Source organism: Varanus komodoensis, unplaced genomic scaffold (genome assembly GCF_004798865.1).
Source record: "Varanus komodoensis strain SLA01 unplaced genomic scaffold, ASM479886v1 scaffold11, whole genome shotgun sequence".
NCBI lineage: Eukaryota > Metazoa > Chordata > Lepidosauria > Squamata > Varanidae > Varanus > Varanus komodoensis.
The window spans coordinates 7734049-7806137 of NW_025335317.1; positions in this window are offsets into that span (position 1 = coordinate 7734049).

Sequence of the window (72089 nt, forward strand, 5' to 3'; positions counted from 1 at the left end):
AAATGGAAATACGCAGACCGAAACAGAGGCAATTCAACAAGAGAGGGACAAGGTGGGTAGAAAGAAATCAAAGCACTTCCACATGAGGCACAGGCCTTCAGAAATAGCTAAGTAAATGTATAAACACGGAGAAAGTGACACATCGGTGAGCATCACCATAAACGATGTGTGTGTGTGTGTGTTATTGCCAAATGAAAGAAGCCAATTTAGGAATGGACCACTGAGTAGATTTATGGACAACAGACAAAGGGGAGAGAACAGCTTGGGAAGGAAGGGTTAAAAAGCATCCACAGACCAGCCAGACAAAAGGAAATGAGGCTTAGATCAGCAAGGACAGACCCAAAAGGAAAACATATGCTGCACACACAGATATTTCTTTGTCGTCTTTTTCCCTATGTGAGAAGGAAAAATGAAAATAATTGACGAAAATAGCAGAACTGAATGGTGATACAGTTCTACTGGCTTTGCTTAATGACAGACCCCTTTGTGACTATTTGCATTTCTCAGCAATTCTTGAACTGAGCCAGAGAGGACACAACATCAGCCTTGATTGGTCTTTGGCAAAACCATGTCTCTGACTTTTAGGGAGAGGAGGAAGAAGCAGACCATGATTCCTCCTTCTCCCAATAATATTTCAAAGCACCTGTCCACGTTGTAGCATGTCTGTGTATATCCCTTGCCCAAGCCAATCCACCTTGCTGTCAGTGGCAGGGGAGCAACATAAATGCACCCCAACACAGGAGATGTGTCTAAATTTTACCAAGATGGCAAGAAGATCTTCCCTTTCCACTGGCAGCCCTGTGTCAGTTCCAACTGCAGGTTCTCTCCAAAAAGCATCATCTTGGGTATGTTGTACTATGCTGCACATTGATCAGCATGTGAGGCTCAATTCCCAGCAAGAGCTGTGTGCCCACAGGATGCTCTCCCCAGGATCCTGGACTCATGGCTGCCACCAAGAGGACCAGAGCCTGGGGAGCCGAGCTTAAAGGATCTCACAGATTCTCGCCCTCAAAATGGATTCCTCTCCCATCCCTACTTTGGAGTAAAGGACTTCAACTCCTGCGAGCCCCAAGTAGCATGACCAATGATCAGGAATTCTGGTGGTTGTAGTCCAAAATAAACCAGGTTGGGGGAACCTGCCCTGGCATCTAAAAATGGGTTCAATGCTGAAAGGGGAGAGGAAGGAGTCTTCACAAATTCACCTACCCATGAAGAAAGAGTCACCTCGGATGAGGGAGGTTCGTGGTTCCTTCTTAAGCTATCCTTAAGCTTAAGCGACCCTTTGCAAGCACACGATGGGATTTACAAGGCAGTTCCTTCATGTAGATATGATGCTCCAGAACTACCAGCAGACACGTGCAATGCTGATTCTGCAGAAGGTGGTCTTATTGAATTTAACAGTGGTTACCCCTAAGTCAGAGCACCCAGGAAAGCAGCCATAGTGGTTATTGCTGTATGATTAATTAACACCTTGCCCATCTCTTCATGGCATCTCCATTCTGGGAAAGGCTGCATTGGCTGAATTTCTGCCATGCAGCTGCTGCAGCTTGTCAGAGAAAAAGGATGTCACCCATTATCGCTAGAGCTCTAATAGAACGGAGGTTGCTCATTATGAATCCAATGCACATGAGCCATCCTGACAAATCATTTCCTAGGTTCCCAGATACTAGACTGTCATTTCAGAACAAGATGCATTAAGATTCAGGTTTCTCATTCTGTATTATAGGTTGCATCCTGGAAAACATGGAACCTTTTGCTCAGTAAACAGGATATACTAACAGTGATGTGGCCACCTTCATCCGGGAATGCTTTAATTGCACTTCCTCACATTCTCACCTTGATTAATTTATGACTCTAGGCTGGGATCATTACACCAGCCTTCAGTGTTCCACTTTTCCCTTCTGAATACCCCACCAGGGTTTCTTGCTCATTAAGAGTGCTTAGCTCTGTTTGATCACATTTTGTGTAGGAGGACTAGCTCCCAGGTTTTCTCAGTTTCTGCAAAACCTGCTGTTCTCCTGAGCATGGTAAAATGCCTTCCTCTGTGCGGATAGTGCTGCTTTGGCTACCTAAGGACCATCATTCCAGAAAATCAAGCAGTCTTGAAACAAAAATAATCAATTCTTTAATCCAGGCTAACCCCATTTCCAACGCCAAAGGCCTGGCAAAACAATGCCATTTTCATCACTTGGCTAAAACCTAACAGGAAGGGGAGCCACCCTGACCTTTCCTGAGAGGCATCTCCACAGTTATTGTGCCAATACCAAATAGGCCCTGTCTTGCATATCCACCGAGCCAGCTTCTTTTGATGGTGAGACACACAACAAAGCCTCTGATGAAGGGCACAGAGAACAGGGAGGCTTATATGGAAGGTGGTGGATTTTCAAATAAGCCAACTCCAAGCCACTTCTAGTTTGTTTCTGAGCACAACTGAATTAGGCGGATATGGAATGTGACACAGAGGAATTTCTGCTTGACCCCGTGGTCACTGTACTATGGGGTTCTGCAGGGCTCTGTCTTATTCTCCATGCTTTTAAACATCTCTACAAAGCCACTCAGTAAGGTCACCAGGGCATCTGGAGAGCAATGCCAAACACTTGGAGTGTTAAACTATGTCATCTGAGTCAGGTGAGTCTGTACAGGTAATGTGCAGAGCTTGCCCTAGACAACACTGAGAGATCAGCTGCCTGGCCTGGGAATACTCCTGGATCAAGTCTTTTCTCTGGAGGCCCAGTTGTCCCCTGCAGCTCAGGATTCCTTTTACCAGCTCTGCATGGTTCCCCAGTTACAGCTGTTTCTGGATGGCCATGGACTGACGGTGATAATTCTTGCACTGGTGACTTTCTAATTAGGGCTCCGCATGGGCTGAACATTTTCTGCAAGGGGTTGTGTGCTGGAGAGGTTGTGTGACTCAGCTGCTGCTTTCTTCTCAACATACCTGACTGATTCCACTCTGCCAATGGGCATTCTCTGCAGTTTATGCTACCTGAAAGCAAGATTGAATTCAAGCAAAATGTGTGGTGGGTTCCCCCCCTGCATGGAATGTCTGGTTCAAGGTCAGGGGAGGAAATTGGTAGAGCAAGGTATACACACAAAGCAAGCTGGGTCAGGGGTAAGGTGAAATGACAAGGCTCCTGTTGAGATGCAGCTCAACATATAAACAACCCACACCTCACAAGCAATAAAACTAAAGTCCTTTATTGCTACTTATCTACAACATTTACCTTTGAGGTCTTTGCAATGCAGATGCTAATCCTTTAGTGGCGTCTCTCCCCGAGCCCACGTGGGACTAGCTCTCCTGGCCCCACCTTTCTTCTCTCTGACATAACGGGGCTTGTCTTTGTTCTCACCTCCTCAGAGTTCTGTAATTGGTTGCTAGGGAAAAGTCTATCACGCCCCCTGTGCCTCCTGTGTCGTGCTCAGGAAGTTCAGTGTCAGCAGGGGGAGGGAAAGTCTGCTCTAACTCTTTCTGAGCAGAACTCATAGTGCCTTTTCCCTCGGGGCTCCCTTGCTTTGACGTGGGCTCGGGTGTTTGCTCAATGAGCGGGGAGTCAGGGTGAGGTACAGCTGTCTGCTCAGCCACCCCCAAGCTAGGTTGTGGGGTTGGCATTCGGGTACAGGGTCCCAAGCACAAGACCTCCTTGTGAGGTGCTGCCTCTGTTGGGGCTTCAGGCACGACAGCTCCCTCCCTACGTAATTCTTGGGATGCGACTCCTGCTTTATTTGCTAAGTTAAGGATATAAGAAGAGCCATGATGGATCAGAGCAAGGTTCTATCTAGTCCAACCTCTGCTCACACAGCAGCCACCCAGCTGTCCGGGGAACCTAAAAGCAGGAGATGAATACTAAGAGTATCTTCCCACCCAAATTCCTCCCCAACTGGTGCACACAGGCATCCCACCTCAGATCCCAGAGGGACCACATGGCCATCAGAACTAGTAGCCTCAATCTTCATGGATTTGGCCAATCCCCTTTTAAAGGCATCCAGGCTTCTGACTATCATCACATCTCATGGAAGTCAATTCTGTAGTTGAACTGGGTTTTGTGGGAAGAAACCTCCTTTTATCTGTCCAGAATCTCCTATCAATTTCCTTCATGGAGTTGACCCTCTTGGGTTCTTGCATTACGAGAGTGCAAGAAAAAGGACTTGTTATCCATCCTCACTACAGCATGCAAAATTTAGCACACTTCTATTATGTCTCTGCTCACTCACCTTTCTTCTAAGCTAAACAATCCCGGCAATGATAACCTTTCCCCATAAGGGAATTCTTCCAGGCTCCTGATCATTTTAGTTGCCCTTTTCTGCCCTTTTCCCAACTCTTGAATTGCATTTCAGATGCAGTGACTAGAACTGTGCACAATATTCTAAGTGCAGTCTCACCGTAGATTTGTACAAAGGGAATACAATCATGGCAATTCCACTTTCAGGTCCATCTTTTCATTACGCCCAAGATTGAATTTGCCTATTTCACAGGTGTAGCTTTTTAATGAGCTGTCCACTACCACCACAAGATTTGTCTCACCAAGCTCAGAACCCATCAGTTTTTCTTTGATGTGAAGTGCACATTTGGTATACAAAACTCACCCTCTTGGATGCCACCTGTGCATTTAACCTTTGTGTCTCAAGTCCTAGGACTACAGAACAAGCAGGCCACGGCTTAAATGGAAATTCTTGACATCTCGGGTTTGCAAAATCTTGGCTGCCATGAACCTAGCAATTCAAAATGCTGTTGTGAAATCGGCTGAGCTGAGGGATCCCACTGCTGCATATTTCAATTGGCATTGAGAAAGGTCACTGTCTCTTCTTATATATGCTTCCTTGTGATATCTTCCCCCTGTATCTCCTGCAGAATTCCATCCATCTGCCAGGGTTATACAACATGGGATCTTGGCTCACACTGGGCCCTTGGAGGGAGTGAAACAAGCAGTGACAATAATCACCAGGGAACCTACACTGATGTTCCAGTGGCCATCCCAAGTAGGAGCATGTGGAACCACAGAGAAATACTCCTAACCTTATGCAAAATGCTTTGCATGAAACTTAAAGAATGACACTTCATGCAACCTTTGGTGGAAGGGAAACTCTGCTCCCATTGCTGAAAAGGTATTTGTCTTGTGTTATTGGTTAGCACAATAATGAGTTTTTAAGTATCTTCTGTCATTCCACATGCACCCGGAACAACCGGGGTGGGGGGTGGGAGTTCCTCACTCCCCTTTGTGATATCTTTTTCTTGCAGAAAGCTGGTCACATGTGGAATTCTTCTGGCTGACATTCTTATAGCTTTGGTATTGACAAATGCACTCCATTGGCACCTTATTTGTTTTTGATTGGACGGAGCTTGCTTTGCTTCCCTGTTCCCACTTCATGTTGATGTCAGACAAATTTACATGGATGATTACTCCCTTCGCATGCTTATCCATCATCATAATGGCAAGATGCCACCATCCCAACAAACCCAAAGAGAGGAGGTCACCCAGCTTCTCTCAGCTTATTGAAAGGCTGCATTAACCTTCAGAGCATGATTTATTCTGTATTTATACAACTTCAGTCGCCCAGGTGCTTGCTGTATGTTTTTTACATCACCTTTGTCTTTGAAGCAGGTGACTCTACATTGCATCCAATACCTCATTTTTCTGAGCAGCTGGAATTTGTTGCTCTAAATATAAATCATACTAGCCAGTCACCATTTTGCTTTTCTGAATCAGAAGATTATCCATCTTTTCCTTCTCAAGACTGTATATCTATTTTGCATTTTATATCGCTTTCAGATTTGCAGCTTGCTCCTTGAAATGCAGTGACCCCACCAAAAAGTCTTACCATTTAATAATGAAAACATGGATATCAGCACAAGCATCAGGGTTGGGATAAAATTGGTTGAAAAACATTATTTCAAAATCCTGAACTGAACAGTGTGCTGTTTGCATAGCATGTTAATACTGCATTCATATTCATCCTTCTTTGGAATAAACAGAGCAATACTATGCATGTCTACTTAGAAGTAAGTCCAATTGAGTTCATTCAGGCTTACTCCCAGGTGCTTCCTCTTAGTGGATCTTAACCATAACCCCTTAACTTTCCCTAGCAGGATTATCTTCTCCAGTGTTTCTTACTTTATCATGATGTGCCCAAACTATGACAACCTCACTTTTGTCATTTTTGCTTCTACAGAAAGTCCTTGCTTGAGTTACCTAGGATTACTTGTTCATCTTTCTCTCTGTCCAGGATATTCACAAAGCTCTCCTCCGGGCCCATGTTTCTATTGCATCCATTTTCTTCCTGTTAGCTTTCTTCACTGTCCAGCTTTCACACCCATACATAGTGATCAGGAATACAATAGTGTGGATGATCTTGGCCTTGGTCTCCAGTGAAACATCCTTACACTTGGTGATCTTTTCTAGTTCCTTCATTGCCACCCTTCCAAGGCTCAATCTTCTTCAGATTTCTTGGCTAAAGTCTCCAACTGAATAGATGACTGAGCCCAGGTATGCAAAATCTTTCACAATTTCAATTTCTTCCATGTTAGCAAAGACACCATGTAGATATAGCCATCATGAAGATTTGAAGTCCCCCCATGGCTGAATCATTTCCATCACAAGGACAGAAAGACCAAGAAATATTCTGATCCAGTGAATCACAGAAGTCCTTCCAGGTATCAGGAGGTGAACAACTACAGTGTACTAATTAGTATGACTACTCTAGCAAGGAATGATACATCTGAAATGTTCGATCCGTTACAGGAACATCTGTCTTCCACTCCTATTAGACCAAGAGAACTGCGAATTGCAAGGCTTGAAAAAAAACTTGGGATCCCCAGTTTTTGCTCTCCATCTTCAAGCATCACGCCAGACAAAAGGGTTCTTGTGGAAGACAGAATTCTTAAAAGAACACATGAGGTGAGAAGCTCTCTTGGAGAAAATACAATGTTAGTCATTCAAGAGTTATTGCTTACTTCACATGGTCCCATCGACCACCCACTGCCGCTCCAAGGGAGTCATGAGAAACCCACATGAACATCTGGTCACTTCTCTTCCCATGACACAGCAGAGTAAATGTAATTCCTAAGCAGCTTCTTAATAATGTCCAAGTTTTTGAGGAGATATGGGAAAGGTGTGGAGAGGTGATGGCAAGTCAGGAAGGCAGATCTGTCAACTGCACTTTTTCCTGTTTTGGACAGTCCTGTCAAGCCCCAAGGCAGCTTCTTGTTGTGTGTATATATCAGGCAGGACAACACAAGTAAGCAAGATGGTTGTCAGTGGTTAACAATAGCACACACAGTTATAAGATCTCCTGATTTGGATTTGCTTCATTAATCTTCAGGTCTTTCTGTCTGGAAAGTGAAGAACGTTGCACTTTATGGACATTTGTATAAAGGGAACATGCACTTATCTCCACCAGTCATGTTCACTGGGCACATTCATGCCCAAGAGGGAGAAAACCATGATGTGTCACCCCTCCAGGCAACCATTCAAGATGAAGAACCTTTCAGAAGAAAAGAGGTGGTGGCAAACCCAATGAAGCCCCTTCTCACCAAAACAGCCCATGCTTTCACATTGAAAATGAAAGGAATGATAAAAATAAAATAACAGGTGCCACATGGAAAATTATTTTTTTCCGTGAACGAATCCATCATTCCAAATGACCAGAGAGAACATTGCACATGCCTTGCCAAAAAGGCACATGAATTGAAAATTGCAATTAATTGTGCATGCTCAAATTCCTGAATTAATGTTAGACTTTATCCAAGTTAACTCGGAATTCCAGCAAAATAGAAGGCAAGACAGAATGAATAATGAGGGAACAGAATGAAGGCGATTCGTCCATTATTAGTTTTTGAAGCATAAGTTTTGATCCTGCTTCCCCTTGCATGCATGGAAGGGCTGGCAATCAAGTAAAAGATCCCCCTGGTGGAAAGAGAGGGGGACATGTGGGGTTCAAGAAGAAGGTGACAATAGTGAAAGGGGCTTCCCCCTTCCATCAGCAAAAGCATCTCATGGGCATAACTTCACCCACTCTTTACTCCTACCAATAGAAAGAAACTCAACATTTAAACCTTGGTCTTTTTGAAAAGGCATGAACTGGATTTGCTGGTATTTCAACACCCTCTGTAGGATTTCCACTTCTATTTCATTAGCAACAACTTATTTATTTGCAGGACTTATACAATGTGGGGTAAGCTTAACATATTTGAGCATGTCCTTCCATCTGCCTAAATGCCCTGGATTCAGAGATGAGATACTTCACACAATAAAAACATGCTTTGAAAAAAGGATTAACTTTTTGACTTTGATCGATTGGGTTTGTGTAACTTTTCAGAAGAATCTTGACTTCCAAGCATTTCTAATAAGTCAGGAGGAATACAAGCAGTGAGTCATACCTCTGAGTGTCAGGAAGTCATTGGCGTTCCTTACAGGGTTCTGTGGAAAGTCATACCATCAAGAGAAGAATAAAGATTTTATGAATCATTTCTTGCCACAGAGACCTCCCACAACAGACCTGGGGATTACAGACTGAACCGTCTTTTTCAGGCATGCATCTCTCTCAGTTCTTACAGAGAAATGCTTACAAAAAGGAGGTTCCCCACTAGCATTCTCTCCCTAGATTCAAAAGAAGGATTCTCAAAAGCTTACAGTGGGTGCTTGATAGGGACTCCATGTCATCAGCCAAAAACTTTACAGAATAATGCTGGGCTTTAGGCAGCTCAATTGGCTAGGATTCTAAGCACAGACACTTCAGAACTCTTTAGCTATATACAACATCAGTATTTGCAGTTGGTAAACACAAGGAAACCTTTTATTGGCCGGCTATAAATACCAGAGACCTGGGTTCTCTAACCTGAATCTCTGAGTTTCTCTGCTCCTTGTTGATTCTGGATGTTCATCTTGTAGAGACACCAAGATGTGTTTTCATAAACAGCTTCATAATATCAAGACCTGACAACCATTCTGGGAATTATGTGAAGCTGCCCTTGACAACCATCCATAGGTCTGACATGTATCTGTCTGACTCCTGAAAGAAGCACACTGCCAAGAGTACATAGCACTCAAGTTCCTGCATCTGCCCTGCATGAACATGGCCTAAAAGCTTAAGCTGTGCTTATCTCAGAGATGAAGTCCCTGAAGTCTTCTTTCACATCTCAGAAATGATGTACTTCTTGTCCCCTAGAGGGTTTGATTGACTTTTAGTGGCTGGAATTAAGGAGACGTATCATAATGAAGGCTAGCCAGCACCAAGCAGAATAGAAGCCCTGGTGGCAAGGCAATAGCACTCTGGGGAGTAGCAACAGAGCTGAGTATGAGTGTGGCACCAAAGAGAAGTATTGGGTGAGGCAGATAGGCCACCATTTTGATTTCCTCAGAAAGCCTCTCAGTCTCTAGGGAAATCAAGATGGCAACACTAAATTTCAGAGCACAGCTGGAACCTGGACTGTAATTAATGATTAAAAATTAAGGAAACTGCACTTGATAATTGCAGATAAACGTTATCTGAAGAAAACAATAAAGAAAACAATTTCAAGAGAGCCAAACCTAGGAAAGGAACTTATTTTTGTCTGTGAAACATTTAAGAGTTAACTGGAAGTTGAGTTGACATGAGATGACCACTTCTTCCTTTGTTAAAACACACATGCCTATAGTTTCATCATCTTTAACTCATTCCAGTTGCACAGTAATATGAAAATATCAGTACAGATATGGAGATTTTTAAAAGCTTTATTTTTTTCTCCATCCTATTATGCTTGTGGCTTTTCCCTTCCTTTATTCTTCCTGCATTGCTCGAAAAATCATCTCATTCTTTCTTACAACATCTACATTCTAATGCTTCCCTTCGACATTAATTGTCCTATAATCTAGGGCAGTAAATCCTTGCCTTCTAAAAATGACATTTTAATTTCATTTCTAATTTGTTTATTATTGAATCCCAATAAAGCAGCACATGAGCTAACAGGGAGATTCTTCCATCTTCTATAAAGAGGGGTAGAAAAAGAATCGTATCTGATTTTTCTCTCAGAAATAAGAAAAGATGGCACTTTATCTGAAGGTCTCAGGATGCTCAATAAATATTAATTTTCTTCCAGATAATTTTGGAAGGGGTGGATTTGTTTATGCAATCAACTTTAATTCACTTTTAGCTAAAACAATATCCATGCCATTCAGAGAGGTGGGTGTTCTATGGATGGAAGGACAAATGAGTGTGGGGAACGTGCCTGCTGTACTTTTGTATTACATCTCCATATAAGACCATTCTCTTCAGTGAGCAATTCTAGCAGTTTCTTCAAGGACAGCACTGGGGGAAGACTAGATGTTCTTAGGCATGCTTGGCCAGAAAAAATGGTCTGTCACTCCTGATGTGTGCCACGTCTGGAGTTGTAGGCCTTTTCTGTGTCTAAACACACTCACAGTTGCTTTCTAGATCTTTCTATCCAGGCAGTTCCAGCCACTGATAATTTTTATTTTTATTTATTTATTTTTATAAATAAAAATAACAATCAAGCTTCCTCTTAGCTGAAACCTCCTGCCCCTTTCCCTGCATCACCTCACTGTGCCTTCATATCTTGAGAAGTGTGTCAGATTTCTTGCAGCCCAAATTCAAAGGACCAAATTCAAATTCAGAGAATTCAATTTCAATTGAATTCAGAGGCTGGTGGAACCTAAGGCAAATGAGCCGGCCAGAATACCCAAATACCTCCATGACTCACCTTGATCTACTTATTGCCAATAGATAAGCCCTCCAAAAGGAATTCCAAGCTTTGAGAAGAGGCGACAGAGCCACACAAAAGCCAGAAAACCACCAAACACCTGTAAGTTGAAGAAAGTGGGCAGGTGAAGGGGACTTGGCCATCTGTATGGGCAGTGTTTCCATTATCAGAACTTGTCTTGCCATGCCAACAAAATGGATGATGACTTGGCTATGCATTCAGGTGATGTGAGTATCTAGCATACAGTGTGAAGAACATTGGGTGTGGACACACTTGAAGACTTTGCTTCTTCTTTTCTAGGTTTCAGCCAAAAGATTCTCCATGAGTGAACCTCTGCTCTAGAACCTCACTAAAGATGGTCCTCCCTTCCACTTGATCTCATGGGCAAGCTGCAGCCCAACATCCATAAATCTGGCCTTCCCCTTACCTTAAGAGTGAGCCAAGTAGGTATGAACATCAGATAAAGAAGACTCCTCTTCATCTCTGCAATGACTCTGGAGTACAGTTGTTTGTCCATATACTGCAGCTCATGAAGACCATTCTGGGCATTCTGCTGAGACTAGGGGCTGGCTGGGAAACAATGCTTCCAATTGCTCCTGACAAGTCTGTTCAGCCCTCTTCTGTGATACTACACTCTCTTTTCTCCCTTCAAGTACTTTTAGGGCTTTCCCTTCCTGTCCAGCCCTGCTTACAGGTCTGTTTCTTATGTCTGTGGTTCATTACTCATTTTCTTCTTCTGTCCTCTTTTGTTTTTCCTCCATCTTTCCTTCTTCTCTGCTTATGGAGCTCTCCTGTAGCTTCTGCATATGACACAGGAGAAGGATACCGCTTGCACTTGATTCCTGAGGGATTTGATTCCTGGCAAACACTCCACAATGGCTGGGCATGGTTACCAGGAACCCAAAGACAGAGTCATAACAAAGTTGACCAGAATCCAGGGAATGTGTTGGATTTCCAGTTGCAGAATGAATTCCTCCACAATCCTAAATGGAGATCTCTCTGTGACCTCAGATTTGGGAATTTGAAGTATCCTTTGCTGCTTTTCTTTTCTTTTCATTAGGAAAAGTTCCATTTCACTGCAAGTGTGCAAGCTGAATCCCATAACATTTCAACTCAAGAACTGGAAAATTGCATCCATTTCCCCCCTGTATTTCTGTTAACTTTCTACTGTCTCTGGCTCACAGCATTTGCGAATAAAATTTTGTACACTTTAGAAGACAAGAATTTTATTCTGTTTTATTATCAAAGGGTCACAGTTACTTTTAGACATGCAGATTAAATTCAATCATGATTATGTTATATTTAGCCTTCAGAATGTCACCACTTTGGTAATTGCCAGAATAAAGAATAGATAAATAGAAGAGAGAATTAAGATGATGGATTTCTTAAATGGAAACCTTAATATATATATATAGAGAGAGATAGTGAGTTGGAATCTCTTTATTATTTTCCTTTCTCTCCTTATGAGACATCTAAGTAGAGTAATATTACCACCTGAGATGAAAACGACTTTGTATTCGAGTAATATATATAAGCCATTTAAATGCAATCATCTCACTATTAGAACATAATTTAAACACGAATAGGAAAAATTGTTTTGTGGGAATAATCCATGCCATAGGGATGGAAATGAGTATAGCATTTTGCAAAAATTACATATATATGTAGAAAATGCCAGGGGATAGTTTTCTGTAACATCCTCAAGTGGGTACCTGAACTTTAGTAATAGGTCTGTCAATCACACTAGTGGGAAATCTATTCTGTTATTTAATTTAGGTGAGATGCTTTAACCAATATTTATATTCCAAAAATGAAATGGATTGGAGCCTGATATACTGCATCTCTTGGGAGCCGCTTCCCCCAGTTTCCTTCTATGTCACTCTTGATCCTGTAGAAAAAAGCCAGTGTGGTATATTGGCCCAAGAAGGTGGTTCCATTTTCTCCAACACGATTGTCTCTCCTCTGATGCATTCCTGCCATGGTTCTAGACATATCCTCTGCTAACATAAATTAACACCATGCATACGGATTTGGGAAGCGTTCTGCTAATTTACAGGATCCAAATCCCAGTGATGTCATTAGGGCTGCAATGATCCTCTCAGGAGCCAGCTCTTCTTCTCATGGTTGGCCCTGGCTTAAGATGTTGGTTGAGCCAAGTCTCCAAACATACATAGAACACCAGTTGCACAACCAACAATGTCTGCAGCACATGGAGCACAAGCAAAGTCTTCAAGTAATGTGTGCGGAAGGGGATACTACTTGTGCAACGTTCACACAAGCTCAGTCCCTGGTGGGCACCCAGATGAATGCCCCATGCCCTTGAGGCCAAGTCAGACTCACGATTCTAAGAAAGCAGGCTAGAGCAGAGGGGAGTGAGCCAAGGAATCCAAGGGATTCCCAACTCCAAAGTGAATTCCTCACACATCTCTAGATTTTGTGGGAAATGTTGAAGTCAATGAGGTCTTCTGGACAGAATGCATCACTACACATCAAGAAGAGTCCATAGCTACTCCAGACTTGCTGGATGCTGTGTGGATCAATACGTGTGCATATTTGTGGTGCATGTGTGTGTTTTGTTAGCCATTCATATACACAGAGAGAGAGATTATATACAGATTTAGTCCTGCTCTGGATAGACCTATGGAAAGGACTTCAGTTAGTCATAGAAATCGGGATCTAACCCATTTATGGTGGGTTCATATCCCTAGGGAGCCTTAAGCTGAATGACTCTCTGAGCCTAGACTGCCTGACGAAGGGACCAGGACATCATCACTCCTGCTATGAAAAAGCTGTGGGATCCAGACTTGGATTTTGATGCTTACTAGCTCCCTACCATGGGGATAAGCCATGACCAGCCAAAAGGATCAGCGGAATTCCCTGTACCTTCTGGCACAGCTGTGAGTACAAGACTGCTCTTGCATACTATGCACCTCAGCTGCCTTCTCACAGGTCTGGTTTATAATAATGTTAAGTTTGGAATGTGTTCTTTTTAAAAAAACTGATTTATTTATTTATTTATTTATTTATTAAAACATTTTTACATTTACATTCCATACACTCTCCGTCATGTATATACCAACATGTGCAGCATTACCTCAGTCATTCAGTGGACTTCTAGGCCATGGACAAGGGGTGTGCTTATGTTATCTACAGAGGCATGGATGACCTGGTTTAAACATGACCGTGGGAACATGGAACAGCCTATGAGTCAGAGCTGGTTGTTTTTGATACACCCACCTTCACACTTAAATTGTCCCCCCACCCAAGTCCAGGTATGGGCAGATAGATTTAACTGGCTCTTCCATTGCATGCCATCCACACAAACAGGTTAAAGAGTGCTTTGTGCCCCAGACTGTGAAAAGGCAAGATGCTCAGCAGAGAGCAGTAGGACATGAAGTTCTTTTGACCAGGTAAAGGGAGCTTGCATCATTTCTGGCTTTGCAGTATGTTAGGAGGCAGGAAGAATGCCAGGAACTGTCCTCCTTGGCCAGCTGCAGAATCTATGGAAGGAAAAACCCATCTCCGCCTCAGGATTCATCTGGGACATTGGGGGAAATCAAAGGGATCTCAGAACCTATGAGCATGGCCATCCCAGACAGGTGCACCCACTAGGGTCCAGCGAAAGAAAGAGGCCATGATGCAGACAGGTAATTGCAGCAGGTGGTGATGTGTTCTATTTCACTTGCTTCATCATGGATCCAGCCAGCCCTATAGCATCTGGGGACCCTGCCACCCATTCTGCTGAGTGGAGCCCTGGAGCTCTCCTCTGAAGTCCTTTCTGCTCAGCACCACTGGGAAGGTGCCCAGAAGAATCCCTCCCTGCACATAGATAAGGAAGAGAAGCATTCAGCTCAGCCCAGTGGATGTGGGAGAGGGACTCATCACACAACCTCCTACTGATGGATATGATGGTACAATGCATGTGCATCCCCGATTTAAAATGCTTTGCTTCTGCCAGTTGCCCTCCCGGTACAGTAATTTACATCTACACTATTCTGCTCAAGACTATGCATTTCCTTTCATTTTTCCCTCCCTTCTTTGGTTCTGCAAAGAGCCATCAAGAACACAAATTGGTCATTATAATTAAACATTTATTGGTTTACTAAGTGACCTGTGAACCTCCAGCATATTCCTCATAAAGTACATCTTGCTGCAGAATATACAGACAGCATTAGGCATTAAGCAGTGTTCGTGTTTGCAGTTCAACCAGTACATACATAGACCATCTATGCAGTACTTGACTGTAGACTTCTAGTTTGGAAAAATCAAGATTACAGAATGCAAGGGGAGCATCTCCTTCTGAAGGACCTGTTCCCCTTTGCTTTCCCAATACTAGCCTACAGTATTCATTTTACTACCAAATTTTCCCCCTTCTTACACTCTTATTAAGAAACAAAAACAAAAAACCATCATGTTGCTCATTGGAATAAATGTACTGTATTTAAGTCTTGTATAAACACGCGGTTTGGTTGGTCTGAATGTGTAGTTAGGGATTTTATGGCATACTCAATTAAGCACACATTTAGGCATGTGGATTATTTTTACAATAGCCTCTGATAGTTCCCAAAGAGCAGTTATACTATGCAGTGAATATAGTTTGAGTTTTATGGGTTATTGATCCGATGGATCTTTGGGGTCCTCAATGCTTACCCTGACTAAGAAGTCACAGATGTCTGGAATCAATGTTAATTCTACCAAATGAACCAGTCCATAGCAAAATAGCAGAAATCATAGAATAGATCCTCATTTTCCTCCTTGTCATCATCATCAATGGAAATTCAAGAAAACTGGAACGTATGCCAAGTGCAGCTGAGCTAAACTATATACCAGTTTTCAGGAAAAATATTCTGCAATATGAAACAGCAACACAATCCCTCCCTTCCCAACAGCCCTACTTGCCTTAGTGGCATGGCCTTCTCTCCCTTGATTCTTATCAGTTTTCTCCCAGTGATGTCATCACATGGCCATATCCGATTGGCTAGGCAGCATGGTGATGCTGTTCTGTTTGCTGCATATTGATTTCCTGGGATAACTGATAGGATGCAGCCAAGTCCCTTCTGTTCAGCGGACTTCATGTTCCTTCGGCCTCATGTTGGTGCTGCTATTGGCTATGGAGTACATGATGTCCCCCAATTTGCTACATGATCCCTAGGGGCTTGTGCCACCCACACACAAATAACTCAGGGAAGAAAGAGGGGTTGTAACTAGAGGCGATGGAGCAATCTGAAATGAATCCAGATAAGATCAGAGATGTGTGATTATAACCTCTACATTCTGCCATGAGCTGGCTTTTCCCAAGTTGCGTGGATTCTGCAGACTTGGGGACCAGTTTTGTTTTTAACTTTTGGGTGGGATTTGCAACAGAATAAAATTTTACTATAAAAAATTAGGTTCTGGCATTCTACAGATTATGGGACAGAAGACACCAGATAGTCTGGAAAACACAGACAGGATGGATTTAACGAAGTCCATACATTTGTTGCAGCAGTTCGAGTAGTGTGGGAAGATGCCACGGCACAGTTAGAAAAAGACAAGTGCTAAATATGACTGAAAGTAGATGCATTTGCAGAATACAAATGCTTTTAGGGAAGTGTTTCAACACACACACACACAGAAAGAGAGACCACTAGTTTTGGCACCAAAATGTTTGATTGAATATTTGAATTGAAAAAAAAAACCACTGGAATATTTGATACAGCCCTAATGTTCCACAGGTTGAAAAGGAATTCATTCATTTGGTTTCATTATGTCTCTTCACTGTCCATACTTTATTCTAAACTCAATATCTGCATTTTAGCAGAATTGGGAAGGTGTTATTTTTTCAATTATTTACCTGTATCTGAAGTATAAATATTGCTGTGCAAAATAAGATAAGCCAAAAAATAGCATTAGTACCCCAAGGAACTTCCAAGCTAAAAGAGAAGGAAGGGAGAGGCATGGATTGGAAAGAGAGACAAGGTGAACCAGATTAATATGAAAAACAACAGTGATGCACTCTTAGTCTTAAGTCCCACCCACTGTAATCAAAGACTTTAGATGAGCTGAACTTTGGCTGGATTGCATCCTGCACATTTTGAGATGCACCTCCTGGCCTTCTAAGAAACTCAGTTGCCCTGCCCATTTCTAGACATAAACAGAGGTAGTTAGTTACATTTCCTAGGTTTATATTAGTTTGTAAACAGTGCCTTTTCATTTTTCCAGGAAAGGGCATGATCGCTTGACACAATCACCCAGAAGCTGCCATCAGATGCAAAATTGTTACTAAGCAATTGTGTGAGTCAAACACATTTTGTGGAATGGGCTTCCACGAGAGATCATTGAGGCTCCATCGGTGCGGGTGTTCAAGGATAGGCTGGACGTGCACATGGTGGGCATGTCGTGAGCGGAGCCCAATGGAGCCAGGGGTCAGACTAGATGGCCCGGGAGACCCCTTCTGACTCACTCTGTTTCTATGTTTCTAATTTGCCCTGAATGAGAAGCAGAATAGCATTGACTATGGTACCCTAAACTCTTGGCTGTTGGTTGGGTTGGATGCTCCTCCCTCTAACTTGAAAATGAGAGCAAACTCAAGTGGCATTTGTAATGCTCATTTGCATCTAGGCTAACCACACTCCTCCTGGTGCACTGTTGCTGGAACACATGCAGTAAGTCAATGCTGTAAAGTTTCCCATATCAGCAAAGAAAAGTGTTATTCCAGTGCAGATGCTGTGACAGACACAAAAGGGCTGCTGTGTCTCTAAGGACCGAGAGGAGTTTATCTCCAAAAGGGCAGGCCCCTTCAGGAAAGAAACCATGTTACTAACAGAATGGTCTAATTTTATGCCAAAGGCATGACTTCCCAACACTCTCTGACATCGGGGACTCAGCATCTGTGCACTTGCTTTTTTGCAGGGCATGTCAGTTTTGCATCAGCAAGCTGCAAGAGCCGAAGCAGATAGCTGGTTCAGAACACACCTGCCACTAGCCAGTTTGCAAAGCTTCTGTGTGTGCTGAGTTGTCCACTTCTGCTGAATTTTAGTCCACTAGTCTTGGGCAAGCCTAGTTCTCAAGTAAGTATTTCAACTACAATATATTCCTAATCTATACTAGAGGTCTATTTGTTGTACTTGATCAGTATGATCTCAGTTGTATTGCACAAAGCTGAATTTCTTCATTGGGTGGTCATATGCCCTCTTTTACAGAGGACAGTCCTTTATTTGAAGGGGTGCCAGAAGAGTATTAAGTGTTTCAAATTAGCATGCATAGAGTCTGTGCAAATTAGTGTCCTCGTTTGTCTTTCATGATACTTTTTTCTCTTTTTTGGCCATTTGTAAGTGACCACCCTAGAGATAGTAAGCAGACAGATATTCGTGCAAAAGTTGCCCCATTTCTTTGCCACTTGTGGCACCATCTTCAGAGTAGTTCATGGAGATTTGATGCCAGGGACCAGGTCCCAAGCACTAGTAGTACAACTAGAATTCCAACAAAGTTAGGTAGTTGAATATGAGATATCAATACACTTCAGGGATTTGAAAGACCAAGGTTCAAACTCACCGGTCAGTACATAGCTGGGAGACTTTTTTCTTCTCAATCTCACTTTCTGGTTATTGTGAGGATGGTGCAGGCAAGGAAGCAGGGAATATATATGGGAATGCATGTATGTTCAGGGGGTGCAGAAATCATGTTGCTTCTCCAAGTACATGCACATCATACCTGGTCTTGTGGATGCTTACTGCACCCTTAAGATGATTGTAGGATGGCCCTACAACTCATAACAACCGCACAGAACAGAACATTTTGGGAACATTTTGTTGTTTTCCCCACCCCGTATTTGACAGGTTGTACCGTCCTAAATTTCCTCATTCATCCTCTTCATCAGAAGATACTGTATTCATTGATCGATAATAGTTACATGCTACTAAGCAGACTAAAATCTATCACTAGTTTACATAGGAAAATACAAAAATCACTCTTATAATAAACCTATAAAATAATATAACAATGACCAGTAAACATTATATAATACAATATGATGCTTATGTGCATAGCCAGTAATAGTCCACCTCATGGATCTCCCCATGGAGGTAATGTGTCAATTCTCCCTTTGAAGACCACTCAGAATTCCATGCAGGAAAAGGTCAATCTTGATCGCATCACTAGGAAGAAAACCCAAAGAATGCTAAGGGATATACTGGGTAAGGAACCCAAGGGAGGAACCCCACCCCCTTAATGCACATGGGAGTGGCCCCAACTGGATTTCAGCATCAGTCAAAAATAGGGATGCTTGAAAAAATCCATCTTTGCTCATTGCAATACAACTTGACTAATCAGTACCTCCTTGATCAGCATGCAGACCAAAACTTAGTTCTTCACCAACTGTGGTGGGAAACAACCCATTCATCTAATTAAATAACAAGCCCAACAGCAACTTCTGTGTTTCATGAACATCCCAGATAAGTCCTTGACTCAAAAAACATTTGAAAATGTGTATTTCAGATTTTTTAAAAAATTACTAATGTCAGTGAGTAATTTGGTTGATGTGGAAATGGGACAGAATTAATTTATGGGTCAATGCAGGCAAAAGTGACTGACCAAACCTGAATTCCTCTCTAGTCAAAAACTCAGTCACCAAAGTTCCTCCTCTGCTTTCTCTTTCACTCCTAGTCACACCTGCATCTTTTATTTTATGTTCCATGCCTGGTTACATCACTCTTCTAGAAATAATAATGATCCACTGCCACCAGTGGTGCCACTGCCACCACTTGAACATAATATCGGCGGGAGAGGCCCTTCTCCGGGAGCCCTCCGTGGAAGAAGTTAGGAGGGTGGTTACTCGGAGGAGGGCTTTCTCAGCGGTGGCGCCTAAGTTATGGAATGCGCTCCCCAGAGAGGTCCGCCTGGCGCCGTCGTTATTTGTTTTTCGGCGCCAGGCGAAGACCTTTTTATTTAAGCAACATTTTAAATGCTAAATACAATTGAATTTTATTTGGCCAGGGCGGCTTGTTTTATATTGTATGTTTTATATTATATATTTGTATTTAATGTATGTATTTTAAAATGTTATTTTAATTTTTTGTTGTAAGCCGCCCCGAGGCTTTGGTGAATGGGGCGGCATAAAAATGTTTTAATAAATAAATGAATAAATAAATAATATCGGAGGAACGCTGCAACAGCAGAGCTACTGTGTCCATTCAGGTCATAGAGAATTGGCATCCTCCTTCTCTCCTTACGGAATGGATAGACATTAGTCTTGATATTAGACATTATTTTCTAATATTAATATATGAGATAATAGCCCTGAAGAGATGGTGTAACAGGCTATAGGAGAGGCAACATTAGCACTTTGGTATTTTGTATTGCTGTTTGATTTTAATATCATTCCGCTTTCACTGTCAGGATGATAGTCCAAGAATAGTGATGGTCCTAGAAACTGGTGGCAAGGCAGTCAGTTCCTCTTCTGGACATCTGGCAACTCTATCGTAATGTCCCTGCAATCAGGCTCTGCTGACTTGCTACCTGAGCTCCAGATGATATTTAAAGGTCATCATCAAAGATTGCCCATTCTCTCTTCCCCTTGACTAAATCTCCCATAAAAGGGGTGGAAATAAATTTACCAGGTGTTGTTAGCACCCGTCAGAGGACTGTGTGAGAGAGAGAAAGAGAACGAGGGAAGATGAGTGAGATGCGGATTTCTCAGTCTGTCACTGAGCAATTTTTAGGGGAGCAGATGGCTGCCAGGTTAAGGCCACAGTTCATTTACTTTTTAATACCAAGTGTCCTTACTTTCAAATTAGTCATACTTGGAAACCCATTGGAAGGCACAGAATTTCCTGTTCTCCTGCTTTTTGGAGCCAATGCACATGGGTAAATTTGAGGAAAATGCCCCCCACTAAAGGGCATTGTTCCTTTTTGCCCCTCTATCCTGTTTATCCTTTTGTGTGAAGTTTGGTCATTTGACAAAGTTCTCTGCATGATTGATGAGGGAGCCAGAACCTCAGCACAGTGCAATATTTTTGTTATTATTAATAACAGTAATTGCAGCTTTCCTAAGCCATTGTACAATAGGGATACCATTAGAAAAATCAGCACATTTGAGCTTCCAAGACACACAGAGCTCTGCCCCACCCCCACCCCCATTCAGCACCAGCCTATTCAGCCCCATCTTGAGTATTGTGTTCTGTTTTGAGACCCACCCTGAAAGAAAGATGCAGACAAGCCAGGAAAAGTTCAGAGGAGGGCAACACAGATGATTAGGGGAGTGGAAACATTTTCATTAGATAAAGCTGAAATACTGGCCATGTTCAGATTTCTAAAATATAGAGGTCCTTGTCCAAAGCAGTCTGAAACTAACAAGACTGCGCTTCTAGGCTCGAACCCATTTCAAAGGATCTTTTGTCTGTTTGCTTTAATGAGTCTTGCTGACCCCACATTTCTGGACATATTTTAAGCATTCCATCTGCCTTCCCACCCCCAGTATTTTCACCTTCCAAACACAGGCATCTAACAATGTTCTTAGATATCAGATTTTCATTATTGCACAATAGCTGGCTATTTCATTTCATGCCAGGTTATTGTCAAGTAGTTCCCAAGGCATACCCAGCTAACTATTTCTCATCATGTTTCAATTTAAAGAACCGACCCAGCTATTGCACATAGCTATTTTGTAGGTTACCCACAGGCTACTGCTAATCAATTTTTTCATTTACAACACAGAGAGCTCTGGTTTGTTTTTCTGATTTATGCTTAAATCAGTGCAACTCAGTTCGCCATTTAAATGAAAGAGACGGCCAACTATTCACTTTGTAGCTGGATTCCTTCCTTCCTTCCTTCCTTCTTTCAGAACTGAAGATGGATTACTCTGGACTAGACCTAAGCCTACCTAGCCCAGCATTCCACCCACATAGTGGCTAACTGAATGTCCATGGGAAGCCGACAAGCAAGACATCAGTTTAATAGCACCCTCCTACCCATGTTCCCCAGCAACTGGAGGCGCAGTGCTGTACTGTCTCTAATTCTGATACAGATATTCCCATATCACACTGGCCCTATATCATTTACACTGGCTGCCAATTGAGGTCTGAGACCAATTTAAGGTGTTGGTAATAACCTATAAGGATCTAAATGGCTTGGGTGCTGGATACCTGAAGGAGCACCTTCTTTCCTGTGTGCCCACCCACCCCTTGAGATCAGAGGCAGAGGCCCTTCTCCAGGAACCCTCTTGGAAGGAAATCGGGAAGGCAGTTACACAGAGAAGGGCCTTTTCAGCAAAGGCTCCCCAAGCATGGAATACGCTCCCCAGGGAGGTTCGCCTGATGCTGTCACTCTATTCCTTTTGGTGCCAGGCGAAGGCCTTTTTATTTCCCCAGTATTTTAATAATTAACTGATTTTATTCTTGTTTTTATTACTATTTTAGAGGCAGTGTACTTTTTCCTTTCCTTTCCTTTCCTTTTTTTTTTTTAAGATGCATGTTATCATTGTTATGGGTTCTGCTTTTTGGTTCACTCTCTGTAAGCCATCCTGACTTTTTAGTAATTGGGACAGCATACAAAAACCTTAAATAAACTAACTAACTAATATGCAGCCACCATAACTAGGATCCATCAACAGCTTCCTCCTCCACTTCCTTATTTTATTTCTTGCAAGGAATCTAGGCAGCTGACAAAGTCCACCTCCTGCACACAAACACACACACTCTTCTCCTTACAGCAACAACCCTGTAAAGTGGGTACAGCTGAAAATGGGTGACCAGCCCAAAATCACCCAGTTAGATTCATGGCTGCATGAGGACTAGAGCCCAGATCTCCCAGGTCCCAGGTGAACACTCTAACAAATGTGCCACACTAGCTTCTCCATGAAATTCTTCAATTCCCCTTCAAAGCTGTCCAGGTAGTTGGACACAGCTGTGTCCTAGGGTAAAGAATTTTATATTTTAAATTATTTTAAATGCTACATGAGTGGAGAGAGTAAATTTCATAGTTTAACTGTATGACAAAGTAATTCTTGCAATCTGTCTTGCATTTTCTACCTTTCAGCTTTGAGATCACTCCAATTTCTAGTTATTATTGCAAGGGGAGAAAAAATGCCTTTCCCATTTTCTCTATACTTGGTACAGTTTTTCGCACTTTTATCATGTTGCTCTTTACTTCTGGTTTCTTCCTTAGCAAACCATCCCCAACAATACCTTCCCAAGCCTCTTGCTTTTTCCCTACGCTGATACATGGAAACCAACCAACATGGGGCATTGAGATATCATGACTGTGTGCAGCATGGCAGCTATTCACCCTCCCTGATGTTCATGTCAGGAAAGCAGTATGTTGCTACGGGCACCCATGCAGCTTTCTGCAAAAAGTCAGCACTTTATGCCATGTTAGCAATTCTATTCCCCTCATGATCTGAAAGGGATTGTTAAAATCTGCCATTCAAATTCTTTCAGCCTTTTTAATTTAACTGAATTTCAGATCATGCTTCCTTTCCAGCCATGTTCAGTGTCCCAAAACAAAACTAATAATAAACTGATGGCTGAGCAACATATTTTCTCTGTTCTTTTTCTTTACATGGTTGTGCTGGTTAGGAATTATGGGAATTGTAGGCTACAGGTCTGGAAAGGCTGCCCTAGAATATTGCTGTTGGAAATGGAGGGCAGGAAAAGTTGTAGCTGTGACTTATCAGACACAGGGCAGCCCATGTAGCTGTCATGAGGTAAGGTTCCTCCCTTCACACATTCAAGGCCACAGACCTTTCTTACAAAACATTCTTCATTGACATAAGCATTTTCCAGAAACATGGACACTCAGAATTAATCTCTGAGCATGCACAGAATAGTTTGTTCCAAGCCCCCTCCCAATACCTGTACATTTAGGTTATTCTCAGAGGCTGGCTGAGCACCTGGGGAGTCTGGCCTTGAGATACGCATCTCTGCCTCTCTCCTTTCAGCGTCTGGAATTGGCCCTGCTCTATATTGCAGTCTCAACTTTTAGGGGGCTATCCATTGTGCTGAAATGAATTATACGGAGGCAGAGTTCAGAGGGGGAAATTATTCATTCGGAACAAGGTGTTGGAGGAGAGCTTTGCAAATACCCTGGGCTGTCAGAAAGAGGAACAAGGGGGTTCTAGATCATCCATAGGTTCTCCATAAGTCAGAGAAGAGTTGACAGCACACAACTACCACAACAGGGTTCAATATAGTGGATGGCACCTACATTGTTCCACTGATGCTGAAGTCACTATGGTCCATTAATTTGGAGCTGCCCATTGTGTCCCTCATGAGGTTCCTTCCAAATTAGGGTCTGCTGCAGATGGGGATTTTCCTTCAGGGAAAAGGTGCATGGAAGAGCATTAGCCCATCTTCCCTTTATTCTGTGATCTTCAGCATTGCTCCTCTCTGGCCCTGCCCTCTTCAGGAACATCAATGAGAAACTTCTCTGAGCACAGACAATACTTTTTCTCCCTTGATACCAAAATAGACAATTTGGGGGCTTCAGGAATGAACCGAGTCTCCAATGACAATTCTGAAAAACTGAATTTCTCATTCTGCGGGAAAGAAGTGTGCTACAGCCGCCACACTTTGGAGAGCTCTTCTCCATCATCTTCCACCCAAACTTGCAGGCACACATTGCTGTCATTGCACCAAGTGCTTCTGTTATCTTGAGAACATCGTTTCTGTAATCTTGAGGCATCGCTCCAAGAAATGAGGCACACTGGCTTCCAAATGAAGGCAACAGACGCCAGATTCTTTCTTATGTAAATCTTCTAGCTGTGTTTTGCCAGTAGCATCTCTTTTCTTTCCATGAATGGCTGCCCTTGAAAGCCTTCTAGTGCACTCTTAAACTGGAACACTTTCAATGTTGAAGCTCAACTTTTGTGCATTTATGGGGATCCCAATAATTAATACCTAGCATTTACCTGTCCTTTCATTTTATTAATAGACCTTTATTGATTACCAGAACAGCTTTATGAGTATACTTAGGCTTGATCTTGTGTCTTGCTAATGTAGCTGTGTCTCAATAAAAGAGGAGCCACATATCTTTCAGGTGAACAATTGCAAGTGCAAGAAATAATCCGCTCCATCTTTTAACTGAAATGATGGACCACAACAGTGTGGCTTCTAAGAATAAAAGGGGAAACTTGCATCAGTGAAGGGTTCTTCCCACTGCCCCTGCAACCTGCTTCTGCCATTTCTGTACTTCTCATACAATAGTGGTGCTTTACTAAACAAAGTCTTGCTTAGACATGCTCAGGTACTTAGACAATGTCATGCTATACAAAATAAGAGGATGGTTAATGAGGGCTGTCAGTTATCTGCATTGTTCTGGAATGCTTGGAGGATGTACCTCTTATGAAGCTAAGCAAGAGTGTTCATCTTTCACAGGCAAGTGCAGAAATCCTTAGCTCCACTAAACTCAGTGCAACCTTGTGATTAAAATGTATGGTGGTAGTAACCACATCTGCTTACAACTTGTCCTGTTTCACACTGCTGGGTTTTTCCCATTTGGCCACAGTCTCCACCACAGGAAATCATGTCATCTGTGCAGGCAGGAGTGTGATCAGTTGCACAGATGATGGAGAAAGAGGCATCCCCCTCCCAGTAACAGCCATAAGGGGGAATCTCCAAGTTTCCATAAAATGCATTGGAGTGGCTAAAATGGAGTCCAAGGCAGGCTTGTAGATGGGAACCAGGAGGACATGGAAACAGAGAATAATATGAATCAGAGTCTGCTGGAAAGGAGGCAGGTAGAGCTTATATTTGCACATAGCCTGTGGCCAATTGCATGCAGAAGAAGACAAGAGAATGACTGTTCTCTGGACTGAATAAATACTTAACTGCAAGCTGTTGTCTTCACTTTGTAAGGCCAAGGGAACTTGAGGCTGTTCTGATGGCAATGTTAAATGGTCTTTCAAAATGTCCTGGAAAATTCCCTTGGGGAAGAACTTGGTGGAGAAATAGAAGATGAGCAGCTGTAGACCCTTTCCCTTGCTGAGGAACTATTTCAGATGGGTTGGGCACGACTTCGCAAATAACATAACATAAGCCTTGTTAGTATATTGTAATCCAAACCATGGAATAAACTTAAAGGCTAATAAATCTTTTGGTTATAAGCTGCTGCTGCTGCTGCCATGTGCTCTCAAGTTGTCTCTGACTTTTAGCAACACTATGAATGAAAACCCTCCAAAATGTCCTATTCACAACAGCTCAGCTCAGTTTGAGATTTCCTTTATGGAACCAACCCATCTCTTATTTGGTCTTCCTTTTCTTCTTCTGCCATTGACTTTCCCTAGCATGATTGTCTTCTTCAGTGAAGACAATCTTCTTTTCTTCTCGTGAAGTTTCCAAAGTATGACAGCCTCAGTTTTGTCATTTTTGCTTCTAGGGAAAGTTCTGTCTTGAATGTGCATCCATGGACCACAGTCATCTGTGAAAGCGGGAGAACACCCTTTGCTCTCTTCCCATACTGCAGACTCTCACTTTTCATGTTAATTAAGATTGATTAGTCTAGGATGGACAGAAGGTCTCATTTCTACCTCCCTGGAGCTGGTTGAGCAGTTCTCTCTACAAACTATATAAGCCTGAGTAGCTGTCTGCTACCTATTTTCTTTCTACCCCGTTGGCACTTTCCCCAGCCTTGTGACCCCAGATGAGATAGAACACAACTTCCAGCATCCCCAGCAGCGTCCCAGCTGTCTGGGGATGATAGGAGCTTAACATCTCTGGAGGGCACTAGGTGAGGGATTGCTGTTTCAGGAGTTGGAAAGGAAAGGACATGGTCCCAGCTTGTCCTTCAAGGCATTGATCACCACTTGTAAAAAACTGTAACGAAGACAGAATTAAAGATGCACTTTAAAAAGTCATGCTTTGCATTCCATGATGCCAGGCACAACTATTAGTTTCCAACATTCATTTTTTATAAATTATTTGCAAGTGCATCTGAAATGTCCTTAAAATTGCATTCTTTCCAGGACACAGGGCCAGTTCTGCTAAGGACAACAAGAAAACTCCCGTTCACACCAGTGCAGCAGTGTCTGAAGCAAACAGCAGTTCTCCTGAGGCTTGAATGGGTCAGAGGCGTAATTGTCTATTTTAATTGCCAGTTGTATATTTCTAAATCTATTGTGGGATCTTTTTCTAATTTCCTCTGAACAGGTGCACCTAGAATCCAGAAGGTGCTGAGATCTTGTTATTGGAAAAGTGATTCTACTCATGTTTGCCACTTCAATTTTCACCTTGAAGCTTGATAGATTAATTTAGCTCTTCTGAATGCATGACCAGTCAGACCTGAATTTCTGTTACATTGCTAAACACTGAAGGTCATGTCTAAGGACTCATAAAGTTCCTGGTTAGTTATGGAGAGATCTCCCAACCTCTGACTTTTTTCTTGCTTACATCTCCATAAAGCTTGGATGGGGAACCATTCTTGGTATAAAGATCCACCCTTGCCGGCAAGAACTGACCAGAAATACCAAACCACATGCTACAGAATTTCAGTAAGAATCAACACAAGTAAAATTGAGGGAGAGAGTTAAAACACAGGCACAACTGTTCAGATAATCTTTAGAGGCCCCAAACTGGTTAGCTCTGCTGAATGAATTAGCTACAACAGAGACAACCTTCTTAGTTTTGGCATCCAATTTATAGGATTCCCAAGTAAGGGGATTTTTAGGATTCCTTCCCAGGGAAGCTTGGCTGGCACACACTTGGTGCCAGGGAGATACGTTCCTCTTCCCCTTCTCGCAGTTCATTTTTATGTCTATTCTTGTGATTTAGTTTTCCTGAAACCTTTCAAAATTTTGTTGTATTCTGTGCCAAAAAGGAAAAAGAAAAGAAAAAGATTTGGATACAAAAATCCTTGCACTGAGAGAAGTGGGCACACAATTCCATGTCAATTTTTATGCACTTTGAAAATAATTGCTCAAAGTTCAGGACAAAAAAGAAAACCAAACAAGTAAAATGAGAAACAGAGAAACTGAGACTGGCTGATTCCACCCCTACAAGCAACCCTAACTTTCTAACAAGGATTCCTGTATGGAACCTGGGTCCTCAAGCAACCATTTCCCATGTTCACACTTTCCATTTGTACAGGAGTGATCCTATGATCATTAGAGTCTGGAGCAGCACCTTTCTTTCTTCACAGCCAGTATGGAAAGCTTCATGCTGGACGCAGCTCCAATGTTGCAAAAGCAACCTCAGAGACAGCTTTTTGTGGGCATTCTGGGAAACAGGGAAGAGAGGAGAATGTGCATCTCATGCTAGCAGTCTCCTCTCTTCATGTTTGGAGCAAAACACCCAGATGGCCAAAATCAGCCATGCATGCATTTTGCAGGCCAGAAGAAACAGAGTTGTTACCTCCGCCTCCATTCTCTTTCCTTACAAGAGGAAGAAAGGTTAGGAATGTATATAATGTAACAAAATAATAAGAAGTCTTAGTTGAAGGGCTTAAAAGCATCGTGTAGCTGTACAAACTGCTTCTGTGTCACTCCAGGAATTAAATGCCTGCTATTTCCTATGAGTTCTCCTGACTCATGTCTTTTCCAGGTCAGGCAAAGTGCAACTCAAGTTCAAGGGTGTTGATATCCCCAGGGGAGTTTGAGCATGTTTGCTGTTCATCAGAAAATGGCCAAGGACTCAAGGCAGCAGAAGGTCAGGAGAGAAAGGAGAGAAATCAAGTTCCACAAGCTTAGGGAGAGCTGGGGGGATTTTGCGCCAGTAGCACAAGATCAGGAAGCGCACAGTAGAAAGCATTGCTACATCGGGCCAAGACTGATGTGATTAGACTGAGAGATAGAGATGGAGTTACAACGCAGGAACAAACCTGAACTATTGCACTGTGATGCAAAAATGTTTGTTTTATACCAGCCATCCTGAGCCTGGACTAAAGCAGGGCTGGAGGAATGAGCACAGGTGAAAGGAAGAAAAGGCGCACGGCATAATGACATTAGCATGATCAGGGTCATGACTGGGGCACAATCTTTTCAGCCTGAGGGCTGCATGTGCTGCCTACACAGGGGTCACACACATGTGCACACCCCCCCCATGCTTTGATGGAAAGCCATTTTGCCTTTTCTTCCCCCCCCCCCCCATAATTCACCACTTTATATATATTGGTGCTGAGTTCTATCAACACAGGATACTCATAAGGATGGATGGCACATCCAGAAGATGGGTGTTTTAATTAGTTAGGATGCATTCCTATGCACATGTAAACAGAAGAATGCTTTATACCTCCCAGCATGCCCCAGCCAGCACTCCTAGCTTGGGCATGCTGGGATTAGTAGGATGTCTTTCTGCATAGGATTGTGCCCTTAATAGGCAAATCTCTCATCATCTGCCATCATGGAATTCAAGGAGGCATATGGTTATTTGCTTGGTTGGTTTTATATTTATGAATTGAAGAAACTTATTCTCAGAATCACAAACTAGTAACAAAAATATATATGGTCAAACTGCTTGTGATCCACCCAGGGAGTTTGAGCAGGATAAAAATATAACATATTAATAAATAAGATCTGGTGGCTGTGTGCCCTCTTTTTTTTTTTTTTTTTTTTCAAGTTCTGCTGCTTGAGGGATGTTTCTTATTTCTACGGGCATGATCAGGGATAAGGTTAGGTTAGAGCCATTTCCCCTAACATCTCATTTTCTACATGCATGGCATTTTTAACTGCACTCCATTTATTGTATGCAGTGGCATTGAATCCTGAATACAAAATGGTACAATCTGGAAACAGGTTTCGCAAGTCATCTGCAACTAGTCTGGACCCTAAGCCTTAATAGCTGCTTGTTAAGTAAAATGACAAAGACTTCTCCTTTTGTAATTTCACAAGTAGCTGCGTTACAGTATCCCCTTGTGTTTCTGATGAGCTGTACCTCTTGCTTTCCTTTTTCCAGGGTAAATTACTTTAATCTGACAGCTATGTATTACCAGCTTGCTAAACTTTGTCCGCAAGCGAGCCCCAGACTATGCAATCTTCCCTGACTGGGTTATGGATTGCAATAAAATGTATTGATTCTAATTTGCCAAAACTGTTTTGCACTGTCTTGGACTCCTTGTTCATTTGTCATCTGGCTTCAATACATGCATTTAACAAAGCATCTGTCAGAAGCATAGTCCTGGATTTACTTTAAACCAATTACACAATTCTGGGGATTGCAAGAATAAAACTGCGTACAATAGATCTTACTGTATGAGCAAACAGGATTGCCATGGAATATAGTTAGTCCATTGAAAAATCACTGAGCAGGAGTGTGTGTGTGTGTGTGTGTGTGTTCCACTGATGCATAATTCAGTGCCCTTCAAGTGTATAGCAATCAAGCAAACCACGCTCCTCCCATGTATTAAATGCAGTTCTCAACCTGTGGCTCAAAATGTGCTTGATTGTGTTCCTCTAATGAGATGGATATTCCTGTAAGGAAGTACAAGCCAGGGAATGTGGTTGTTAAAGGTAGCTTCCATTGGACTGTGTTACACCATCTCTGGTTCAAGTAATCATATCCATTAATTTCTTATTCTCAAATGCTACTTAGTTTCTTTTAAAATAGGAAGCAACCCAGTCCTGGAAGGCCAACATGATACAACAGACAGAATGGCCACTTTCATACATGGTTTAGCACTATGTGAGCAGGTCATGGCTAGTCCAAAGCATGGTTTAGTGCCTCTGCTGAAATACATCCAGTGAAGGGGAGTCCGCCATTTCTGAGGTGGCCTATTCCAGATCGTTAGGTTGTTTCTCCTACTGTTTAACAGGAATCTGCTTCTTCACAATATCTGCCCAATGATTTCAGTCCTGCCCTCTGGTGCAATGGAGAGTGAGTCTGCTCCATCTGCTGTGTACTTTAGATATTTGAAGACTAAAGTGTCTCCCTCTAATCCTCTCTTCTCCAGGCTAAACTGGGGATGTGTGAAGAATCCAGTCTGCTCAGGAAGAATCCAACTGATTTTCTTGACTGGGACCCATGATTTCATTTCAGCCCTGGCACTAACAACTAGATCTGATATAAGCTGGCCCAACAAGCAGATAGTGTTAATGTCCCTGCCATTTAAATGACTTACAAAACTTCTCCATACCTGTGGAATGAAGCTTTATTTTGGGATGTTTGACTTTACACTTTGATTCTCCTCACCGAATACATTCTGAGGTATTCCTCACATCTGGGATTCAGAGAACTGCTGAATTTTTCAATTACTGATTTGTTTTTGAGAGCATGCTTGCAGCCATGTATAAGTTCCCCAAATAAAAGAGTGGCTTTCTCAAATTCCGTCATCTCAGATCAGGTGTTTGGGGTGGGGTGGTGGGTTGCAGGAGGAACATGGGCTGATTTTACAACTAAGCCAATTCTGCAGGCTGGAGAAGAGCTCGGAAACAGCTTTGCACCAAGAATTATAACAATAAGACTGTCTGCATTTTGAAGAGGATACAATGCTACTGTGTGAAGTAATAATTGAGAAAACAGGATCAGTGGGAAGCTAACTTGGTTCATTAAAAAAACAACCTGAGCAAATCTTGCACATGCCTTCATAAAAGAATAGAAAGAACTTGAGAAATAGCATAGGAAAAAGCAAAACTGATAGGGTTTTCTGTCCAGACAAAGAGCTTTGATGACTTTCCTCTGGCTGTGAATTCCTGGGTATTCAACCATGTAGTTGTTTAATTAGTGTGGTCACCTCTTTTTTTAGGACAGGCTTCTCATTTCTAACAGCTGCATGGTAGGCAGGTACAACCCCATCAAGGTACAATCCTGACCCTACTGGGTAAAGCTATATCCATAGTGGATAGATGAGAGTTTAATTTTTCATAGGAATTTAACAACATTTGCAAACATCTTTGTAAACTGGATGAAAAGAAGTTGAGATTTTTTTAAAAAAATGAATGTGGGTGAAAGTGAAACTGAGAGATGCATCCATCCCTAGGGAAAACTTACAGATTTGGGGAAAATACTTGAAATGTGCAATGCTACCAATGTCAGTGGAAGCAAGAGGCAGCATGATGCAGCTAAAATTGATGCAAGCTGTTCAGAAAACAGGTTTTTTTCATGCCACACTATTAAATGTTCCCATTCCCAAATTGAGATAACACCTTTCTCTGGGGGATCATTTCCCCCTTGATATTCCCTGGAAGGGACTCTGCTAACATCTGTTCCCTGCAGGTGTTTCTGGGAATTCTTGAAAGAAGAACCTATAGTTTATCTGGATCTGTGCTGTCATCTTTATTCAAAACCTAATACCAGAAGAGAGATTGAAAATATCACAGAAGACACTGATAAAAAGGGCCATGAGAACATTAGAAGAATCCTGCTAGATTGGCCCAAAGCCTACTTCATCTTGCATCATCTTTCCAACTGTGGGCAACCAGATGTTTCTTGCAAGCTGAGAAGCAGAGCAACAAACCTCTTCCATGGTTGTTCTCAACATCTGGTCTTCAGAAGTACGTTGTCCCTACATATGGAGGAAGCTCCTCTTGGCTGCCACAGTCGATAATTGCTGAGGAGTTGATCCTCCATGAACTTGCCAAATCCCTTTTAAAAACCCTCTAAGCAAGTTCTCCACTCAGGGAGAAACTTACTTTGAACACCACATTAACTAAAAGAAAGTTCCTAATTAGAAGACTATCAGAATCAGTTGACAAATAAGGCTGCAGAATCTTTGTCTTTGGATGTGGAAAGAGTGGGAGAACATAATATAATGGCTCATAAGACAACAAGTTTCAGACAACGCATCCTCCTCCTGTGTCAGAATTTGCTGATCTGATTGGCTGTTGGGTTCAGGAATTGCTTGATTTAGCATTTCCCTTGCTATTTTGACATTGACATTTTCCAAACATTGATCCTTAACTCTACACTTAATGCAGTTTTCTACCACTCAGTTTCTCTGGATGGTTTCTTTTTCTTCCTTCCCAAATGTCAGTTATTGGTGATTCATGCTAATATGCACATAATTGTAAAGAACTTCACAGGATTTCAAGGTGCCTTGGCCAATTTGGAACAATAGTAAGGTAAGCTTGTATTGAATTGGCCACCTCTAAGGATTAAATGTGACATTTCTGCAGCTGTGTGTGTGTGTGTTTGTGTGTATTTATAAGCACAATCATATACATGTCTACTTAAAAGTAAGTCCTGCTGGGTTCAATTATGCTTTCACCTAAGCAACAGAATATAGAATTTCTGCCTTAGCTGGCCAACTACAAGTCCTGCTCAGGTATTCACCTGCATGGGGGAAATCTTCATGGGGGCAGAGTAATGGGGCCATGATCCATGAACTTGCACCCTGCATCTTCAGACACATGATCCTCCCTTCCTTTCTGGAATTTCCATGTTGAAAGAGCAAGGTTTGAAAGCGAACTCTATTCAGATCCACTGGGACACAAGCAGATGCTTGGCAGAATTCTTCCACGGTCATGCAAGGGGACCTGCTCGTGGTAAAGCAAACAGGAGTTGAACTCACCTTCAGTCCTTGCTAAGAGGATCCACATGATGGGAGATGCTGGTGGCAGAGGCAGCATCTGCTGCCCCTTTGTTCTACCCACTTCAGCCCTCACACACCCTGGCAACTGCTGGGCAGGGCCACAGATTGGCTTTGCACGAGTGGGAAAGGACCTCAGTTTGTGCACAGTGAGCTCCTCAGTTGTCACTGATCTGTGCTCAACTTTATTTTGAGGGCTTCCTTCCTTTTACCTTATCTCCTGCAAACATGACAGAATAGAACATTTTCTGCCAGCTAATACCAGGTTTGGGAAGTAGTGGCCAATTTTCAGCACTCGACATGGTTTTAGTCCCTTTCTCTAGCTGTCAGTTTCTATTAGAAACGTCAACATTCATTCTTGTCCCTTTCTCTTCTTCTCATCCGAGCCTTTCCTTTTTAGAAAGAAGAAGACAAGTGCATGCAACAAAGGCCTGGCCATAGTTCAGCTTTTGTTTCCTGAACTCTGGCCCAGGAGGTGACTTTTGAATTTTTTAATTTAATTTTTATTTTTAGCCCTGAGCTCTCTGTCACGTTTTACATGCCACGAGCTTCATATGTGGCTGCATAAAGCACATTACTTGTCACATTTCTTGCAATCCACTGGTTTCTTATCATGGAACTTGATATGTTTGGAACTTGTGAAGGACACGTACCATATGGGGAAGGCATGGGTGAAGAAAGGGTATTGTGGGAAGGGATAGCCAATGTCTCCTTCAGCATGCATTTAACCACAGTCCTACTTATAGACTGGCTTTCTATGCTGTTTGTACTTAGGTATTTTATTATTTTAATTATGTGGATGGCTGTGAATTCTTATTGTTTGTTGTGTTCTCTTTGATGCTTTGCATGTTTCCGTAAGGAGGTACAATGTGGGATGAAATAATATTTTTATTGCATCCCATCAGCATCAGCATTGCATCCACTTTCCTTGGCACTCCAAACCTGTCTGAAGCTAGGAGCTTTCCTAACAAAAAACTCTCTGCTGGGGATTCTGCAAAGGTTTTTGACAAACAGTGACAGCTTTACTGATCTGACCACTTATGCTGTCTTGCTGCCCAGCCCCTTCCAGATGCTCCATTATTATGTAACAAAAGGATATTCAATGATTCTTTTAGCCAAAGGGGAAAGGAGGGAGGTGTAAACATGCTCTGGTGAACCTCAAGTTTTACAGAAATTGAAATAGATCTGGGGGGCAAGTCAAAGGGAGAAACTTCTTCCTTGCAAATAGTCCCAATATGCTAATTTGCAAGTGGACACTGGTGAATTCCATTGCTCTCTGTTTTAGTGATGCAGAAGAGACCATACTAGGGAATTTGGAATGGAATACCTTAAAAGAAGTCATGGCTGGCTGGCTGCAGCACCAAATGCAAGCGTTTCTCACTGCAACATCTTGTTGCAGCTTCCCTGTTTTTTAACAGACTTCAGCACAGCTAACTATACAAATAACACCATGCTGAATTATAAATATGCCTGAAAGCATATTCTCCAAACTTGATGTCCTTTGTTATGGTGTAAAAGTTTCGAGAGAAATGCTACAGCCATTAGTTTTACAGTGCCAATTTCTTCTCATTTCACTATGACCAACTGGAGCACAGGAACAGCTGCAATTGTCTCCTCACAGACAGCAACTGAAAACTCAGCTCCATCCATTTTGCTTTAGTTGGGTGGTGGGAAGTTCCAGGAAGGCTTTCCCTGGGGAATTCTGTAAAAGAAAACAGCCCTGAAATTGTAAGTCTTTGCTACTGAGTGAAGTTACACCAGAATTGTAGTGCTGTGAAGAGCTATATATATTTAACAAACCTACAAATCTCAGATTTCTCAGAGGGGAATCTGAAAGTAGTCTGTTGTGAGCAGTCTATAATAACTGTATATTTTGCCTGGTATCTCCATAAGAAAATCATTTATGAGAGAGCAATCTCAATTCCAAGTAAAAGAGAATAGTGTTTTCAAAGTCTGGTGGTATGGGCTGATTAGGGGAACCAAAGAAATGGGGGAATTTCTTATTCTGATCTTTCATGAAAATGATTTTGCTTTCTTATCTTTGGGAACAATGACTTCTGATTCAGTAAGTTGGATTTTATTATTTTTAAAAGATACTGAGTTTGATTAAACGATTGTGTTATTTTATTTTAATTAAAATTAATACATCTTTCTTAAAATAATACTTTACTTGCAAACATATGCAAGTTAAACAGGTGTTACAGAAGTAATGAATGACAAATTCAAACCTTCTGAAGATTCAATAGAAGTAGGAGTCATGAAATCATATCCTTTTCTGATTTATTATTATTATAAAATAATAATATGAAGAAATAATAATATCTTCATTCCTCTACTACCTCGTAGCCAAAGCTGTCTGAACAGTTTACAACAAAGTAAAACTGCCATTTGACATTCTTGTCTTCAAAAACTGTTATAACAATTAACTTTGGAATGCATCTTGCAAGTGTTCAAAAGTTTTTACTTGCTGCTGGTCCATTTCTGAAAAGAAATGGAAGTGCTGGCATTGATCTTGAAAGTCCTATATAGCTTGGGAGGAGATCATCTCCTCCCTCACATACATGCCAGCTGTTAAGATCTTTACTGGATACAATCCTGCCTAAGAAGTTAAGCAGGTGGCAATCAGAAAGAACTTCCTAGCTGGAAGCCTGTCCTATAGGAGGTCCACCGGAAACTGACTTGTGCTTGTTGGGCCCCAAAGAGCATTTTATTTTCCCTGTTGCTTAAATGTTAGCTGGATCTACACTTCTGCTGTGTTTAAGTCTTTAGTTTTATTGCAGATTGCTTTTACTTGAATTTTCCCATTAGGTAAGAATCAAGCAAGAACAGGGTTTTTAATGTTTTCCATCCATCCATCGTTGGGTTAAATCATGTGCACTCCAGTCCACAGTGGTAAAAAGAATCTAGATTAGGTAGACCTGACTGTGAAATTACTATGGTCAAATAATGTCTATGACTCCTTTCACCATCATGTCACTAGTCGCTTTACATTTGCTCATTGATTGGTCCACCCAACTGGCAAGTCCACACACTGAACTTATCCAACCTTCTCGTGTGAAAGGCAGGGAGGGCGTTATTAAAGGAGCACTCAAAAGCAAAACTTACAGAGATGGTTCACATGACACAAGAAGCCATGGTGAAATTGGACTACGGTGTTGTCTAGACCTAGTACTAGAGTTCCTACATGATTTGCTGACTTGGATACATGGAATATGTTCTGTATCTTTAATATTCTCCACTGCTATGAGAAACTGCAAGGGAGGATATGAAAAGGCATTCCCACAGCAATTCCACATCAACCATGGTATCCTTCTGGATAGGCTAGTGGGACTGGGAGTAGGAGGCACTGTTTGGCAGTGGTTCCGCTCCTACCTTGCCGGCCGATTCCAGAAGGTGGTGCTGGGGGACTTTGGCTCTGCGCCATGGCAGCTATGCCATGGAGTACCGCAGGGGTCCATTTTGTCCCCCTTGCTATTCAACATCTACATGAAACCACTGGGAGAGGTCATCTGGAGGTGTGGGCTGCGGAATCATCAATACGCTGATGATACCCAGCTCTACCTCTCTTTTTCAACTGATCCAGGTGAGGCAGTGGCTGTACTGAACCGATGCCTGGCTGAGGTAATGGGTTGGCCAATAAACTGAAGTTCAATCCAGACAAGACAGAGGTCCTGTTGGTGGGTGGTTCGAGCTCCTGGATAGCTGACTTGGACCTTGCCCTGAATGGGTTTGCACTCCCTCTAAAAGACAGGGTCCACAACTTTGGAGTGCTCCTCGACCCAGAGCTGTCCCTGGAAGCACAGGTGACTGTGTTGGTGAGGAGCGCTTTCCTTCAGCTTTGGCTAATCCATCAGTTGCGTCCCTACCTGGAGGACGATTGCCTAGTGACAGTGACATATGCATTGGTTACTTCCCAGTTGGATTTCTGTAATGTGCTTTACGTGGGGCTGCCCTTGAAGACAGTCCAGATACTTCAGATGGTGCAAAATAGAGCAGCCAGGTTGCTGATGGGGACTGGGCATTATTCTCATATAACCCCATTCCTCTACCAGCTTCACTGGCTTCCCATCAAAGTCTGGGCTCAATTCAAGGTGCTGGTTATTACCTATAAAACTCTTAACGGCTTAGGACCTGGATACCTAAAGGAACGCCTTCTTCCATATTTGCCCTCTCACTCCCTGAGATCAGCAGCAGAGGCCCTCCTCTGGGAACCCTTCATGAAAGACATTAGGAGGCAAAGTACCTAGAGGAGGGCTTTCTCTGTGGTGGCGCCTCGCCTATGGAATGCTCTCCCCAGAGAGGTCCACCTGGTGCTGTCGTTATTTGTTTTCAGTGCCAGGCTAAGACCTTTTTATTTCAACAATAATTTAATAACTTTAATATTAGCTATGTATGTTTTAATCTGCAGCCAGGGTGGATCTGGAATTTATTTGTATTATGTTTTATACTACTCTTTTTATTTATTTATGTAAGCCATCCTGAGGCTCTGCAAAAGGACGGCATATAAATATTCTAAATAAATAAATTTCAAAAGGTGTTTTTGTTTTTTTCTTCACGGGATTATGCAATACTGGATTACATCTCCACCCCTTCCTATAAGTTTGAAATCCATGGAAATGCTGGCTGTCATATTGAAGACAAATAAGCAATCATCGAATGCTTGGGTTATGCACATACTTGCTCCAGTGGAGATTTGTGTAGGCTGATGTGAGTGGGAAGGTTTGAGAAATCCTGTCAGGCCCCCTGCAGAGTTAAAAGATGGAGCAGAAGCTTGATCTCAAATGCATTTCTGCTTAAAAGATGCAACCAGGTTGTTTTCAAGCCATTCCCCAATAAAAGTGACCAAGTTGGAAGGGGAGGCCCCAAAAGGCCTCCAGTTGAGTGTGGGACATGGTGTCCCTTTGGCTGTACAGCAGATGGGAGAGAAAGCATCCCCAAATGACTCCTGCTTGAAAAATAGTAAACATCACTGTTCTGCATGTGGGAGAACTTGACCATTAATCATGCTTTCCACCAATTTACCAGAACAGTCATTAAGCTAACTAGATGTATCTTTTCACATAAGTTACTTTCCAGTCCTCCAGTAAGTACTGAGGGGATATGTTACATATTCTGTTGGAAGATCAGCACTTCACATTTTGCACTGGGAGGCTGTTTATGATCTACCTGCAGCTGCTTAGAGGTTTATTTGAAGATTTGGGGACCAAGAACCTGAATATAAGCATGTCCCTTGTTTCTCATTACTCTTGTTTCCACAGGTAGAAGAGTGTGGAATGGATGGAACTGAATGAGAGGAATCTGGGCAAGAAAGAATCACTGTTGATTAAGAATATGTCCAGTATGGTTATAGGTATCCGGTTGGTCTTGGATGGAGCACACAGGTGTATCTAGATCCATGACTATGCCTGAGTGTGAAAATGCCTTCAGTAGCCAAGAAAGCAGTTTGTCAATTGAGGCTGATTCATCAGTTGTGACCTTTCCTGGAGAAAAATCATAAAACCAGAATGACTCATGTTTAGTCCCATCTGGAATAGACTTCCATTGCCCACCCTGCATGGGGTTACCTTTGAAACTGCAGCTCAGTCAAAAAGTAGCTATTTAGAGTGTTGACGGATGAAAGCCGCATAGAGAGTACAATTCAAAGTTTGCAACAACTTCACAGGTTTCTAGAGATTTCTGAACTCAGTTTAAAGTAGGATGGAAGAAAGATGGATGTGTTAGCTTGCTGAGATTCTCTCAACTCCACTTCAAAGCTAGATTTGCCACACTTCCACTTTTGATTGCAACTTGATATTCCTTTTGTTCAAACAGAAATTGTGCAATTCAGGGTACATTTTCAAAAAAGCATACTTCCTTACATTGTCCAAAGCATGAAATGCAGATCATTACAAAAAAGTGCATTTTAAAGGATGTGTTTTTTGAAAAACACATACTTTTCAAATGTGATTGAAAACATGGGAATGTGTGAGTTTTCTCTGGGAAAACATGCTCTTGTGCTCACATCTGGAGTTCCAAATGGAGCAAATTCTGATGCTTTGCAACCCAAGTCCTGTGTCACTGTGGATGTAATCCATGCCGAAGCTTCTATGAAATGTGCCACAATTCTTCAGACCCTTTTTTCACACGGCCTGAAAAGGCAATGCCAACACAGGAAGGAATGTTAGAGGTAAGTCCATTGAGTGCAGTCCCACAGCTGTAGCATACAAGGCAAATTCTTTTCCAGTATCATGCCTGAACAGGACTAGAGACCCAGCTCCGTGTGGACCCGTAGTGGACAGTGTTAAGCAACAGGGCATTCCCTGTTGTCACCTTAGTGTCGTGTAACTCCCTCTGTGCTTGGCTTCCTTCTTTCCTAATGGCGTTGAGATGAAGCCAAAGGGAACCTTTTCTCTTGATTCAAAAGGGCTGGCCAGCCATTGGGCAGGGTGATGCAGTGCCTCTCAGCAGGTCCTGAGAAGGTGCCATGGCATCTCCCTGACAGACCTGCATGTTGCAAGATACCTGCAAGCATTTCCTAAGTTAGCCTGCTGCCTCTGGAGAGGAAGAGGGCGCTGTGCTTTTCCCCATCCTTTTGCCCTTCAGCTGCTAGTCCAGTCAACTTCTGTCAGTGGAGTGAGGAAGGGGACATGATCCTGTCCTCTGACTCAGGCAGTAAAAGGTTAGGGTCCATCCTTAAGGATCAGCATTGCTACTAATAACCATTAATATAACCATTAGCATCGCTATTAATAACCATGTACACATGTATAATGTCATATTTATTTATTTATTATTTGAAACTTTTCTCAGCGGTGCCATTACTTAAGTCCCGGGATGGTTTAACAATACAAAGCATAAGAATAAAAGACAGCATCCTAAAAATTCAACTAACAATACAACCCCAATAAAAACAGTCAGGTCTTAAAACACAGGGAAAATAAAAAGGGTTTTAAAGACTGAAATGTGTGCATATGATTGCACATGCTTTTAATGTGTTTGGCATTAAAAACCTTCATTGTGGGGCAGACAACAAATATCTCAATGGACTACCATACATGATCAACACTGCGGCTGGCCTGCAGCCAGCTGCACTCACGGAACACTGGCATCCCCATTGTGGCAGCAAGAATGCAAGGTGAAAGGTGCCTTTAAGGTAATGCCCTTGCTGTCAGAGGAGATGAGCGTCTCCCACTCCAGCCTCACTGCACCAGGGCTGGAAGCCATGAGGAGCAGCTGCTGTGGGAGGATTCGTGGCACATGCTGAAGAAGGCCGCTGTGGCATTCCCCTTCAAGGATAAACCTTCCACCTGCTTGCAGATGCAGGAGGGAAGCAGAGAGAAGGGGTTGAAAGGAGGGAGAGTCAGGAGGCCTGCCTGTGGCCGTCATCTTGTTTACCGCCCCCCCCCCCCGTGTTCTACAGCTGCTTTTCTACTTTCTCACCCCCATCTCAACCTGACCCATGTTCTTCTGCTCCTTCAGCATCCTGGTGGTTCTGCTGTCTTCCATCCTTGTCCTGCAGCTTCCCAGGCAATTTCTCTTCTAAAATTACAGGAAGCAAAATTCCATCTGAACATCAAGAAGAAGTTCCTGGCTGTTTCCATATGCCAGTGGAACCAATGGCCTAGGGAGCTTGTGGGCTGTCCCACACTAAAGGCATTCGGGATGCAACTGGACAGCCATCTGAGAGGAATGGTTTAACTTGGAGTCCATCAGCAGAAAGTTGGACCTGATGGCCCTCTGGCCCCTTCTATGAATTTGCTACTAACTATGATTTAGCACAATGAATTTGCTGTATAGCAAAGTGCTGGCTACCAGGGGTTCCTCCTTCTGCACCATCTTCATTTATGATTGTGAGGCTGGGCCCACATGGGATCCTACAGAGAACTACAGGTGGTAGGTAGAGCTGGACCTTCAGAGAATGTGCTTCCCATGAGGGAAGACAAAGGGATGTTGTGTGGGAGAGGAATCTCAGAAGCCCTGGCATGTGGCTGCCCATTTCAGGTTCTGCTGCTGCACTCATTTGCTACCTCTGCTGCCCTGTTTATCTGTACATCCATCCCTCCAAGCAATCACTTGTGGATCCTGTACTGTGGAGTTTTCCACATACTGAAGCCCAGCCAACAGTGACGTTGGGAAGAAACCCGGGAGGAGACAGAAGCCAACACAAGAAAAGCAGAGCCCAGATCTGGTGGCCCTCTCCTGCTGTTTGGAAGCAGCAAGCTCACACTTAACCTCAGTGACAGAGGGAACCACAGTATAGGAGGCACCTGTAAGAGGCAAAGAGGATTCATGTCTTCGCACTTCCCCTGGGGTGAGGTGACCCTTGTATTTCGGTTGCCATCCCTGCATTCCCTCTTCTTTTGTGTAACCGTCTGAGCAGGCATGACTCTGTTCAAATGCAGAAACAATCATCATCATCATCATCATCATCATCATCATCATCATCATTGTTTCTATACTTGCACAAGATTGTTGACCCCAACCTCCATATCAGAGGTGCATGCTTGCACAAGAACGCGGATGTGTCCACATACAACTTGCTCATCTCTGGGCCACTTCACCCAATGTGAGAAGCCATGGTGTAATCAGGGAATTGTTGTGTTGTCCAGACCCACTTCTGGAGTTCCTGGATGATAGGATTATTTTTTTCTGAAGATATTGGGAAGGTTTTTAAAAGATAGATGATACTTTTTACTCTATGTGGTGGACATGTGACAGAATCAAAAGATTTTGGAAGCAGATAAATGCAGAAAATACTCAACATTGACTTACCTATGAATGCCAAGAAGATGTTACTGAGTACTGTATCGGAGACTATTCCAAAGATTATGATAGAGCTATTCAAATAGATGATCACAGCAGCAAGGGTAACAATGGCCTCAAAGTAGAAAGCTGTCCAGCTGTCGAAGCCTGAAATAACAGGCTAGCTGAGTATACAAGAATGGCGAAACTGACCAATTATAATAATAGAAGATCAGTGAAAGAATGTAGTGAAAGATGGAAAGCTTACTATGAGCAATGCAACTACTTGTTAAAGAAAATAGAATCTTTACAAATGTCAGTGATTCTTATTCTAAGGCTAAAGCAATTTTCTAATTCAAAATTAGTTTTATAAACTAGATTAATCACTGATTAAAAATTGAATGATTTAAATGAAACCATAGCAGAAAGAAATTCTTGCCTTTTTTGAACATGTTCAAATACTGAAATTACATGCTATATTTGTGGAATATCCCTTGACATCTTTTTTCTCATATATTTCTATTTTCTCCTAATGCACTTTGTGAAAACAAATAAATGAAATTGATTTTTAAAAAAGATGTAGAGAGGGGTCCCCAGTTAATAGTCTGCTCAGATATATTTGTCTGATTCTGAGAAGGAGGCAGAGAGATGAAGCTGGGCAGTTGATTTTGCAATTTCACAGTTACCTTGTGAAGATTTTCAGGGAGAGCATGAGAACCACCCTGCCTTGAAAAAGGAGGGAGACATTTCAGAACTGAGGGAGAAGGCTATGGAGAAGGAGTTTCCTGGTCCAGTCGAGAGACAGCAGGTGGAGTGAGTGGACCAAGTATGACATGCCCAGCATTCCTACCATGTAACCCTCAAGTTGCAGGAGCAGAGTCAGAATCTTTTTGGAAGATATTCCACACCCTGTCCTTGAACACCCTCACTGATGGGGCTTCAACCACCTCCCATGGAAGCCCATTCCATACCCTCGGGGTCCTGACTGTCAGGAAGTCCTTCCTGGCATCCAAACTGAACCACAGATCCTATATCCCCACTCATATACACATCCATTCACTTCTCCACCACCTACTCATTCATACATTCATTTGCAACACTCACTCTTGCCTACACACATCCTGTTCAAAGTTTTGCTCCTTCCCAGGATGGGGGAGAGATGTTCTAGGAGTGGTTCTTTGGTTCCTGCCCTAGAAGCCTCGTTCCATGAGTGTTCCTGTAGCATCTTGAGAAGCCGACAAGCATCCAGCTTCTTAGGAGACTGTGGGAATGCAGTATAAACTATACAGCCAAATCCGAGGGCATTGTCCAATTTTTCCTTTTCAGCCATGGCAGATGAGCAGCTGTCAAACAGAGCTTGGAAGAGCTTGCCTACCTTATTCTGTGCTCCTTCTATGCATGGATGCTGGGGCAGCTCCACAGCCCAGAAGTGCTAATAAAAATATCCAGATTATCCTTCTCAAAACCCCTGTTCCATGCCTCATAATGATGTAACTTCATATATTTGATTTATTAATTGAAACTTTTTTAGACCTATGGGGATGAAAATAAATAAAGACAAAATGAAGCTGTTAGTTAAAAATCTTACACAAGACCAGAAAGAAAGGCTCCAGGAACAAGTAGATTTGCAGATTGTTAAAAAGGTTAAGTATTTGGGAATATATCTTACAGCCAAGTGTACTACCTTGAAAGAAGATAATTATGATGGACGATTGAAGGATATATGTTGTAAGCCGCCCCGAGGCTTCGGCGAATGGGGCGGCATAAAAATGTTTTAATAAATAAAATAAATAAAAATAAAATATTAAGGGCAATCTGGAAGCATGGGCCAAGTTGCAATTATCTTTGATGGGAAGAATAGCACTTGTCAAAATGAACATACTACCTAAGCTTTTGTTTTTACTCCAAATGATTCCCGTAAAAATTGATACATTTTTTTTGATGATTTAAACTTCCAAATTTCAAGATTTACTTGGAGAAAGAAGAAACCAAGGATTAAATTAAAAATTCTCCAGGAAGCCAAAAAGAATGGTGGTTTTGGTCTTCCTGATTGGATGTTGTCTTACTAAGCTTCTGTTTTAACTTGGCTAAAAGAAAGGATAACTTTGTGAAATAAGAGAATTTTGTATCTCGAAGGTCATGATTTGCAAATGAGTGGGTATGCTTATACGTGGTATGAGAAGGCTAGGTCACATGGGTCTTTTTTGAGTCACTTTATTAGAAGATCATTAATGTTGGTGTGGGAAAAGTTAAGCTAAAACTGTATAATAAACTACCAAGATGGCTTTCACCTATGGAAACTTCTGTGTTTCCAAATGCTCTGAAGTTTGAAGGGATCATAAGATACGATGATATTTTGGATAAGGATGGAGGCCTGAAGTTAGATCAAGAAACACAAGAACAGGGATTTAATATTTCTTAATGACATAAGGTGCAGATGCAATCGAGGTAAGCTAAAGATTGTAAAGCATGGGGGTTTTTTAAGGACTTAACAGCGTTTGATCAAGCGATGCTTAAATCAGATGAGAAAATGATTAAAAGATTATATGATTTCTTACTTGACAGGAAAATGGAAGAGGAACAGGTTAAGGAAACTGTGATAACATGAGCACAAAATTTTGGATATAATATTGAATTAGAAAAGTGGCAAAAGCCATGGGAGAGAAATATTAAGGTAACATTAGCAACTTCATACAAAGAAAACTTATATAAAATGTTTTATAGATGGTATTTGTCACCAAATCGATTAGCTAAGATGTTTCCAAATATGTCAAATGGATGTTGGAAATGTAAACATAAATTAGGTACCTTTTATCATATGTGGTGGACTTGTGACAATGTGAAAAAGTACTGGATTAAAATACATAAATGGCTTGAGGAAATGCTACAAAAACCTTTAGCTTTTAAACCTGAAGTTTTCCTATTAGGCATTATGCCAGAAGATATTAACAAACAAGAAATGTATTTGACGTTACATGTAATCACTGCAGCGAGGATTGCATTTGCTCAACATTGGAAAAGTGAGGAATTACCCACCCATGAACTGATCCTAAGAAAGATTCTGGACTGTGCAGAAATGGATAGATTAACTTTATCACTGAAGGAGAAAGAAGATACTGACTTCTATCAAACTTGGGAACTTTTTTATTATTGGCTGGAGAAACGGGACTTGGCTTAGACTTAAAGATGTCTTTAAGTTGTTATAAATGGATTTGATTATGACTATAGAATGTTAAAAAATATGTAGTAGGGGGCTGACCCAGCACATCTGATGTATTTGATGATTGATGTTTTTAGTAATAGTTTAAAAATCTTAATAAAAATATATTTTTTTTAAAAAGAAACTTTTTTAGACCATCCCTTACCATGGCCTTGGGATGGTTTAACAATAAGACAAAATAGAATACAACACAGCATCCTAGCCAAATTCTTATCCAATCCACAATAAAACCCATATTAAACCAGTCAAACCTTAAAACATTGGGAAAATAAAATAATTGCCTGGGGCCAAAAAAGAATAAAGTGATGCCACCAGGCAAACCTCTCTTGGTAGTGAATTCCACAATTGGGGCACCACCACAGAGAATGCCCTTATCTGGGTAATCACACTCCTAATTTCCTTCAACGAGGGCTCCCAAAGGAGGGCCTCTGCCCCAGATCTTAAGGGGTGGGCAGGCACCCATGGAAGGAGGTGCTCCTTCAGGTAACCAGCCTCATAAAGCTTATTAAGAAACCTATTCTTGCTCTTTTTGACCTTGCCATATCCTTAAACTAAGAAGATCCTTTGAAATGCATTTTAACTATGTTTCATTCTGTGCACCCTGATTTTTTCAAGAATGCAAGTTGCCTGCAAGACTTGACCAGCCTTCAGTTCATCCCAGAATATTGTAGCTGTTGATTTCTCTATTGCCCATTCATGTGGCTAATTCTTTTGTTAAAGCCATCAAAGCTATTGGCCGCTGCCCCGTATTGTGAGAGTGAATTCAGGAAGTTAATAATGTATATAATTTTGTCACAGTCATTTGTACACTTTACCATTTCTTCTGTCAGTGGACAGAGAAGACTTCTCCATAAAATGTTAATTAACTTGCAGTTGTTAATGCACATTTCGACAAATTTCCCTTCAACTTTTTACTCTCCTTTTAAAAGCTCTCCCTTGCCTGCTGGGCGTTAACATCCATTTCCTTCAGGCTCTTATTTTTTCTGTTGCTTCCACCCTTTTCAAACTAGAAAAGCTGTGACAGAAATGTTATGTTAGCATGTAATCCCTGTTTTACATTTTCGTGACAAGTGATAATTCAATTTCTGAGCCAACACAAAGTGTTCACATTATCAAGGGCTGTATCTTTATCTTAATGTTTTGACCATTCATGTGAATAATGTTCCACTAAATGAGATAGCAGTGCTTGGAACTCATAATAGCATTGCTGCCTGCTTCCCTTCCTTCCTTACTTCCTTCCTTCCTTCCTTCCTTCCTCTTCTTATCTTCCACTTAAGAATCAAATCAAGTCATTGCTGACACAGGGCCTTTTACATCATTGTATGTTATAATTATTCATTTTTAATTGTGTGGAAAATATGTGCCATCAAACTGTTTTCCATAAAGGCCTGTGGAAGTCCAGAGCCAGTATAGTGTAGTGGTTACAGCTCTGGACTGGGATCCAGGAGACCTGGGTTCTAGTCCCCTCTCAGCTGCAAAGCTCACCAGGTGGATTTGGGCCTGTCACTAGTTCTCAGCCTAACCTACCTTACAGAATTGTTGCGAGGGTAAGATGAAGAAGAGGAGGATTATGTAAGCCACCTTGAGTATCTTAGAGGAAAAAAGCAGAATGTAAAAGAAATAATAGAATACAGATTGTTGCCATTGTTTCTGGAGGATACCTAGGTTTCAGAGATAGCTTCACACTATCTTCAGATGTTTATTAGGCTGGGAAGAGTTTTTATTTTATTTATTTATTTAGAAAATTTCTATGCCGCCCCATTCGTCAAAGCCTTGGGGTGGCTCACAAATATATCAATTAAAATATTATACAATAAAAATATAAAACAAGTTAACAATATAAAATAAGTCACCCTGGCCGAAGAATAAAATAAATAAATAGTATTAACAGTTAAAATGACGTTTGAATAAAAAGGTCTTCGCCTGGCGCCGAAAAGCAAATAACGATGGCGCCAGGCGGACCTCTCTGGGGAGCGCATTCCATAGATTGGGCGCCACTGCAGGGAAAGCCCTCCTCCGAGTACCTACCCTCCTAATTTCCTTCACGGAGAGTTCCCGGAGAAGGGCCTCTCCCGCAGATCTCAGGGGGCAGTCGGGCATATATGGATGTAAGCGCTCCATCAGGTAGCCAGGACCCAAGCTGTTTAGGGCTTTATAGGTCATCACCAACACCTTGAATTGGGCCCGGACTTCAATGGGCAGCCAGTGAAGCTGACGGAGGACTGGAGTCATGTGAACATAACGCCCAGTCCCCGTCAGCAGCCTGGCAGCTCTGTTTTGAACCAATTGAAGTATCCGGACCGTCTTCAAGGGTAGCCCCACGTAGAGCGCGTTACAGAAGTCAAGGTGGGAAGTCACCAACGCATGTGTCACTGTCGATAGCAACACATCACTCATCTGCATAAAGCCACATCTCCTTTGAGTTATACCTTTCCTGTATAATTCACAAAAAGTCACTTGTGATATGGATACGTGCAGGTGACTGAGGTGTGGGGCTACTCAGCTTTTCTGGAAGGAGGCCTGGTCTCTTTATGGCTGGGTTCAGACTGCACAACTAGTGATAGTGGGGGTTTTAACCACTATTGGTCTGGTGTGTTATCTGAACCCAGTTGTGGTACTTCACCATGGTAACTGTGGTCATTTAAAAGCATAATAAGGAGCAATCTTTTTTCTATGGTGTCGCCATACCCGCATGACTTGTCATGTCTGAATCCAGGATCATGGTTTCCATGGTCCTGGTATGCAACCAATACAGAATCCCCTGGAAAAAGCAAGAACTTCAGGAACCATCCAGCCTCTCTGGGTGGACCAAGGAGGAAGAGGCAGGTGAGATAGGCAGAGAGTGATGCACCTTGGGAATGAATGTCAGGCACAATGGCTGATGGGATACATGCCAACAGCAAGAAAACTGAGCACTGCGGATGGAAATTATGATAAAGTAGAAACCTCTTGATTGTCTGCCAGGTAAAGAATGGTAAAAAAAGATGAATCATGGCATCTGTTCAAGGTTGCTTGTTGTGTAGTGTAAACACAGCCAATGCTTTGACTAGTCATGTAAATGAATTTCCATATGTGAGATGGCACTGCTCGGAACTCACACTAGCACTGCTCCCTTTCCTTGCCGCCTTCCTTCTTGCTTTCACTAAGTAAATCCAGTCTTGGCATGGATTGATTGAAGAGAAGCCATGCTTCTTCCCTTCCTTGCATGCACACGAAGAATTCCCAGAAGAACTTAGGAAGAGCCCTCCTGGATCAGATGGTAGGCCTAGTTGGCTAAGTATCCTGTTCCACACAGTAGCCAACTAAATCCCTATGGGAATTCCACAGGCAGGGTGTAACACAATGTAATGTGTGATGAAATGCTAATTGGAGAAACCCATGTAATCCATGCAATGTAACACTTTCATCAAATGATGGAGGAAGAATCTTTAAGGCATAGCATGAACAGGGCCTTACACCTGGAGTTTCCCTCTCCTGAAGCATCCATTTGAATGTGCAACTAGATTTGCAGATGTTACAATATCAGCTCCTCAACAATCATACCAAACCAAAGAAGACTATACATTCTGGGTGATAAATCTAGTAGAATGTGCATCATTATGGGGAGAACCAGGAATATTTGGGGTGTTCCATTCCCCCATGGAATATCTTGTCACCAGAAGAAGACCTTGTGTCAAAGGGAACACATCATAGCTACGCCATTGCAGTACTACCCAATGTAATGACTCACATTTTCAGATGGACAATCATGATAGGCAATCCTTGTTCTCTACTACTGAATAAACTGGGATGTTATGCTAAGCATTCCAAGCATTTTGATTTCAGTTACATAGAACTTTTTTGAATCTCAAGCTCTTTTATCCTTTTCATGGGAGGAAATGCACATTTTACAAATGCTTGAAATTCTACGCCAAGCTTAGGCATATCCATCCATAATCTTAGCCAAATGGGAAAAAAGGTAAGCATTGAGGGCATTCTAGCCAGCTAGTTTGCACAGGGGGAGAGGAATAGTTACACAGTTCATCAGAAACATTCTCACTGTCTGTTAGAACCAACTACAGGAAAGAGCAATAAACTATCCATGAGGCTATGTTTAATTCAGCAAAAATGGATGTTTCAACTGTATTGGATGCCTCAACAGGAGCTGCAATAAAGTTCCATGGAATCTGTCCCCCTAGAATTCATGGACTTCCTCTTGTCTTCAGCCCATCTTAGAAAATGAGCTGAGCACAAGAGAAAGTCCACAAATGACTATGGAATGAAGGATGTGCAACTGGCAAACTTCTTCCATGCCTTGTGTAGCAGCACAAACAAAAGTTGCTGCATGTGACATGGAAGAGGTCACAGAGGGCTCAGTTCCTGATGAGCACCTCTCGAAAATAGGGCATGCTTGTCAACAACTTGGACTCAGGGCCCTGGCAAAGTTGAACCAGGAAATCTGATAAGTTCCCACTCCCAGAATGGTTTCCTCAAACATCTCTGCATTTCCACATCTTCACATCTCTTTGAAAAGGGCTTAATTGAATCAGCCAGTTGTTGGAGGTGCAATGCTGCCAATGAATCCCTTCTTCAGTTGCTTTCATGATGCCCAATGGCAGCTTGTTTCTGGGAGTGTGTGTGTGAGAGAGAGAGAGAGGGAGAGGGCAAATATGTTAGTGCATGCTTATGTTTTCTGCACCTATGTGCTATATTCTGTTAATGAGGAAGTTTGTGTTAGTAGTAGTGCTTCTGCCATTGGAAAAATATTAGTCTTTTGCTTCCAAGAAAGAACAGAAGATAATTTGCCCTAAAATATGTAGTGAAAAATGGCAGGGAATGGTTACATATTGTACCACAGGACATACTGAATATGCAAATATCATGTGTGAGTTCGGTCTTGGAGGCAGAATAGAAAACTGGATCAGTGGTTGGTGCACCAGAGGGCATTATTCTTACATCCCCTGCCATGTACAACTCCTTCCCCTTGCACTAGAATCCAATCTCTCTCTCTCTTTCTCTGGGTGTGTCTCACACACAGGCTCCATGCACACACTCTCTAAACTATCACCGGACCAGTATGGACTAGACATAGCAGGAAACAAAAAAGTTGCAGCTATTAGTTCCAGCTTGCCAGTTCCATGCTTCTTGGGCTCTCCGCACTTGTGTGGCTCAAGGCCAACATCTGGGGGAGGCATGGTTGGACACCTACAAAGGACCCATAACTCAGGTGGGGAACATTACCAGGAGGATCCTGAAGTTGCTCCGCTGCTTCATCATTGCACCTGCTTGTGGACCTGCCTCTTGACCTGGCCCAGGTAACAGTGATGGCGAGAAGAAAACGCCACAGATGTTTCTTCCCACTGGCTCAACAGCTCTCTCAAGCAAGTGGCAGCGATGACAAGAAAGGGAGAAGCTAGGAGACATGGAAGAGGGATGGTAGATTCCCTGGGGGGGGGGGGTGGAAGGCATTTTTCCCAAGGGCCCCCACAAACTTGGGGCCAGCACAGCCAAGCCCATCCATCCTCTCTTCCAACCCCACCAAGGTAGGTGAACTGCTGGAATCCAAAGCAGGCAGCCTTCAAAGGGACTGCTGATAAAACATAACGATGGACAAGGTCTGCATCTAAAAACTATGATGTGCAATTCAGGAAAAGCAACACGTGTCACATTGTGTAAGAAATGGGCCTAAGCGCTTTCCCAGGGAGCTTCAGGAAACCGAGAATGTCTTGACTGAAAACTCCTGGAGGCAACATGTGTAAATACGTTCTATACACAAAACGAGCTCATGTCCCCACTGGGCTACATGGTTATAAAATCCTTTTTTCATATATATATGAAAGCAAGTTGTGTCCTTTTTCCGTAGAAGGCTGTCAAATGCTACCCTTTATGAAAAGAGTACTATAATGAATATACCTTCTACGGAAAAAGGACACAACTTGCATGCTGAGGCACCAGGAAGAGGCGATCAGGAAGTGGACCTTTTTGATCACTGCCAAATCACGTGCATGTTGCGGCTTCTCCCCCACTTTTCTCCCTGCTTCACCCCCTCCATCATAAGGATTTCACATTCCTCTTGCATACCGGTACGTGTGAGTGCACAGAGGAGCATCTGACAGCTGCAAGGATGCAGAAGTGGCCTAAACTGATTGAAACATCACTCCCTCTACCATTTATTATTCTGGCTCTCCTCTCCTCTCCTCTCCTCTCCTCTCCTCTCCTCTCCACTTGTAGTGCTTCATAAAGGAATGTCTGGCCTGTGTGTTGGTGTGATATAAATGTTCATCATGAGCCCATAATGAACTAATGTCTCTGCAAAAATGCATTACCTCTGACTTGTTCAGTTACAGTGGAGGGAAAGACAGGGTAGCTCCATCCAGCCAGTGTGGCTTTCTTTGACTTTCTGGGGAATTACATCAACCTTCCCCAACCTTGTGCCCTTCAGATGGGTTGGACTGCAATTCCCATCCATGTTGAGTATGATGGTGGTCACAGTCCGGCAAATCTAGAGGTAGGGTGGTCACTCAGGAATCACCAGAAAGAGCACGTGCGTTACCAAAACAGAAGACAAAGAAGGAAGCGTGCGTGCATGTGGTGGGGAGAGTGATAACTTTCAAACCCCCACGCTGGGTCAGGAAACTACCATGATTGTTTTTGTTCCTGTTCTTTAGTTCTTCTGCCAACAAATCCCAAGCCAATACAAGGACACCTTGGAGGGCTCACCCCTCTCTGCTCAGCTGCAATTGTGAAAATAAGAGCAGATCTTTCCCCTTGAACCTAGACTGAAAAGATGTGAGCTGATGTTGTTACTTGTAGTCGTGCGCACTGCCCACCACACTCTAAACTAAGCTAAGCTAAGCTGGGCCTATTTCCTTCATTCAAGTCTAAAACATTGTCAGATCCTCCAGTGTCTCTCCTATGAACCGCCAACACGATTTGCATTTTTGCTTGGCCATGGTAGATGGACATGTACCTTCAGTGGCATCCTCCTTCAAAAATTAATCCGGCGTGTGAGCCAGCAAATATGCATATTTGGCACAACTTTTTTGGTATGTTTAGCTAATATTTCATATATAATTATGAATATATTCAATGTTTTGCATAATCATTTTATTTGCAGATGCAAAGCCTTCTTCTAAATAGGAGAATATGAAGAAAGGAGTGGGAAAGTCAAAGAAGAGGGGATGGGGCAGAAGGAAGATAAGGGTTTAATGTGTCTATCCTGCTAGAAAATGAAAATGTGGTCAATAAACTGTTTATAATCATGTAGAAGAAAAAGTACCACCCCATCCGAGCAACTGTGGAAGACTCCCAAAGACCACCATGAACAAGTATTCTTTCCCAGACAGTTCCTTTCCTTTTACAGAAACATTTTCCATTAGCATTATTCTGAAAATGCTTTGAGATATTTTGTAACAATTAATAAATACGAAAGGAAATTGGGGCACTATTTATCCTGAGGAGGACAGCCTGTGGTTCATTACAACAAATTTAATTTGGGATGGAAAGGTAATTAATCAGGGGAGTGTCTTGTCTGTCATAATGGTGTTTGAGTAACCTTGTGTAAGTATGGTGTGAATCACAGATTTCTATATTAATGTATTAAATAAAGATTATTTCCAAAAGTGTTGGTTTTCCAGAGAGTATTCTTGTAATAAAACTGCCTGAGAGTAGTTACTGATAATAGCTTGCATTTCAGTTGGCTTGACTGTAGCTATCTTGGTAGGTTGTAGGACTATTTCATTCAGTCCTTTGGCTCTTTCTGTTCAGTTTTTCTTCCTGATCTGCCAACGGCCCCACACCTTTGCCCAGGAAATAATTTGATGGATTTGACATGCAGATCCTGTCTCCTGTACAGACAGTGTAATTGTCACTTTCTCCAGAATGAAATCAAGACGCTAATGCTAAGCCCCTCTGAATGGCAATATTTCCTGATCTTTCAGGTATACACAGTTTCTAATATTGCAAACAGTAGGCATAAAAACCACTTTATATGGCTTTGGCATGTGGAAAATGCAATGTACGTAAAGCCAATGGGCGACATTTATACAAATATGATGAATGAATGAATGAATGAATGAATGAATGTACACATACTGGCAATTCTTACAACCCTATAAGGCAGATCAATACTATTATCCTCTTACTGGAGATGAGAGGCTACGGAATCCTAGTTTGCTTTAAAGCTTAGATCATTTAATGAGTTCATGAACTGGATGATTTTCGAAGTAGGGATTGCAGTTCCTTGTTGGCTGGGCACTATACCAGCCCTCCAAGAGGGACAGTGTTAAATACTGAAAAGATCTGGGGATCAGGTGCAGAATTTTATTTTTTTAATACACACATGTACATAGGCTAATTTGCATATGTTATAAAGGCTGTGTGTGTCTCCCTAAAGGGCCTTGTTTCCCAAGGAGTCCTCTATTTAAAAGGGGATATCTGGACAGAGGAGAAGAAGACCCTTGATTTCAGGAAAGAAAAATCTAAGTGGGAAAAATTCTCTAGGGGGCACAAGCCATGGGGTTCAGATCCAAGAGAGGCCACCGGAGCCCCTGGACCTTGTGCCCACAAGTGTCCATGGACAGCAGGGTGGTGAGGCTGATGGGCCTCTGGAGCTCTGGGGCTCCCAATGAAAAATTCAGGGCTCCTTTCCAGACATTGTATCTGGAAGTAATCACAGAATTATAGAATAGTTGGACTGGAAAGGGCTAAGAGCACCCTCAAGTCCAACCCGCTGCTGGTGGAGAATGCCAGTTACACCATCCCACTCAGATGTGTCCAACATGTGAGGGGACAGTGTGTGAGTCATGCACCTTCCCCAGTTCATCACCTCGGTTGTCTTCTCCCTGTGTCCGCTGACTTTGCACTGAGGTTCTGCACATGGCTGATAATCTTATTCATTTAGTTATTTAGTTATTTTCTTTCTTGCTCAAGAACTCCCTGCATGGTTTACAGCCCCACACAAATATGCAATATAAAACACAAACATCATTAAAACACTATAAAAAAGATTCCCATACAAATTTAAAACCAAATTTAAAATACATATTAAAAAGTTGCAATAGTTTAAACAAGTTGAATTGTAAGACCTGTTAAAGCAGCTAACAAAGCCCTGGTAAACTAATTCAATGCCCTACGGTAGAGGACAGCCTTAACTGAGTGCCAAAATGATACAGAGGTTGGGATCATGAGTGCCTCACTGGAGAAAACCCTGACCTAAGTGTGGATTTACATGTGGATCTGGTTTGGAGAGCCAGGGAGGTGTTGGGGTTAGACTGCTGATCTCGGAGACAAAGGTTCAAATCCCCAGTCAGACTTAAAACTCACTGGGTGACTTTGGGCCAACCATCAAATCTCGGCCTAACCCTAATCTACCTCACAGGCACATTACAAGGATAAACTGGAGAGTGGGAAGGCCATGTCTTTTATTTTATTTATTTTATTTTATTTTTCGATTTATCCTGCCTTTTTCCTACAAAGGGCTCAAGGCAGCTTACATCTCCTCCTCCACCTTATCCCCACAACAACAGCCCTGTGAGGTAGGTTGGGCTGAGAGTCTGTGACTGGCCCAGAGTCACCCAGTTGGCTCCATGGCCGAGCGGGGACTCGAACCCGGATCGTCTGAGTCCCAGTCCCACGCTCTTCACCACTACACCACACTGGCTCTCCTTGGGAAAAAAGCAGCCACACGCAAATGAACGTACATTGCCGATTAACGCATCAACAGCAGAGAAGAGACCTCTGTGTGAACAAATGTGAAAGTGTCAAGACAGGAATTAGACCAGATTTGTCCATCTCTAGAATTAAGCAATTTGACTTTAGGGGCTTGAGTAAAGGCGAATATCTTTAAAATATTTCGCAAGGCTCTTGACTTACCCCATGCTCTAAATTAAACAAGCAAATAAGCAAACAACTCCATAGCATCAAAGCACTCCAAATCCCTTATTCTAATTTGTGGACCGAAGATTTCAAAAGACCTCTTTGAGTAGAATTCAAGACCCAGAGAAAAGTCACGAAGCAATCCGTTCAGCTTCTGCACTAAGCAAATGTTCCTAAATTGCAATGTGTTTTGGTAGCCCTGGAAGCAAAGTCTCAGCTATTCCTGCAGAAGAGAATGAAAAGATCAATTCTAAACATCACTATGCATGGAATCTCACACATGAGCTACCCTGTAATGGTGCACTAACTCCAAGGAAAATATGCATGGCCATATATGGGCAGAAACGAGCAAAAACTCTCAAAGGCAACGTGGAGTCCAATATCCTGTTAGGGAGCCATCCACAGGCCATTCTAATACAAATCCATAAATCGATATTTACTGGGTTTGCTAATAAGGAAAGATACCTCTGTCTTCCCAGTAGTGCCCATGATTGCAGAATATACTAAGCCTAAGATCATTCCACTCTGACTTTAAAAGGCGTAAAATATTTTTCTATGTGGTTTACCAAGTTTGCTTCCAGTGATGTGGAGTCACAGTAAAAACTGATGGATTTAAACTGACGGATTAAAGTTGTTAGAGAAGAAAGCTGCACAATCTCACAACACCCTCCACACATACAAAATTACTCTGTGCGAATTTTCACTGTCCTCCAAATCTTCCCGCTTTCAATGAGCATTCACAAAGGGTTGTATCCAATAGTATTTATCCATCTGTGCAATGAAATCCAATAGCAGGAGGAAAGCTTTCCTCCAATAGTCCCCCACATCTGATCTGGAAGGGTGGGTCACCATGTGGAACAGATGTTGGGGTGTCCAAAGTGAAAGGGAAAGTGGCAGAGAGTCCAATTGTGCTAATGGAAGCCTGCTCATATGACCTGAAGAACAGTTCAAAATAAGGATAAATTGGCACATTTCGGTAAATTCTGATAAAAATCAAACCCAAGTGGAATAGCTGATCCCTGCATGGCAGAAATTCTTATTCCATTTATCTCCTGCCCTTTTTCCCCTCTTACAGGGAATCGAAGCAAGCTTCCATGAACTTCTTCTTGTATGTTTATCTCCAGAGCAACCCTGTGAGGTAGGCTAGGCTGAGGTTTGCTGACTAGCCCAAAGGCATGGTCCACATGCAGTCTCTGTAGCTTCATGGCCCATGTGGAGATTAGATCCTGTGCAATTTTCAGAAATTTCAGGCAGAAATTTTGTATTTTCACTATAAGCAAAATCCATTGGCAGTGCTAGAAATGTGGGAGCCCCAGTAGCAGGTTCCAATGATAGGGGACAAAAACCAGTTTTTCAAATGAGGAAAGTCTCACCTATTGCTGTTTATAGATTCTAAATGTATGCACAACATCCCATGCAATTGGCAGCAGCGATGTTGAGAAACATTTTGGAATATTTGACATAGTTGCTGTCTTTGAATGTTATCCTTTTTTAATCCTGATGATGTAGGGCCGAATCCATTCACAAAGACAAACACCTGTTGCGCATCTCACATTTAAATCAGCCCACCAGGCTGGGGCTGCATATTATAAGAAATCAATATGAAAGCACAAGATGTTTTTGACTGTACTGGCAGGCTGGCCCTGTTGTAGTAAGTTTTAAAGAAGAAAACGTCCTCTTTGATTAGACTGATATTAACAAAGTGTTGTGAAGAAGAAAATAATGATTCACTTGTCTGTGGGTGAGAACTTAAATTGCAATTCTGTGTAACATCGTTAGGAACACCCTTGGGCCATTTGAGGGTACAGGGAAGTTGTGAAGGGAGAAATCATGGAGGGCTGAGCTACAATAAATGTGGGAGGTTTCCACTGGTACAGATTGAGACAATGGTGTGATGGATGTGTGAAGAACCCAAGGCGGGGTGGAGATCTGATGGATTTTCATCTTTCAGCCCTCCAGATTCTGGTGCATTAGGCCTATGATGGTGCTTATTCACCAGACTTCTCATCCCCAGTGGATCCCTAGGTCTGGACTATTTGGATATTGTACCACTGAACTTGATGATAATGCATGGATACAGACACCTAATTCCCCGTGCTTTTGGGGTGTAGATGCACTCAGAAGCCTGCCTTTAGGCAGTTGTTGTAGTCAACAATGGAAGGGAAGGGAAGGGAAGGGAGCAAAGGTGACTTGACATGCTAGCTTGAGGTAAAGCTATGCGGGCAAATCCAGAACTATGACCTGGATCCAGACAGGATCCCCCTATGGACCATTGCCACCAGGACCACTTGGAGGTCAAACAGCTGGTTTGTTCCATATTTTCTACCTTTGTGGATGTCATTTGTGGGATCTCATGTCCAGCCTGAAAGGAGAAAGCCCCTTCCTCTGTGCATAGCTGCACAAGTTTTCATGCCATACCAAGTTCAGGCGGATCTCCCCGTCTCCTCAAAGTCCTTTTGCACATGTGAATTGCTGGGATCTAAGGTGGTGCCTTCACTCTCACTGTGCTTTGGGCACTGGAGAAAGTCAGAACTGGGCTAGGGCTCAGGCGCTGTGCAACCAGCACCGAGCAAACAAGTGTCGCTCAGCACCAGGTAGTTTAAGAAATTCCCAAGAGGAAGCCACATAGCTTCATGGGATTTGAATGAAGCATGGCCTGAATGGTGGGAGTTGGCAAAGAAGGCTTGGGGTGGGCTGGGCCTTGTGCATGTTGACAGGCATGGCTAGCTAGCACACTGGACCAGAATGTGCGATGCCAGTCCCCAGAGCTATGTGCAATTTCCTGGATCAGAGGCAGCGTACCCCAGTTGCTGGGGAACACAAGTAGGATGCTTTGTTTGTTTATTTATTTATTTAAATCATTTCTATGCCGCCCCATCACAATAAAGCCTCAGGGTGGCTCACAAAACATCAATAAATAACAATACAATAAAACCCCAATACAATAAAACCCCAGTGCAATAAAACCTCAGTGCATTCTCAGCTAAAAATAAAAAAAAAACACCCTAGTTAAATAAATAAATTAACAGTTAAAATAAGTTTTAAATAAAAAGGTCTTAGCCCGGTGCCGAAAAGCAAATAATGACAGCACCAGGCAGACCTCTCTGGGGAGCGCATTCCATAAATGGGGCACCGCCGCAGAGAAAGCCCTCCTCCGGGTACTCACCCTCCTGATGTCATTCACAGATGGTTCCCAGAGAAGGGCATCTGCTGCTTTGATGGCACAAATGTCCTCCTTGAAGCTTCCTGTTGGGGCACCTAGATGACCCCTGTGGAAACAGGGTACTGGACTAGACAGACTTCTGGTCAGATCCAGCAGAGTTCTCTATATCCTTTTATTCGGACGTGATAGGAACCAGTACTTCAGCATGGTCATGACACAGAAACTGCTCTCAGGAATTTTTGGTCAGCTATTTTCTATGATCTGGTCTATTCCCAAGAGAAAAATAACCTTTTGTTTTGACAGGAAGCATCTGTTATAGACCAATGTAACAATCAACTTTATCAGGCTTACTTTAGCATTATATGGAGAAGACAAACCCGCTAAAGCAGGCTAAAATCTCTTTCTCTATCCGCACCCTTCAGCTTGAACATTGATGGATAGATAGATATTAATATCTGCTCATGCAATGAGGGCCTGATGGAATGTCATCTGATGTAAATAACAGGCTCCCATTTTCTTCAATGGGTTTTGGAGCAACACATTTTTCTTCTCTTTTAGCACAGATACGATGATGATGATGATGATGATGATGATGATGGTGGTGGTGATACTTGTTGAAGGGCTGGCAGGCTTGATGGGTAGGACACAAAGCAGAGCAGAGAACCCCTACAAAGACTCCACTTCCTTTCTTTTCCTCCCAAGCTCATAGCCATACTATTTCTCACTGATGCCACTGTTTCAAACAGAAACAGTTGAAGGGTTTGCCTTCCCAACTGTGGTTCTGTCTTTTGCCTCTCCAAATCACACCCAGCTGCTGGAATAGCTTTTCCCATCTTGGCACCCTTCTGATTTTGGGATTTCAGTGTCTATCAGCCTCAGTCAGGTGTGCGTGTGCACACACAAGCAGGGCTTGAGGGGATGTGTTACCTCTCAGCAATCTGGGGGTGTCCTTCAAAACGGGGTGGGCAAGCATTTGTCTTTTCATGGGGTCCCTAGTGGAAGTGCCATGGGTATTAAAATGTGGTTTAGACCCACTGTATTGTTGTTCCCAAGTGCAACCTTGTAGTTTGCCCTGTTTAGAAGCTGCAGCTGCTCAGTTTTAGAGTGAGGTGACCACAGTCATGACTACTTGAAGATATTTAACTGAACCATCACCAAATGTAAGTATGGATGATCACCAGCCAACCCTCCCTCCCCAGAAGGGTCCACTGACAAAAGCCCCCTAGATTTGTTCCTCTTCTTCACCGTTGCAAGCTGTATCTTCACCTGCTTCTTGCTCCTGTTCAGGCAATGGTGCTGGCAAGAAGGATACCAACCATGACAGGATGTAACAGCTGGTGACAATGGCAGTGAGAAGATAGTCTCTTTGAGGGAGGGACCCACCGAGGGTGCCTCGCCCAAGAGCCCTCAAAAACCTGGAGTCAGCACTGATATCTAATCTGATGAACAAGCTCCTCAATCCAAAGGAAAACCTATGTTAGAAAGACTCCAGCATATGGTAATACTCCAGGGCAGCCATCCAGGGTGAGTGCAATGTTTCCAGGCTTAGTTTCAAAGAATGAACAATCCGGAGTTTCCTTGGAAAATCTGGATGTTCAAACACCTTGCCAGGAGCAATCCCTCTTGTCCCAGTGGAGCTGTCAACCCAAATCATATTTTGAAGAATAGCAAGGCTTAGGATATTGCAGCTAGCTTTGCATCTTGCAGCAAGACACCACTGGATGCCTCTTGAGATGTCATGTTCTACATGTTTTTGTATCTGAAGAGCTTTCTTGGCTTGAATTAATCCAAACCATGCATATCATCTGTAGGAACTCAAAGCAAAGATTCACACATGTAGAAAAGGAAGAAACACATCACCAGTAAAACAGAGCATTGCTTCGTTTAATATTGGCATATGTTAATTTACAGACATGGATGCAAATTTAGGAATAATTCTTAGAATTGGGATAGAAACGCACATGATCTTACCTTTTAAGGGGAGAGCTGTACGAAGGCTTGGACAGCTGTACAACTGCTACTAACTGCTGATGGGGAATTCCAAGACCTGTGACTTTTTCTTCTTAAGGTTCTTTGACTTAAAAGCAGATTTGGACTTGGCAATCCATCAAATAGAGTAGACCTTCAGATAAAAGTCTGTCCACTGACAGCTCTTCAAATATGAGATCTGACCTCTGTAAAGTAGGACACCTGGACACCCTAGTCACACATTACAATACAGAGGGAGACAAAAGGTGGACACCTGGAGCTGAAGAGCTGTAACCATTTGTCTCTGCTAAATCATTTGAAACAGTGGAAAGGCAGTCACAGAAGTGAAGTGATCTTTAGCATACCTTTTGAGCATTTCCTGTATAGATAAATTCTTTTGCCAGATTTCAGCAAGTGCATTCACATTTTTCTACAAAAAGCGTGAATAATCCTCAGCTAAACAGCTGTCAATAAGCTTGAGTGGAGTTTCCCACTTCATAGTCCATGAAATCGTGATTTGGAGCCGAACTATGGAATATAAATGCAGAGGCACGTGCCCGTCCTAAATCTGACATTTTAACAGACATCTCTCTCATGAATTTCTCAGTATGAGGGATCTCAGGTGTGTGGCCTGACTTTGCACCCCAGGTGTTCTGGATCTCCCTCCAGGTCTACATGACTACACATGTGCCATGCCAATAAAACTTTTCAGACCAAAAAAAAAAAGCATGCTGAATAGAAGACTCAGCTGGATTTTTATTCTTCAAGCAATAGTTTCCTATGCTTTTTATGTCCAGGGATTTCTGCTAAGAGGAGCACTAGGGACAGGTAGGGGGAATAATTCAATTTGCATTTTCAACAAAAACATACCATATGTTTATTGCCTGACTCTGTGCATGAACTGGAACACAGCTGATCAACACCTGCTTTTTTCCAGAGTTTGTGATCAAAGTTTGTCCTGGAAAGCAAAGCATGAAAACATATATGCAGGGCACAAAAATGTCCAAAGAAATGCAAATGTTACAAAGAAGTGCTTGCAAGGGACATTGCCTTCAGAAACGCATGCAAGTTGAAAAATGGTACAAAATGTGTACATTTGGGGAACCACACCTGAAATTCATATGGGCTTTGAAAAATAACTTTGCAAAGTGATGTTGAAATGGGATGCTTTAATGTGAGAAAAATAAGCAACAAAGTGCCATTGCCACCAGCACATTCATCCAGACGTATTTGAATGCAAACAGTTCAACAGCCTCCGGTTGCACCCTAGTCCCCGGCTCCAGTTCTCCCTGAATAGCCATTTCGTTTTACTGTTCATGTAAACTGGGCCTTCAAAGAGAATTCCAACACTCTCGTGTCTGGATCTGGCTGTTCTTGCTTTATTTCCTTGTAACTAATGCCATTATTTCCAGCAAGTTGGAGCATACACTTGAGTCACAGAGATGTGATTATTGGCATTGCTTCAGCTATAATTTCAGAAATTCTGTGGCAGTGTGGGAGTTGCATGCACAGATTTTCCCTAATTTAGGATGGAGGTGGTGAGAAAAAGGAAGGTGTCATGATACATTTAAGGAGGCAATTGTCCTCCCCATTTGTGATAGAAAATGGGCGTGCTGTTTGGGTGCATTTTTTTTTAACCCCGTTTAGCTTGGCTGTGGAATTGACATTCCATCTTTCCGTCATAGGCTTCGATTAGCAAGCGTGCCTCCCATGTTTGAAATGAACTGTCACTCACTTTGCTACCTAGACTAGCCTGACATAATGTGAACAGGCAGCTCGCTAACTTCCCAAATTGCCACCACGCTCTTTAACTCAGCGCTGGAATTCTCTGTCGGAGTCTGCGACTCGGCAGTGCTGAACACCTGCTGCCGAGGCCGGATGATGCCATGCGAGTGAGCCTACGAAACAAGCCAGAATTTATTACTACTTGGTGGGCTACATCGCAAACCAGGCAGGACAAGTGGAGTGAACACAATGTATTTCTATAAAGCCGTTGGACATTTACTGTGTATGCAATGCTGGGAACATTGGCCACTGAAAATGTGAGAGAATGGAGGGAGGTACCAGGAAAATTATGGGCAGCCAACACTGAACTTGCACCTCTTGGGAAGGACCTACAAAGGGCTTGTTTTAAGACCTAGAGGGAAGTTTGAAACATTGTCATGTGCCTTCCCTCCCCCTGCTCCTATAGGCCTTTCAAAGTGAAAATTAAGATGGGTGCTCTGGGAGGAAGGCCAACAGGTAAAAGAGCAATAAAGAAGAGGAGGAAAGAAGGAAGAGAGAGATATTATAGTACATACACAAATTAATTGTGGGCCTCATGCTGTCTGGAGTTCAGGATGGATCTTAGAGATGAAAAGGGTAGAGTATTAGTCTTGACATACACAGGACTGCAATCCTTGGAAAGAACCTTGGAGGACATCTAGGCCAAGCCCTCTGCTCACATGTTCTGCAGTGCTGGATGTAACAACGTCCCTGAGTGATGTCTATCTAACCTCCTGAGATTGCTCTGGTGGCAAACCACTCACAGCCAGTGAGGAAAGACCCCTACCAGTTGCTTCTCTGGGGTCTGAAAAGGGGGGGGGGTGAAAACCTCAGAAAAAGGATAAAGGGGGTGTTCTGTGGGGTTGGAAAAGAAGAAAGCTGGGGAACACCAGGATATAAGGTTTCCTGGTGGTGCTCCAGGTAACTTTCCTTCCCATCTGAAGGACCACAGCCAGCAACTGGCTATTCAACTGACTTGCAGAGCAGGGATGTGAAAAGGTGGAGAAGACCCCATTCTGGATGGGAAGCTTTGGAGGCATATGAGCAATGAGGGCACAGTCCACTGGAGCCAGTGTAGTGTAGCCGTTAAGAGCATGGGTCTGGGGCTCAGGCGATCCAGCTTCTAGTCCCTGCTCAGTCATGGATCTAACTGGGTAACTTTGGCCAGTCAAAGACTCTCAGCCCAACTGGCCTCACAGGGTTCTTGTTGTGGAGATAAGATGGAGAGTCACATGGGGAGAATGATGTAAGCCACCTTCAGTTCCTTAAAGAAAGAAAAAGGTGGCATTTGCATCCAATAAATAAATATTCCTCACAGCTATGGGCATAATTTACAGTAACCTTTTCTTCTTATTACTCCGATCATGTTGCATTTCTATCCTGCCTTTGTTCCTCTTGTATGAAACCCAAGGCAGCTGGCAAATTTCTCTTCCACTCCATTTTTAGCCTCAAAACAGCAACCTTCTTGGACAGGCTAGGATGAAACAAGTGATTGGCCCAAAGTCACACAGTGAGCTTCATGGCTGAGTAGGGACTAGAATCTAGATCTCCCAGGTCCCGATCCAATACTGTAACCACCAGACCAGACTAGATCTCTCTCTCTCTCCACCCACCCTCTCTCTTCCATGTGGCTGTGTTTAAATACAGCCCTGATCCTCAGCAGTTAACAGCAAAAATCTGAGTTATCTGATGCTGTCTGAGCAGTCTAATTAACTCGACATATGCATAACAGGCTAATGACATGCATTTCCTTTCCATTATCTGAACACCGGAACAATAGAGTAGGTGGGTGCAGATTATGAGCTTGGATTCCACATGCAGAGGCCGTTTTGTACATGCTAACCCAGTGCCAGGAGATCAAGCAGATGGCAGAGTCCAGCCTGCTGACGTTATCATGATAGCCTCCCAAGAACACATGACAGAGATGTTCTAGATAGACTTCAAGGTAGGCCAGTGAGGGGATGCTCATGCACCTAAGAACTGGCCCTCACAAAACAAGGCTGGGCCCTCAGGTTGGAAGAAATGGCTGTGATTAATCCAGCTGAGAAACTGAAACAATTGAATAATAATTTAACTTGGCATTGCATTCTTCACTCTCTTTCCCTCCTTCGCTGTGAGTGAATTTAAGGAGATATTGTTTTCATCTCTGTTATGTTTATCAGCTTAATATCATCTACACATTTTCACCACACCTAATCTAATAGAAGGTGAAGAAAATGGTATTGTCATATCATTAGAAGGAAATCAAATATGGGCAAAAAAGATGTCCAATGTGGTGTATTGTTAAATCAATCTCCAGCTGCGCATGCGCGCACACACACACAGAGGTGTTTCTGTCTTCTGTAATAAAGGCATTGCTTGACTGCCAGCAATTCTTACCAGCTTTACCTCTTTAATGTTTTCAAGAGGAAACATACACCATTATTTCTTCATGCAGAGTTGAAAAGCCCATTGGGAGGCAGTGGATCTACAAGGGGAAATCATTTCAGAAAGGGCGTCTGGTAAGGGTCAGCTTGCACTGAGGCACAGTTCTCAGAAACAGCCAGTGAACAATTATACCCATGCCTAGACCATTCCACTGTGGACTTCAGATGGGGAATCAGGTTGATGTGTCTTCCCATGGAGGGGGAGACTAAAAGAACCCTACACATGGGAAATGACCAAATCTACACAAGGATATACTTAATTTGTGCAAAGCATACAAGTCACAGAATCCATTTTTCTGTGATGCAGAACTTTCTGTGGTGCTATATCACAGGCTAATTCTGGAGACAGGAGACAAAAGTACACCCAGCTTGGTGCTTGGCCCAACAGTACGTAAAAGAATTCCATGAGAAGTTGCATTCAGATTTGATCTTCTGCTTTGTTTCATATATATTCCCCATTCTAAGGGTTAATTTATACAGTCAGTAGAATCCACTCATCAAGTTTCCTGGCCTGCATCATGTCAAGCTGCAGGGCTGCACATTCGAAGGCTCTCCCACCAAAACAAGCTTCCTCCAGCCGCAGGTCTGGAGTAGCCACGTGACAGAGCAAATTCTTTGTGTGGAGAAGGTCCCAAATTCAGTGCACAGCATCTGCAGCCAGTAGGTTTCAAGTAGCAGAGCCTGGCAGAACAGCCACCTACCAGAATAAATAAAACTGGGCTACCTGGAAAAAGTAGCAGGTAAATCTTGCATGGCAGCTCCTTCTCTCTGCTGATAACAGGACATGGGGCTCGATCCTTCCCGATCCTGGTCCATGTCTACCCTCAGGCTTCCCCAGCCCCAGTCCTTCCAGATGTTGTGTCCCACATTTTCATCATCTTTGACCATTGACCACACTGGCTGGAGTTGACACTTTCCTTTGCCCCTACATAGCCCAAGCTCCACACACATGTTGAGGTGTGCTCAGGCTTCAAACCAATGGCCACATGCACATTTCAGCTCTGCAAAAAAGACAGTGCTTCTGAGAAAGTTGCTTCTGTCTTTCTTTTTCTATTAATCTGGTTTGTTGATATGTGTGAACAAGGTCTTAGTCATACTTAATGTAGTTCCTAAGTTAAGTCCCATGGATTTCTATGTTTCTATTCTAGTTATGACTAACTTTGGAGCCAAACATAACACCCTGACACAGCTATATTGCACATGTTCATTCAGAAATAAATATAAAAATGTTGAGTGGAGTTTTCTTATGTGCAGATGTACTTAGAATTGCAGTCTGAGAGATCAAAGCAAGCAAACACTCTATACTTGTTTAGATAAGCTAGAGTTTTCCTTAGATGCAAAAATGACAAAACTAAGGCTGTCATACTTTGAACACATTATGGGAAGGCAAGACTCCCCAGAGAAGACAATCATGCTAGGGAAACTTGCAGGCAGAAGAAGAAAAGAGAGAACAAATATGAGATGGATGGAATCCATCAAGGAAACTGCACCTTTGAACTGAGAAGAGCTGAGCAGGGCTGTCATGGATTGGACATTCTGGAGGGTTTTCATTTGTAGGACCACCATAAGTTGTAGATGACTTGATGGCACATGACAACAACTGCTGGTTAGGAAATTGTTCCACTGCATCTGGAAATCTCTAGATCTGGGATGGATAGACTTCATGTTTGCAGGTTCTTCTTATGTATTTACTGGAACCTGAAAATCTGATCGTATCCAGGTGCAAGTTAGTAGAGGGTAAGTTATGTACTCCAACTCACAAGCCATTCACTGACCATTTTTGAATGGGCAGCTTGTCAGTCTCAACGTGCATTGGTCTACAACCCCTATCAGATCTAACTATCATATCTATGGGCAAGGAATGAAGTAGGGTAGTCCAATCCATCCTGATGGCAACAAGTACATATAAACCATACAAACATTTACATTTCACAGATTCTGGCATTAACCCTTCAGTGTAAGCATTACAGCTGCACAAAGACGTAGGGCTTTCCCAGTTGGGGATTTTAACATGTTAGTTTACTACAGCTTCTGTTTCTGGATTCTTTGCAGGAGTAAGGTGATGACGACCACATTGCATTTATATCCCACTTTTTTGCTCTTGCAAGGAACCCAAGATGGCTTACTTAGCTCCATTTTATTTTCACAGCAACAACCCCATCAAGTAGGTTGGAGTGACAGGGAGTGCCTGGACCAAAGGCACCCAGTGAGCTTCAGGGGGGATTGGAGAGTGTTGGAGATGTCGTGTATGCATCTTTCCCCTCCGGGATTCTCTACATCAAATGCTTCTTATGGGCTCATGATCCATCACTCATGCAGGTTTGCAGATCCTTTACATGGCATTGTCATTCTCTAGATCTGGGGTGTCCGACCTTTTGGCTTCTCTGGGCCACATTGGAAGAAGAAGAATTGTCTTGGGCCACACATTAAATACACAAATGAAAACTGATGAGCAAAAAATAATAATTTTTGTGATACCCACCAGCACAGAGAAGCAAAAAAATCCTTGGATACTAATCCTAAGAGAGCATGCAAACGTTTATTTTACATGACATTGAGACACGACAGTGTTGTCTACAAAGTTCATGCTCAAGAATCGCACAATCGAGTTACCAAAAATAGCAAAAAAAAAAAAATCTCATAATGTTTTAAGCAAGTTTATGATTTTGTGTTGGGCCGCATTCATAGCCATCCTGGGCCGCATGTGTTGGACACTCCTGCTCTCGATCCTCTCCCATGTTCCCAAGCCACTTTTGTTGCTTTTTTTAGGGTGAGGAAAATCAGCTATCATTTCCTATCATGATAAAATACACATGGTGTGACGTCTTTTCCACCATTGCACTACACTACAGCATCACCTTGTGGTTATGTAATGGAGCACATAGGATGTCAGAGAAAGAAGAATCCTAGGGAGAAAAAAAACATGCGCACACACACGTCTGTGTTAAGGGTGTACTTTTCCTCTAGCAAAGAAAATGGAAGAAGAAACCCAAGTAAAGCAGCAGGTGAAATGATGCCTCTATGTAAAGATGCCCTTTCTCTCTCTACCTGCATTTTCCATTACACAAGCACATGGTGGAGCTGTGGCATAGTGGAATTGTGAAAATACATCTGCCTCTCATTCTGGTTCATTCCACTATTTCGAGGGAATACTCCACTTGCCTTACTCTAACAGAGATCCATGGAAAGGCTTGGGAAGTGCATGAGAGCCACTGGAACATACTGCTCTCTTGTCAGACCTCACCTGGAATACTGTGTCCAGTTCTGGGCACCAAGATTTAAGAAAGATGTATGTAAATTAGAAAGGGTCTAGCAGAAGGCAACAAAAATTATCCTGGGTTTAGAAACACTGCCCTGTGAGGAGAGACTGAGAGAACTGGGCATGTTCAGTCTTGAGGAGAGAAGACTGAGGGGGGACATGATCTCCCTCTATAAGAACCTCAAAGGCTGTCACAAAGAGGACTCAGAATAATCAGTTCAAGCTGTGCCAACCCAGATTCAGGCTAGATATAAGGAAAAGATTCCTCATTGTCAGAGCAATACAACAGTGGAACTGGCTGCCTGGAGAGGTGGTGGGCTCTCCCACACTGGAGACGTTCAAAAAGAAACTGGACAGCCATCTGAGTGGGATGGTGTGACTTGGTGTCCCACAAAAGCAGGGGTTCGACCCAGTGGCCTTCAAGGTTCCTTCCAACTCTGCTATTCTATGATTCTATGCTTCTATGAAGTCATGTAAAAGCATCTGCAAACTACCAAGAACAAACACTAAATGTGTCATGTAGAGAAGCCTTTAGTCAAAAATGAGCAATTAATATTCCTATTTTGCAGGTGAGGAATGCCTATGGCTAAGAGATAAGCAATTAATACAAGGCCAACTATGGCAGGTTTCCAAACTTTCCATTTCACATGCTGTTGCCATTACACAAGACTCTGGCATGCTTGCTGATCTATTGAAAGTTACCCAGGGATCTACCAATTCACCCTGATTCACCCTACTCTACACTACAATCTGAATCAGTGTTGAATTGGCTTAGCTCTTGAGTCTCCAAAGAATTTTGGGAGTTATGGTTTGGTATGAGTGCTAAGAACTTTTTTGTCAGCAATGTCCATCCCCTGCTGCAGAACTGCAGATCATGGCTGCAAAACCATCCCCAGATAATTCTGCATAGGCTCCAGAGAACACAATGGGGAGAACACACAACTCAGTGCCAAGTCTGCAGTATAACTGTTCCATCTGTTAGCATCATGGGAGTCTGCTCACAGAGGAGATGGCTAGACTTCTGTTCTGGGGAACTTTGCAAATATTATGCATCCATAAAATAATACAAGAATGTTCAAATCTTGCCTTTCCTATTTTCACTTCCTCTTGACATTCTCCGAAAGTTCGCTATGAGAATAACCAAGAATGGGCAATGCAAAGGTTGTCATTATAGAATCCAAACCAAAGCTGAATTGCCAAAACACATTCGATAGAACTGGGTTTTTCTAATAGGACTTGTAAGGGGAGACATCAGAGGTGAGTAGTTTTCCATTATCACAAAAGGAATGTTTTCCCCATTTAAACAAAAGAAAACTGTAATGTTCACCCCTGTGCAAGGACTGAAACCCCTTCGAGTTTAGGATTGCAGCTGCAATTGGAAGCTCTGTTTTTCATTGCATCGCTTTGTTCCAGTGATAAGACAAATGTAGGAGGAAAGGCAGAGAGTTACAGTGCAGAGGAGTCCGCTTGGCCTCCCCATCTGCCTCCCTTGGCTTCTCCCTGCTGGCAATCATCTCCTTTCTCTGAGGCTACCCTATTTCCCTCCAACCACCAAACAGTTGATGGCATCCTGATTTTTGTGCAGATGTTCTCCATTCTCCATTCTAAAGGGCTGAAATGCTTCTAATACCAGCAGTTAAAGCTCTAAGCTAAACTATGCTGGATGGTGTGTGTGTGTGCGCGCGCGCATGCAATTTCAGCTTTTTGCCTTTGGTCCTGCCCATTGCTGACAAAACTGACTTTGGTCCTTGGCTGCCATGGATTCAACATCTCCTGTGATGCTACAGTGGTGCAGTTCAGTTGCCAGCCAAAGCAACAGGGCTGCAAAGGGAAGAAGTCTGCTTTGTGTTGCTTAAAAAAGATTTTAAAAAAAATAAAGCCGTAAAAGCCATAAGTCTTCCTTTAAAAAGTAGAAACCTTGCTGAAATCAGGAAAACAAAAAGGGTGCCAAAGCAAGTGCAGATGAATGGCAAAGCAAATGAAGAAGGTATTTGCAGATCCAACGGTTAATGGCAAAAGACCAAGTAAGTTTAGTTACGTGCAGCAGGGGCAGTGAACTAGCTGGGGAGATGCCAGGCTCTTTAAGGTGCAATTGGCTGCCTCCCACCCTTGTTGCACATCAGCCTCTGGACTCGGGGCTTATATTCAGCCAATGCCTGGAATAAGATGCAAAGATAATGTACCATACCATGCATGGGGTGTTTTATCTGGGTTGCTGCTTTTGGCCATCTAGAGTTCCTGTTGGAGGGGAAAGGGATGCCGACTGGAGTTGGGTCAAGTGTACAGCCCCAGCACCCTCTGCTCTGTGACCTTGGAACACCCTTTTGTGCCCTCTCTGAGATTCCGTGGCGGGGGGGGGGGGGAGGCAGCCTTCCCAGTTCTTTCTGGACTGGCTGCAAGGGGAGACAAGGACTCAGCCTTCACTGTTCCAGTACCAAGGATGCAGGGCATCAGAAGTGACCTTCCAGATAATGCTGTGAGGTCATGAATTGTGCCCTTAGATAACAAAGGACTAAAAAGTGGTGCCAAAGAAAGAAAACTATGCCTTAGACAACCACATCAGTCATCACCACAGAAGACGATGTAAAAAAAGGCCACATCTGTTTTTCGAGGAAGGTATTTGCTGAATTAGGTAAGAAAGGAGTGGCAAAGGATAAAGTTTTAAAGCTAATTCACAAATTGCACATTAAGAGCCACTGAAGATACGTGGCATTCACCCAAGAGTTCTTAAAGAACTCAATTGTGAAATTGCTGAACTTCTAACAAAAATATGTACATCATTAAAATTAGTCTCCTTCCCAATGGACTGGAAGGAAGCCAATGTCATATCATTTTTTAATGGTTCCAAAGGGGATTTGGAAATTACAAAACTATCCACCTAACTTGCTTTTGCATAAACTGGTACAAAGAATTATTAGAGAATCGCTAAACATATAAAAGAAACTTTGCTGTGAATTCATCAGCCTGGCTTCATCAATCAGTTGGAGTTCTTTGGGATTGTCAACAAGCATCTAGATGGGAAATCTGTCAGACATCATGTGCTAGAACTTCCCGAAAGCTTTTGACTAAGTCACCAAATGGTCACCAGGCAAGTGGACAGGTGTTCTGATGCATCTTTAACACAAAGGTGTGTAGAAACTAGGTCTCCAGAAGATTTGGACTTCAGCTCCCAGCATGCTTGATGACTGAACATGGTAGAAGGGCTTTTGGGGGCTGAAGTCCTTCTGTATACCTCTGCTTTAACAACCCAAGAGTGTAGGAATTAATGGGTTTTTTTACAAGGGCAGAAAAGAAGCAGCTGGACCAGTGGTAGGAGTATGCATGATTCATATTGCAACTAGTACTATAAAAGGTATTCATAAATTATTTGGACTTGGGATGTGCAGTGAGATACTCAAGTATATGGTTACACCAGGTTTTTCAAAACTACTGTGTAGAACCTGGATCCCTCTGCATTAGATACATGCACAGAGACACAGCATTGGTTCAGAATGGGCTGTGGAGAATTAAGGAAGAGATCTTGAGGTACTAGTAGACAGTTCCTTGAAAACGGTAACTCAGAATGCAGCGAAAAAGGCATACTTTTGAAGCAACTGATTGCATTGTGATGCCATTAGATAAATCTGTGGTGAATACTGCACAAAGTTCTAGTCTACCCAGCTAGAAAGGAGATTATGACTTTGGAAAAGGTGCCAAAAAGGACAACCAATGTTATATGAATGGGCTGGAGAATCTTTCCGGAACAAAACAAAACAAAACAAAACACCAAAGCAGCTGGGGGGCTCTTTGTTTAAGTGGGGATGAAGGAACACAATAGAAGGATATTAAAAGTTACCAAATAATAAAACATATGAAGACAATGGATGAGCATTAGATCTCTCTCTCAATCAATCCTAGATTCACAGTGAAATGGATGTACAATAGGTTCAAAGAAGGCAAAAAGAAGCACCATTTCACACAGATGCAGCCGAGCTAAGAGAATCCCCAGCCACCATGTCTTGAAGCCCTTGAGTTGACTTTCAGTTGATCATTCCACGCAGTTTCACTGTGCACAGGGCAAGATAGATCCTTCATCTGATCTTGTCGAGTTCTTCTTATGGGTAACCATCCCCTGGCTTAGTCCTCAAAACAACGGAGGAAGGTGGGACTAGGATACCCGATGCTAGGTTTACCTGGCCAGTGCAGAAGATGTGGGGTAAAAAGACAGTCCAGCCTTCTCCAACCGGGTGCCCTACAGGTGTGCCGGACTACAATTCCCAGCATCCTCCAGCCACCTACGCCCGCCAGCGGAGTGAGTTCAGGGCAGAACCTGGACTTCAGCAGGGAAAGCGCGCGTGTGTAAGGCGCTGCGTAAGTCGGTCGACAGTAAAAGCTCTTGCAGGCACCTGTGCTAATGAATCAAGCGGCTCTTCAGATATCGACCCTCTGAATCTCGCCTTGGGCAGGAATTTCACGCCAAAGGACTGTCGCCGCCTCCCTCTTGGCTCCGCCCTTTGCACGCGCGCACACACATACACACAAACACACAGACACACGCACACACACACGCCTACGCCAGCGCGCGCGCGCGGGCACACACGCTCCTTCTGACATGT